A 72,089-nucleotide genomic window follows, 5' to 3' on the forward strand; every position below is an offset into this window, starting at 1 on the left:
TCTCTTCTTTTCCCTTTGAATTTCTCCAATGATGAACAGAAAGGAAGTTAATAAAGCAGACATCATTTTTAAAAATGAACACGGTAATATAGTTGATCAACAAACTTCAAATCCGGTTATTCAAAAAGATCGGAAACATTGTTAAAGTAGATAACATTTTTGCAAATATGGAAAAAGAATAAAAATGAGAATTACCAAATAGGCCATATACAAATCTGAGAATTGAGTTTAATTAGAGAAAAAGATGAAACTAAAACTTATAATATATATATTTAAAAGAATACCTTTGAAAACAAGATAAAATGGACCAATTTATAGAAAAATAGGATGAGCAAATACATCCCAAGAGTTAGAAAACCTGAAATTACCAGTAACATACATTTTTAAATTGCTATTTAATTTCATAATTGGACACCAGTCACAAGTGATTCCGTTGACAAATTTGATTGAACTTTCAAGGAATAGATATTTCTCAAATTATAAAGTTATTACAGACTATTGAAAAGCTAAAAGATGATAATTCATTTTAAGAGATTAGCGGTAGTCTAAATCTCTTAGTAAAGAGATTACTAAGCCTAAAATGGGGAAAATCTTGTAAATACGAAAGCAAAAATGTTTTGTGTAAATATTACCAAATTTATCTGGCATTGAATAAAAAGAAATCATGACCAACTAGGAATTAAAAGATTGTGCAACATTTAAAAAATCTGTTAATATCCTTTACAATAACACTCAAAATTATAAAAACAATTGCAGGGAAAACATTTGATAAAATTCTACACAGATTTTTGATAAAATATCTGAGTAAATAGGAACTTCTTTTATCTGATAAAAACTTTCAACTATAAACTTACAGAAATTATCATACTTAACAGTTAAGGAATATAAAATTCCCATTAAAATCAAGAATAGGACAAAATTCCATCATTTTTGTAGTTTCTAGTCAATCCAACAATATTTCAAAAAGAGGAAAGAAAGAGAAAGCTGTCATTATTTATTGAAAATAAAAATGTCTCTCTAGAGAATTGAAAAAATATTAATGGATGAATTATCAGAACTAACTATGATATATATTTATATATTATATATACAATTATTATATAACACAGGTGTTTCTGATAAGTATAGGGAAGTATAAACCTAAACCAAGCCACATTAAAAATAAAAGCCCATAGGGGCCAGCCCCATGGCCAAGTGGTTGAGTTCACAGAATCTGCTTTGGTGGCCCAGAGTTTCGCTGGTTCGAGTCCTGGTCGAGGACATGGCGTTGCTCGTCGGGCCATACTGGGGCAGCGGCATCTCACGTGCCACAGCTGGAAGGACCCAGAACTAAAAATACACAACTATGTAGCAGGAGGCTTTGGGGAGAAAAAGAAAAAATAAAATCTTAAAAAGTAATACAAAAACATAAAAGCCCCTAAAGGAGACTTATCAGACCTCAAAATATAATTATAGTATACATTGTAATATAAATCTATAAGTTATAAATCATATTCACATATAAGTTACAAATTATAATTAAAACTGTGTGCTATTAAGTCAACAATAGGAAAAAATACATCAACGGCATTATAAAAGAATCCCAGAAATAGGCTCGTGAATATATGGGTATTTGGCATACAATAGTGTTGGCATAGCAATACAATGGGTAAAATTTAGGTTTGGGGGGCTGGCCCGGTGGCTCAGTGGTTAAGTGCGCACATTCCACTTCAGCGGCCCGGGGTTCACCAGTTCGGATCCCGGGTGTGGACATGGCACCACTTGGCAAACCATGCTGTGGTAGGCATCCCACATATAAAGTAGAGGAAGGTGGGCATGGATGTTAGCTCAGGGCCGGTCTTCCTCAGCAAAAAGAGGAGGATTGGCAGCAGATGTTAGCTCAGGGCTAATCTTTCTCAAAAGAAAAAAAATATATATATTAAAAAAAAATTTAGATTTGGGTTTAACAGTATTGTCCATCAATTTCGGGGGAGAGAAAATGAATCCTACCTCCTGTCTTTCTCAAATTTCAAATGGGGTAAAAATCTAAGAGTTAAAAGGAATTCCTAAAAATATTTAACTCATTCAAGTCTTCACTGGAATGTTGTCTTTTCAGTGAGACCCACCTTGAGCACTCTGTTTAGAACTGCAAACACCCCTCCCTTCACTTCGACAATATGGCCCTGCCATTTGCATTCAAATGTAAACTTTTCAGCATCACTGATTACTTCAGTAGCAGACATTCGGGTAGTAAAATACATTCAGGTGTGATTTTATTTACCTCCTGATACATATCAAGGTGTTACCACACCCTCTCTTTCCTTCACTATCTTACCCTACTGATCCCTTGGTGCATTTTACCAATTTATTTTCCACCAGCTATATATAGAAGTACACAACTCACTTTATCCTCACCAGAATTGGTGGGTACTTTTCATGTTTATTAAGCATATAGGCATAAAATGCGATCTTCTTATTTCCACTTTAAATCAGATAGTTTGACCGTTATATTTAAATTCTTAATCAAGATCGGTTTAGCAGAAGTGTTCTACCTACTTGCTGTAACCACCTTTGTGAAAAGATGCCCAACAATTTTCCCTTAACATACATAATTGTATTTGGACAGATCAAAGGAAATTCCAATACAACTCCTTTATAACGTCTTGAATATTATATGAACTTGGTTTCCCTGAGGGTCATAATACATTACCTAATTACATGACTGCATATAGCAAAGGAATGAAAGAACATGTCTAGCTGGTGAAAAACTTGGTAGTTATGTCACAAGATATTATTAAAATGTGTTACTTTGTCCTCCATTGTTACTCCCATTCTAACTTTTATATTATAAAATATATTATTTGGCAATGAGTATCCACAAAGGGTTCACACAGTATTCATTTTGATACAAAATCAACGATCAGGGCTATATTTCCATAAATCAAATCAGCAAATTTTATGTTACCTGAAACTGAAGTCAAAATCAAAGAATCACTGAAGAGTTTTGAAAAATGGCAGAAAACTGGAAGTGATTTTAAAAGAAAAAACATCTCTCCCTTGATAGAACGAACTAATTTACAGTCCTATTTCAGATACATGGCAATTTTCCTGTGTCTTATTAACCTAACTTTCTTGTTTCTTTTCATTTACACCTGGTTGGAACTCAATCTCCCATTGGGAAACACCTGTCTACAGTTAACGAGGTGTTAATTGTAAAAACAATAAAAAGTGGAGTCAGGGAATTAGTTCACAAATTCCTAAAACAAATTATAAAAAATTCAAGAGAGTAGACAATAAGAAGAATAAAAGTACACTATTTTTATAAGAATCAAAACTTTATCGTGATTCTAGCTTTGTAACTTTGGGCAAGTTGTTGAACTTGTCAGTGCCTTGCTTCACTCACCTTGAAAATGGGGATAATAATCATATTTCTTTCACAGACTTCTTGTAAAGATCAATGAAGTCAATACAGGTAAATGTCTGGCATGTGGTAAGCACTGAAAAAGTATTAGCCAGTATCAATAACACTATTATAATTATTTTTAATATTCTTGGTTGGATTTTCCATCCATGTATTTTTTATGCATGTGTATACCATTATATCATACTACAGATATATGATTTTTGTTATGCTGAGTGCTGTTATGTTCACTCAGTCAATACTCCCATGAAAGCTAGTGAAGTGGTCTGTACTATTTTCTCATGGCAAATGATTTTTTGTGTACAAAGAGCAAATGTTGTGAGCCAATGTGCTTCGTCAATATTATGATCTGAACTTATTCTACAAGTCACATTTGTTACTGCATGTGGCCTATTTTTCTGCCATTTATATTGAGTTCTGGTGAATGATTTGACCTATAAAGGCTTTTAAAAAGCAAATTTGCTAACACATAAAAACAAAAAAAATAGTGAAAGGGAATCTTGCTAAATATTGATATAGAAGTTCTAACTTCTCCTAGTATGGTACATGCTGACCTTCTGAAAACAACTTTAAGACTGTTTAAAATATATATGAGGCAAGCGTTTTTAGACATTGGAAAACAGACAGCACAGCACAGTGGTCCCTGAGAGAAGGAAATGCATTAGGTGAATCTTACTATTATCACTGTTCTTTGCATGGTGGCATAGCCTGCTGTGACTCGGAGAAGTGGAAACTAAGAAAATTATGGTCGTCTCATTAGTCTGAGGAGAAAGTGATTCAGTCCCCCACTAATGGAGCATCTGAGCTTTTTAGGGAACAGTGGTAAAAAAGAGGAAGATCCTCAGAAGGGGTCTCCAAAATTCTATGAGAATATTCACCATTAATTTTGGGATGAAATCTGGGCTATACATGTACAGGACAAGATCACAAGAGGCCTAGCAGAGTTCACGTGTTGTTGAATGGAAGCTGAAATATGAAACCAGGGTCGTGCAATACCAGAGTGAAGAGACATTGATTGGCATCATAACATTCAGCTGAGTCCCAAGAAAGGCCAGGTTTAAGGAGGGAGCATCATGCCCTAAAATAAATGCTACTTTTGAGGATTAAGTTCAGTACCAGACTGGACTTGATCTAACCATAAAACCAAACACACTAGGACCAAAAGTATCAGCCAGGAACTTAACTACCTGATGGAACAAAAATCAATAATCTTTAAAGGAAAATGTCATCATCTAAATCCTTAAAATTATTATTTACAATGTTTGGCATACGATCAGAATTTCTAGACATGCAAAGAAATAGTAAAATATCATCTATAATCAAGAACAAAGCACTCAGTCTTTGAGACAACTAAGGTGTTAGTGTTCTCAGATGAGGACTATGAAACACATAAAACACATGTCGAATATTTGAGAACATAATTATAGAAAGTGAATAGATGGGGAATCTCCGCAGAGAAATTGTGACTATTAAAGAGAAAAATTAACAATTGAATACAGTTTTTAGACCTGAAATGAAAAATTCACTAACTAGGTGTATCAGCATTGAGATTGCAGAAGATAAGACTAGTAAATACAAAGACAGAGAAATAGAAATTATTCAAACTAAAGAATAGTGAGAAAAATGGTTGGAAGAAAAAAGAACAGAGTCTTGGTGACTTTTTAGACAATATCAAGCAGGCTAATATAAAAGTGTTTGGAATCCTAGGGGGAGAGATTAGAAAGAATGGAGGAGAAAAATATTTGAAAAAATAAAGTTTGAAAATTTCCAAATATTAATGAAAAATATAAGAAACTTGGTAAACCCCTAAGCAGAATAAATACAAAGACATACCTAGGTACATTTCAGTCAAACTGTTAAAGTATAAAGGTTAAGAGAAATCTTAAAAAAAGCCAGACAAACTAGACATTTTACATACTTGAGACCAAGCATACAATGATGACTAACTTTTCATCAGCATCAATGGAAAGGGGAAGACAGTGGAATACCATTAAAGTGTAAAAATCCAAAAATATTTTTTAAAAAGGAGGGTCTACTTGAGACATTTTCAGATTAAAAAATGGAGAGAAATTGTAGCCAGCACATTTACTGTATAAGTAATCTAAACAAAGTTCTCCAGGAAAATGACACCAGATGGAAGCTTATATTTTCAAGAAGAAATGAAGATCAACAGAAGTGTTAAATATGTGGGTAAATATGAAAGATACCCTTTCATAGATATAAATTATTTTAAGAAAAGTGAATATTTAAAGTAAAAATAATTACATTTCATTGTGAGACTTAAAACTTGAATATATATATAATAAATGCAATAGTAGTACCAAATGTGGTGGAGATCAAATAACTTTACTGGGGTAAGTTTCTTACATGTTTCATGAAATGGTATAGTATTATCTTTAAGTTGATAGTGATAATTTGTCATTGCATTTTGTAACTCCTAGAGCACTGATTCTAAACAAGTTGTGATATTTTCTGTCTCATAGAACATTTGTGAATACCTGGAAATACTCTTGGTTCTCAGAAGGAGTGGTTCTACTCTCATCAAGAGAGTGGAGGCCAAAGATGTGGCTAAATATTCTACAATACTCTGGACAGCCCCTCACAACAAAGAATTATCCAGCCTTAAATGTCAATAGTGGTGATGTTGAGAAACTGTACCCTAAAGCAATTATTTAAATAGTTAAACAAAAAAGTACAGCTAAAACGCCAATAGAGGAATTCAATTAGCATATGAAAAAACATTAACTAACCCAAAAGAAGGCATGAAAGGGGGAGAAAGGAAGGGAAAAGAAAAGAGATAGGGCACCTAGAAAGCAAATAGCGGGATGGTAGACTTAGACCTTACTGTATGAATAATTACATTAAATGTAAATGAATTAAACACTCCAGTTAATAGGCAGAGATTGTCCATTGGGATTTAAATGACCATATGCCATTTATAAGAGAAATAGTTTAAAAACAAAGAAGCAGAAAGATTAAATGTAAAATGAATGTAAAATGACAAAACGTGCAAACCCTAAACATAAGGAAGCTTGAGCATCTTTACAAATACCAGACAAAAAAGGCATTAGACAAAGAGTATTACTAGAGAAAAATGGAGATATATTGTTATGATAAAAGACATTTTAATAGGAAGATATAAAATATGTGTATTCATCTAACAGAGCTTCAAAAATACATGGAGCAAAAATTGACATAACTACAGGGAGACGTCAGTAGCTCTGTAATCATATATCAAGCTTTTTATCAGCTTTCACATTTATAGAACTAGATGAAAATGTCACAAAATACATAAAATATTTAAGCACTGTCAAACAACTTGACTTAATTGACATTATAAAAACACTACATTCCACAGCAAGAAAATAAACTTTCTTTTCCAGTGCACATATAAGGGTATAAATTTCATAGATTGTGGTCTCTGATCACAATAGAAATAAATTAGGAATTTATAATTATAAAATTATTTTAAAATTCCTAAATATGTGGGTATTAAAATAACACATTTCCAGAGCCCATGGATCAAAAATTAAATTTTAAAATATATAAAACAATGCATTTTTGAGATATAGCTAAAGCACTGTTTAGAAAGAAATTTATAGCTTTAAAAGATTATATTTAAAAATAAATATTTAAAATCAATGACCTACATTATTCCTTAAAATCTGGGAAAAGCAGAGGAGGTTATGCCTAAAGTAAGTGGAAAGAAAATCATTAAGATCAGAAAAGATTCAATGAGATAAAAGAGAGAGAAATAGAGGAAATTAACAAAGCAAAAATCAGAAACATGATCTTAAAAATTGATTTATTATAGAATCAAAAAAAATAAAATAAATTTTGAGGAATGACTAAATAAATGTTCAAAACTTCTATTCTGAAAAGGACAAAATGTTAAGGTGACCTAAATAAATGGAGAAATAAATCATCCTCGTGAATTAGAAAATCCAATATTGTCAAGATGCCAGTTCTTCCAAACGGATCTGTACATTCCATAGAGTCTCAATAAAAATACCATTCAGTTTCATTTGAAGAATTTGACAAATTTATTCAGATATTATATGGAAATGCAGAGTGACAACAGTCTGAAATAGATCACAGTTGTGGGACATACACTAGCTGATACAAAAACTTACTATAAAATCAGGGCTGGCCCCGTGGCCGAGTGGTTAAGTTTGCACGCTCCGCTGCAGGCAGCCCAGTGTTTCATTGGTTCAAATCCTGGGCGCGGACATGGCACTGCTCATCAAGCCATGCTGAGGCAGCGTCCCACATGCCACAACTAGAAGGACCCACAACAAAGAATACACAACTATGTACTGGGGGGCTTTGGGGAGAAAAAGGAAAAAAATAAAATCTTTAAAAAAAAAAACTTACTATAAAATCAATAGAATGCAGTATTGGGCAAGAATTAAAAAAAAATCAAAAGTACAATAGAATAGAGAATCCAGAAATAAATTCACATTATAAATGCAATGATGTTTGAAAAAAGTGCTAGGAAAAATCAACGAAGGAAGGAAATAATTTTAAGAAATGAAGTTGGAAAGACTGGATAAACATAAGAAAAACAGAATATTTTCCCCTTTTTTTAACCTTTTGCAGAAATTAACTAGAGATGGATTATATACCTAAAGAAAAGCTAACTATAAAGTTTCTAGAAGAAAATTTAGTGGAAAATCTTCATTACTTTGCAGTAGGCAAAGATTTTTGAAAGATGCTTAAAAGGTGTTATAGGGCATTGTTAAGAAAATTAATGTCATAAACTGGGAAAAATCTTTACAATACATATGATAAAAGATTTGTGTACAGAATCTATAAATAATTCTTAGAAATTGATAGTAAAAGTCAAACAACACAATTTAAAAATTGATCAAAAAAATTTAATAAGCATTTCACAAAAGAAGGCACATGCATGGCCAGTAAGCAAGAAAGCCATCAGCATCATTCCTTATCAGAGAAACGTAAACTAAAACCATCACATGGTATATCCACCTGAGTAGCTACAATTAAAATGACAAGAAGAACAGATATTGGCAAGGTTGTGAAGTAATTGCAACTCTCCTACATTGCTAAGGAAGAATAAGATTATATAACTACTTCAAAGACGTTCAAAAATGAGAAGATAAAAGCTATAGGCAAGCAGGGATTGGTTCAAGTCTTCAGGCATTATAAAAATCACTTTAGCTTGAGGGGGTTGACCAACAATTATGTGAGTGAAGATTGGAATAAAGTAAACCTGAGGGTATTTATTGAATCAGAGATTGGAAGATTGAAGCTAGTTGCAAATATATAATACCAAGAAACACGATTTACCAAAACCATATAGTGCTATTAGAAAAATATTTCTTGAAAAATTCACTAGCGGCAAATAGGTGGTGAGAAGGGCACTGTTATGTGGAGACGCACATGAACTCTGCTTGGTGTTTGTAGCTCGCTATTTTGATGGAGTCAGAAGCGTAGGTAGGCCAGGTACTCTGTCCGACACCGTGAACCTTAGGGTTCCTCTTGTAAATGCAGATCTCCCTACTCTATTCTCTCCAGGGCTTGAATTCTAGAGGATGGAGAGGAACGGAAAGGGGGAGCGGAAGGTCATGTTTCACTTAAATCAAGACTTGCCATGCAGTTAGAAATGCTGACAATACTATCACACAAACGCAAGAAGAAAATTCGAAACCAGCCTGAACACTACGCAGTGATATTCTAATTTTTCCATTTTATACCTCCTAAAAGAACTCTGAAAACACTCTGTATGCCCTTGCGCATTTTAAATAACATTGATAATTTATTATTGCACTCTTATACACTGGAATGGATTCTGGCGTTTTGTTGATTGAATCCTGTTTTAAATAGACAATAAAACCCATTGATAACACAAATTCAGATGTAATGCTGTTGGTTTCCATCCTTCCAGCAGCTTCACTTGGGTCATTTAATTAAGCTTGTGATAATTCAATCTTATGTTTAGTGCAATTTAAATGTTCCAGCTTCACTTATACTGGTAAAGTAGAGTTTGACTGTGTTTGTCATCAACACCATGAAGCTTCAGATTTAGTCTTTTCAACTTTGGGAAATACCCATCTTATAACCTAAATGGCAAAGGTTCTCATCAGCCCAAATCAGACTGTATTTCCATGAAAGTATCTGCCTTCATCTTCATTTCAATTTAAAAATAATTGGTTTTTTTTTATGCCCATGACAGAAATCTCACTACTGAATTCTAAGATAAATAGGGTAGATCAAATATATAGAAAGCCCCACCCATAGTTTGTTACATGGATGAAATAGGTGCTTTCCCTTCACCATCTTTCTCTTTATTTTGCCCTCATGGTACTCTCCACAAAAGCAATGTGTCTAGAATACTTTTTTGGGTGCCTAAAGGCATTTTCACCCTGTGGCAAAGTACCACATGAGGTGGGGTGGGTGAGATGTACCTCTTTCTTTTGTATAGTGGTAAAAGGACAATTTTGAGAGAGGAGATGAAAGAAAAAGAGTTGGCAAATCACATATGTTCTCTAGCAGATTGATTTTCAGAAAGAGCACACATTGCAGTTGAGGGTCTGGAAACTGATTTTTTTTGGAGCTATCTATGTCTTGCCCACATAGAAAATCTTTATGTATCCTTGGGTGTTTAGGTGCTCAATTTTGAAGACTACTGCTTTCTAAGATAATAGTTCAAAAGATGTCTCAGTGATATTTTTCATATTTGCTTTCCACTGATAAACTCAGTATGTCGTTCTGAAGAAAATTATATGAAAGACTGATTCAAAATAAGAAAAAACCAACATTACAAGTATGGATTTACTCTTTTCTACCACTCTGGTCAGTCTTTTTGTCTGTCTGTCTTAAGTATGAGCCTGTGCACATGCACATACACACAATTTTGCATGCAATGGAAATTCTCATTCATGTTTTATACTGAATTATTAAATAGATTGATAAAGTTGTTTGTCTAATAGATACTTTGCTCGTCTCTGTGGATACAAGCATTTATAGTACGCAGTACCCTAATCCAAAAAGCATCCAGTCTAGAGAGGAAGAAACCCTGACAGTCATTACTCTGCCACTTCCCGAGCGTCTCATCACGCGGAGTGATTGGCGCATGCGCAGCTGTAGAGCACCATCGCTGATGGGAGCTGATGGGAGCTGATGGGCGCTGCTGGGCGCTGCTGGGCCAGAATGGCCTGACCCCGAGCAGCAGCAGGAGCTGGCCAATTCATAGCCGCTGTTTCTGTGAGGTCCCAGGTGATGTTTTCTGGCAGTAATTCAGTGTGTAGGAAATGCTGCTGTGCCTGGAAAGGGATGGTTCTAATGTCTTTTTCTTTGTTATATTTTGTTTGATTCTAACAGTAGCCCCAAAGTCAAAAAAGAGCCAGTATCCCAGCCTAGACTGACCCCATGTGAGAAGCTGTGTATTTGGGCTCTCGTGTCTCCTTCAGATGAGTTACTCCTGATGGCTGCTTTACGCTATGAAAATAAAAAATAACTAGTCTTAACTATGGACGTTAACGACAGTGTTTGAATGCACAGAGGGCTATAATTCCAGTTATATCTATAAAGAAATGAAAAATTAAGCCTCTGTAGCTTCTTAGAGCTTTGCTTATTTCTTATAACAATACATTTTTTAAAAGTATATTTGGCATTAAAAGTTAGGCTTATTCGATTTCTTAAAATAAGTTACTATCATCAAAATTTATTGTCTTTAACTTTATTTTGAATATGCTTCATGGTCATTAAATGAAGCTGTATTGAGCAGAAAAAAATATACAGCTGGAACATAAAAACTGCCACTTAGAAACAAAAAAAGAACCGAAGTACAATTTATATTTTATAGATTTTCCGATGATGCCTTAGTACAAATTAAAGGTTCCTTCCTGCCAGTCACTAAAAGTATGGCAAGGAGGTTTCATTTTGTTGCCACAGGATAATTTTTAGTTATCAGAAGTAAATCTCGGATAACTTCATTGATTCCCTTGCACTCGAGGTCATTTAATCGGAAAGAAAAGCCTTGTACAAAGACATTTTAAAATAACAATAGCAGCAAAGGGCAGCCGCTGGAGCTTTAATGAGATTCTCCGTTCAGATAAAGTTTAGCATTCCTGCAGGACAAGATCAATATCGGCTTATTTTCCTTAGATATTTTGGAAGACTTCCTAACAGTGATTGTTTTTCATCATGGACTCTACTAAGGGACTCCCACGGTAGGTGGCAAAGGATCCACCCCGATTGCTCAGTCTGTAGTAAAACTGACCACATTCAGAATATTGGCTTCTCTTCTCCCTAAACTTGATGTAAAAGGGAAGAATTTTCAGGACCAAACACATGGAAGGCTAGATCTGGTGAAAACCAAAGGAAAGACACATGAGATAGCAACAAGAAGTATAACCAAACAAAATTCCAAACCCTGCATTTGTCTCAACATGCAAATTTCACAACACCATGCTGACTTTTTAAATAAGTAATTTCGCTTTCTAGCTATAGAGTTCTCTTTCCAGCCGACCAACTTGGAAGTGATTAGAATGAACTTAAACTCTATTATAGGGAGCTGGTGGCTTCTGAGGACAGTATCATTGTTATTATTATTATTAATAATAATAGTGATATTATTTTTAAATTTATTAATGTACTCTGCAACTACTGTGTGATGGATAATATCTTCCATACATATAAACATCACCTCAAACACAAGACCTAAAATATACCTGTGAGGAAGTATATACCTTTTATCTTCACAATTTTACAGATAAGGTCACTGAGTCTCAAATGAAGAAATAAGTTATCTGATGTTGTGTTATGAATAAGGATGTGATCCAGGATGTAATTCTGCGTAAGGCTGGTGCCAGATCCCATGGTCTTACCACTAACCAGACACCTCCAAAACCTCCTAAGGAGAGTTCAGTACTAGAAGGGTTACTGACATCTAGAGGTTTGTGAAACAAAAAGTCATGAGGCAACGTCTTTGCTGTCCATTTCAGAAATGGTATGTAAGCCCGGAGGACGCACAAATGAAATTGTCAAAATCCCTTAATAAATTTGAAATTTTGATTCTGATCTCTTAGAACAAAAGTATGGTATTTCATTAGTTCACATCCAACTATGTGTTTTATGAATGCTCTGGTTTAATATTTAAGCCCTGAAGTTTAGATATCTGGAGAAAGATGTTTGTAAGTATACTTTAGAATAGGAAATGTACTGGTCATCGATCCAAACAGCATATATAATCATTCATTACTCTTCAGCTGACAAACATTAATCTTTGACCACGGCATTCAGTTTGTTCTATTACTTATGATTAAATCTACATCCTTGTTCATCAATAAATCTCTTGGGCTGAGCCTACATTAGGTCATTTTGCTACACAATTTCCAAACACCAAGTGATACAACAGAAGCAGCTAGAATATGGTCCCCATACGCCTCCTGAAATTTTAAGTTGCTTCAGTGCGCAGTATTCAGATTAAAACTCTACAGTAAAATATTGCATTGGTAGGTACTCTCTGAAGCATACCAACAATTTTTCTTATTTTTTTTTAATAAAGAAAAGTCTAACAGAAAAATAACATTATTAGTGGGATCTATTAAATATAGGCTGATCTACTAGTTTTTTTTAAGGAGTTGGTGAAGCACAGACTTTAACATCTTGCTTAACTATATGCTTCATGGACAGGTCCCTGGATATGCTCATATAACCTTGATGTGATTTCGGAGAGATGGGAGATAAAAATCAGTCCATCCTCATTGTAGCATGCTGGAGAGTATGACTTTAGAGAACTAACTGCATACCTATATGCAAAATAGAACATGTTTAGTCTATGAAAGAATTATTAGTTCTGTCATATGATATTTGCTTTACTTAGAAATTCTACTAAGCTTAACTAGTATGTATTTTTTTCATCTCTTAGAAGAAAAGCTTACATTTTTTTTGCAAAATATATTGTTAGTAATGGAAAGTTATTAGTGTTTAATAAAACATTACTTTTGGTAGAACAAAGCAACGTTCAAAGGTATATTTAAAAAATCTGATCAACAGCTTTAATGTTGGCGCCTACTCACGGCTCCCAACACTGTTCAGCAAAATCACACGTGGATGCCTGAGCCCCGCCACAGAAATGCCTTTCATTTGGTCTAGGTTTGGGCCTGAGCAGAAACACTTTTTTAAAACTCCCCAGGTAATCTGAATGTGCAGGCAGAGTTGAGAACTACTGGTTCAGATTAAAATCAAAGAGATGAATTAAGAACAGTTCCTGAGTCCTGGCAGAAAATGGAAAGCAATTTTTAAGAGAAACGCTCCCTTGACAAAACAAGGTTATTTATTGCCCAATTTCAAATACATCGCAATTTTCCTGTTTCATAGTCTCCTAACTTTCTTATTTCTTTTTATTAACAATTAGTTTCCATTGGGAAACATCTGTCTACTGTTTAACAAGGTGTTTACTATAGAAACATTTGACAGGGGCTTCACAGAGCCAGTCCATAGATTTTGAAGAAGGAAAAACATTTTTGAGGAATGGCAATGTCCTTAACTCTACCTACATCCCTCAGAAGCCATGCTGATAAGTTAACAAAGCCCTGGTAATTCTTATTGATTTTTACAAATATGTGAAGCAAACTGAGTAAATATCCCCATCTCTTGTGATGAAGTTGGGGTGAAAGGAGTTATGGGGGAAGAATAGAAAAAGTAGACAGTATTTTGCTCTCTTCTGGAAGACATGTTTCTGAGTTGTAATATCTGAAGTCCAAGTGTCTTTCTGTAGTAATGGTGCTCCAGTAATGGTCCTCCATAACACAGGGCTTTTAACAAAACCTGTGATGTGAAAGATGAGACAAGGCTCGATAGAGGTCCTGCTTGGCTGGACCCTCTCCCTCCTTCCATGTCCTTAGGAAATGGAGGGGAAACAGAGGAAAGAGGAAACGACTGGTCCTCAGACTTTGTCTTGGTGAGGCGGACCTAGTCTTTAATTCTGGGAGGAGGGAAAGAAAAATTCATTCACTATGTCAGAGCAAAGAGAAGTACCATGAACCAGATTTTTTTAAATGGAAATATTTTTTTAATGATGAAAGAGAAATCAACATTTTTCAAAAGACAGTAAAAAATTACCCCAGCCTGGAAAAATAAAAACACAAGAAACAGAAGTAAATTCTCCAGAAATGCTTTGTGCTGTGAAACAGCAAGGTGAGTATGAATTAAATAGCCCAATAATCCAAAGATATATTGGTAAACTAGAAAGAGAAGGAAAGGCAAATTACAGACATAAGAAAAAAAACTTAAGACTGAAACACAAATTACAGACATAAGAAAAAAAACTTAAGACTGAAACACATCATAAAAATGCGGAAAAAATTAAAATAAGAAATTTCTAGATCTTCGAAATTAAGTTGCTAACATTGAGTAAAAGCTTGAGGTAACCGCAGTGATCATATAGGAAAAAGACACAGATTAAAGCTGTCAATGAGAAGCAAAATCATACGGAAGAAACAAAAATTCATGCAGTCGAAGCATTATTGATCTCCCCAGAGTAGAGAGCATAACAAATTTATCAAAAAATTTTCAAAAATATGAGCAAAATTCCCCGAAATAAAGGACAAATCTGCAATATGAATAAGCATATCTCATTCTGGAAAATTCCATGGAGAGCACCTGACACAAAGATTAACCCTAATTATTAAAATCCTTCATGAAGAAAGAATATCTTGGGCATCTATGTAGAGAAAGGAAATCTTCCAAGAGAAAAGAAATTTACTGCCCCTGAGATGTCTTTGCAGCGACATTCGATGCCTGATGCTTCAGAGTAACGTCTACCACATCCCGAAGGAAACAGAGTGATCCAATGACCATAGCCCGCAAGTCACAGTTCAATTATAAAGCAAACATTCCCCAAAGTGAAAGAACTCAGAGTAGAAAGGCCTTCTTGCAACAAGAATAAATTTCCTGGTTAGAAAAGATCCGAAAAACTAGGAAACGTTTTAAAATTGCAACAGTAACAACAACAACATACAAGAAGGAAAAGAAATGCTATGTTCAAAAGGTTTATGCAGACCATTGAATATTCTGGAATGTTGAAGAAATTCTAATTAATCCCATGAATCTCATTGCACAACAGGATACAAATGGTATGAACTTGTATTCTAAAAAACAGTAGTATAACTAACAAAAAGTAAGAAGCTACTCTTCAGTCCTTCACAGAAGGAAGGTGACACTACTGTCTATAAATGAAATTTATGGATAAAAACTAATGACCTCAACCCCTTAATACAAAATCTATTTTCTCAACCTCATAAGGATCTTTTAAGAAATGCACCTTTGGGTGAAGAAATATCTATTAAATATTGGCAATTTCTTCAGTTTCTTTTCATCCATATTAAGTAAAAATGTATCTAATACTTTTTATTTAAAAGACTATAAAACTATATCTTTTCTTCTCTCTGTAGGCATGCAGAAAAAGATGGTTGGAATGATGTTATTTTAGGCTAGTAGGATTCTGAATTGCTTTCACTCCTTGTAATGCGTATGAGAATGTATTAATTTTATTTCTTTATACAGAAATATTAAAAAATATTGTTCTTATACTGTAGTTTTTAATTATAGATTTCTGCACCATTTGACTAATTACATATCAATGCATTACTCTGATAAACAAGAAGGAGTATGTCTAAAATGGGTATGGGGGTTGGCTGGGTGGCGCAGCAGTTAAGTTCACACATTCTGCTTCTCGGCGGCCTGGGGTTCGTCAGTTCAGATCCCGGGTTCGGACATGGCACCGCTTGGCAAAAGCCATGCTGTGGTAGGCGTCCCACATATAAAGTAGAGGAAGATGGGCATGGATGTTAGCTCAGGGCCAGTCTTCCTCAGCAAAATAAATAAATAAACAAACAAACAAATAAATAAATAAATAAAATGAATATGTAGTAATTCTATGATAAAATTAATAATAATGATAACAGTAATAGAGAATATATGATTATTATTCCCTGGGCTTAGGCCAATTAGTTTGCACGTAATATCTCATATTAGGCAGCATGACACCTGATAGGCATTTTTGGATGAGTGTTTTTCTGGTGACCCATCAAATCTTGGAAAATAAACAGATTCATGTTTATTGATGTTCTCTTCAATTTGGAGATAATGTGACCACCACTATGTACCTTCATAAACCCAGTGGTAGAGCCGTCTCACTGAGTTCAGAACTGTTCCCTCAAAGGGTCCATTTCTCTTCTTTCTCAATCTCTGGGGTCAACTTCTATTTCTTTTGTGGGTAAATGGTTCATGGCAAGACCTACGATGGAGTTTCCCTCAGCTCAGCCCTTCCTCCACTAACTCCTCTCTCCCACAGCATCAAGAACAAGACAGCAACTCATTTCTCAACAGGTTATCCACCAGAGGTATTTTTATAATGTTCTGCAATTTTGGGTCAATGATATTGCAATACCTACAAATTGGTTATATTAAGAAAGATGGCGAAACGTAGGATGAAGATCAGGTGCTCAGCTCTGAAGAAGAGCTAGGATTCAAGAACAGGTTTTTGTACAGAACGATAGGTAGAATCCACGTCCTGCAGTCAAACCCCCGTAAGTGCTGTTTCCATCAATTACTGTTATAATGAGAACTAAGAGTACTGTTGTCTCTTTGACCAAAATGGAGGCATTGGATAAGATACTCGCTTAGATAAAAAGTAAGCCAACTTCTCTGCAGAAATATACTGAGTCGCATAAACAGCCTCAAGATTTATTTTTATGAATAAATTTGAGGCCTAATATAACAGAACTGGGAAATTAAGTTCTCAAATTACATGATGTAGAGTGCTGATTTCAGCCATTGACCAAAATCTCAGTGTAGCATTTCTGATCCAGAGCCTCTCACACTCTTTCCTTTGCCCCCGTATTCTGTGCACACTGGCTTTCATCTAGTTTTTAAAACATGCATATCCATTCTCCAATTTGCCTTGTCTGTTCCTTTGATCTTGAATACTCTTCTTCATCTTCTCATGGTGGCCTTCCTTTCATTATTCAACTTTCACGTTAAAGGTAATCTCCTTAGAGAAATCTTAGCTTGACCTCTTAATCTAGAGAGCTACTCAATCACTGTCACATGAATCTCTTTCTCTGCAAAGCGTCACTACAGGAAATTTTCTTGTTTATTTATGGATGTATGTATTTACTTATCATCTGACTTGCCCTGCTTCAACGTAAGATCTTAGTGTGGGCTTTTGATTATGAGGTTCCTGGAACTTAGAAAGATTCAATAAATATTTGTCACATGAGTGAATGAAATTAACTTTTGGCTAAGTAGCACAAGTCCACTCTTCAAGACAGATTGCTTAGAAAATAAACATCCAGAAAGAAGAATATATTGACTTGTTGCATAAGGTCTTTAGAGATAAGCCAGTTAACTATTGGAAGACATTTGACCAAAATACAATTACAGAAAGTTTAGACTAGTTGATCTCTGGACTTTCTTCTGCATAGTATTTAATAGACTAATCATATTTGGAATATTTTTGAAATAAGGCCACCTGGTCCTAATTTGTAATAAAACCATGTCGGCATATAAAGGAAGTTGTTGTTTATCCTCATATGTCCTAGTGACGAATGTGAGAGTGAATCGATGGTATCAAATATTTTTTTCCTATGAAATATTGTCATTATCCTGTCAGATATTGTCAAGATGCTGATTTCACAGGAATGGTTTTATGAAACAAATTCAGGATGAGCATCCACAGCAGGGACAATAGTGAGTTTCTTTAACACGGAACATATTGGATTTCTGGCCATACAGTCCACATCCAAGGAAAACCCAATAAAAGCCACAAGTCCTCCTTGTTTCTTTTAGTATAATCGAAAAGTTACTGATAAGCAGAACAATGTCAGTGATGGAATAGCCATGCCTAAGGCCCACCTGCCTTTAGAACATTGGCTTGAGAAGCCCAGGATTGCAGTTTACCTGGTGGAAAACTTGCAAAGTGAGCTATTGGTTATAATGGAAGAACAAAGAGTTGTCTTTTTAAAAAGTATGATAGACCACCTTGTTGGACAAAACACACATACTGAAACAAGTTTTAAAAATAATAAAGAGAGTCTACCATTTCATGCTGTCCATAAATATTTTTGATACAAGAAATCTTTCTCAAGTGGTATATTTAGTTTGAAATTTGAAAATGTGTTATACAATATGATAGGGTATTACAGCATTTATGTATGCATATTTTAAATCGTTCAATTACATGGTACATAAACTTAGTGGAAGGGATGGTACATACTAAAATATTGATGATATAGCTACCTACATAAGAAAAATTATCTAAAAGTTGGAAATAGGGCAAAAAGGTGCATGGCATGTATTTTCAATCATAAAGGAACACGAACTTGCCCAAAGGTTGGGGAAATATACTTTCCAAATCACTGTATGCCTGTTGAATAAAGGTCTCAAATTTAGTGAAGTTAAATGTTAGCTCATTGATTTTTGTCCCAGAGAAATGTTAATTATTTCCCTTTGATGGAACAAATAACTCAGAGGTTATAGTTTATCGCCTTTTTGGATGTTAACCAGTTTTAAAACTAATCCAGCAATCTTAACCTAACATTCTTTTTTGAAATTGCCTAACCTGTTCCTCAAATGTTAATGTTTTCCTCATTAACTAGTTTGTTGAACAAAATATTTGCTTTTATTCATTTTTGTTTGGAAGAGTTTTGCAATTTTGCCTTTGAAAAGTATACTTTAACATACATCATAAATCCATCCATCAAATCAGTAATACTTCCTTAATGTTTCACCTCCTTCAACAGCTTTCTCTACAACCAGATTGGTGCTTTATCCATGTTACCATTTCCTTAAAATCCCTTTGTCTACAGGAGAAAACTCATACTGCTTAAGAAAGAATTCTAGTTCAGAAAGTGTAACCTCTGCTGCCTCTCCAGCATTTCTCTCGCTGTGCCTACCCACATATCCTATGCCCATCCCTTTTGAATTGTTGATAGTTCCTCTGACCATGCCCAGCTGTTTCATGGAGACTTTCTGCTTTGGCTATTGTATTATTTATGTCTGGGAATGTCTTTCTTCTAAACACCTGACCCACCCCTTGTCATCTTTCCAAAAATATCAAATATCACTTTTTTATATAAAATCTTTCTGGACTAATCGCCTCAAAGGCCCCAGGTAAAACTGGCTTTCTTCCATAGTTCCCTAATTCTAACTTAACAGCTCTTGCAGTGCACCTGCAATTCTTTATGAGACTTATCTACTTACATATCTTTCTCTGTTTACCAGACTCGGTACTTCTTAGGGGGTGGGCGTATGTCTTATACGGCTTTGTATTTCTAGCAATTCTGCTGCACACTTCTCTGGATACATAGAAGGTACCTGACACACGATTATTGAAAATTAAAATAATCATAGAAGATATGGACTGGGGAGACATTCGTGTGGCCTAACATCATAAGGTGAAAACTAGAAAGGATTTTAGAGATCAGCTAGTTAGTTTAAGGTTTCTAAACAAGTTACACTCTGGGTGAAGATGGAAATGCCTCTGTTTGCTGGTTGAGAAATACTCAATGATCCCAAACCCTCATTTTGTATGAATAAATTGAGGCCCAGAAGTAAAGCAAATTGTCCATGGTCATGCAACAATTCTGCAACAGACTTGGGATTAGCCCTTTCGTCTTGAATCCCAAACAAGTATTCTTATAAATAGTACCCAGGACATTATTATTTTTTTTAAGGTTCTTTTTTGATTCTGCTGTTGAATGAGCCTTTCCTTTAGGGAACTGCACTTATAGACAGGCCTGAGCCTGAGTAGAAGAAGATGACCCTTATACCACGTTGCTTTTCACCATCCACAAGGACAGTCTGACCTTTTAACTTCAGTTACTTAACTCTCTGGGATGACCGTATCCCCCTGAGAGTAACAGCAGGAGTCATTTCAGTTTTCTTCTGGGACAAAGTAATATGACAGTGCCAAGTTTTTGCTAATAACTTGACCTTTCAATTCAGTGATGCTTATACTGGTATCACATGAGATTTTAAGAAAGAAAAAAGGAAAAAGAAAATATCAGGAGGTTTATGTTTTTCCATTAGTTAGGAAGCTACCATGGTATACAGTCAGAAAGACTAATGAGCTCTATTTTCCTTTTTGTATACGGAATTAAAAAACACTTTCTATTGATTTTAGGCAAATAATGACCAAATTAGAAAAAAAAAACTTTAATAAAAGTACTTACTAAAAGTGAACAGACTTAAAATAATGGTGTAAAGGAGAGATGGTTGGGATAGTCTTAATAAATGGGATAGAAAAAAAGAGCATTGCTATTTACACAAACATAATTCTGATGTTTACAGACTTTAAAGCAATTCATGATAAAATAACTTTAAAATGATGAAATATTACTTGGAGACATACCACCTTAACGTTGGAACTATTTGTCTGAGCCCTGGAAAGAGAGTTCTTTGGGAAGAGAACATAACATTGGCTGATAATATGTGGTCTAGTTACTGTTTGAGAGAGAATAGAAGGCACAATGTTTCAAAGAAATTGAGACTTACATTTACCAACAGGCTGTACAAACCGCCATTCTTAAATCAAAGTGCAAAACATTTGTGATTCGCTTTCCTTCTTTAACTCAACATCTCTGTTGAGTTACTTGCTCAAGAATGATGTTTGTTGCTGCCTATATATTTCCAGAATAAATGAAAGGAGAAGGGGATGCAGAAACAGTCATTATTTTAGTTAAGAAAATAATGAAATATTTTATGGTTGCAAATATATTCATCTGCAAACTATTTATTTTGTTGGTAACATAATAACTGAAATCTAGTTACATTCCACTGAGAATACAGGATTCATATACTGTAATGTAAGTGGATTTGCAAACAAGATTATTTTTAAAGTTGTATTGACTTCATTGATTTTCATAAAGGTGTACTCTCTTTTGTGTAATGGAGTTTTTATTGCAATTTACAGATAAACAGTTGAAATACCTTAGGGCATGTTTTTCTTATTGTAGTGACAGAAGCTAAAGATGGAACATGTCACCATTAACCTTGAAACTATTAGGTTTTATTAGTTTGTGTTTCAACCACCTACTATTTAAATATGTGTGGTTATAATATTTATTTATTAACCTACATAGGACAGTTTCTATATTTCAAGGCTAATGGTAACAATCCTAAATTTCAGGATTTATTTAAAGAGGCTGTTTTTAGTGAAATGTAAGAAAATGCTTTTTCTATGTTTTAACCATAAATATGCTACTTATTTTTTTCCCTGAAATATGACCAGAGCATAATTCTCTACTGGATTAACATGCACTCACACATCTACAAATGCACACACATGCACTCGGACTGCAAAAGTCGCAGCAAATGTCGAGTTGTTCCACCATTCTTGCTTTCAGTGGTCACAGCCCCTTGAAAAGGGCTGATCACTCTACCAGGAAGCTTCTACAGCTTCAGGAGGGTATCTAGTTGTTGAAAAGATATTTGAGTCTCCTCACTCACTCGGGCTCCTACATGATTAAATAGCTCAATTTTGAAAGAACTTCAGAATGAGACAGTGTGGTGGTTTTTAGGAAATAATAGAGATGGTGAATCCGCTCAAAAACTTGGTGTGGAAAAAATCTCAATCCTTTTGTTATTGTTGTTGTTAAATGGTGACAGAATACGTTTACACATTCTGAGCAACTAACTGCCATGTTGATTTCAGGCAGGATCCTAGGATGAATTATTATGGAAGTAACTTCAACCTTTCTACCTTAATTGTTTCTGCTCAAAGCTATGACTTGACTCCCTGTAAGGCAGAGCAGAAACACACCCCCAAAAATCCCAACAACTGATCTGACTACCTGTGGACTCAGACAGACTCATTTGGGTTCCAGCTTTACCACTGTATCATGAGAGGAAGGAGTGCAAGTTACATTATCTCTTTACCACATTTTCCATTATCCTGGAATCTCCTGGTGGGCCCAATCTAATTACAAGAGCTCTTAAAATCAAAAAAGAGAGGCAGAAGAGTGGGTCAGAGAGATGAGATGGAAAAAGGAGGAGAGATTTTCAACACAACAGGAATTTGACCGAAAGTTACTGGCTTTGAAGATGGAAGAAGGGAGACACAAGCCAAGGAAGGCAGGTGACGTCTAAAAGCTGGGATTGGACCTGAGCTGACAGCTGGCAAAAAACAAGCATCTCAGTACTATAACTTTAAGGAACTGGATTTGCCAACAATCTGAATGAACAAGGAAAAAGATCCTCCCCCAAAATCTCCAGGCAGGAAGACAGCCCTGACAGCACCTGGATTTGAGCCTGGTGAGACCTGTGTCAGAATTCTATGTATGGAACTGTAAGATAATAAATCTGTTGTCTTAAAACACTTACCTTGTGTAATTTGTTATGGTAGTAATAAAAAAAATATATTTACTATCATCATTATCTTTATTAATTTAAGTTTCATTGTTAGGAATTTGAATACACTATTGCTGCTGGAAAAGCTCATTGAGAGCCACGTATTTCCAGAGACAACTGGTATCTACATATTTGCTGTCAGAACCTATGTTTTCTAACAAGGCACCAATCCATGCAAGAATGGGAAGATATTTATGAATGGTCATGATGATTTTACGTTGGTCTCTCACACAGGATGAAGAGCAATGATGGGGCAATATTTTCTCGTCTTTTAACATTATTTTTGCCAACTTTGTAGTCTCATAATCTTCTTTTCACATATGAATAACTTAGAAACAGCATAATATTTTTTTATATCAGGCAGGTAAAGAACACACAATGAGGACATCTCTAGAAAATAAAGTTGGTCTGTTGTTTATATGCAGAAGCACAGTATAGCTCAGAGTGTGCTATAACATGTATTGTTGGATCACTTTAGAAAGAACGGAAGTTGGTTTCCATGGAGTTCACACAACCTCAATTACATTCATATCAAAATTTTTCCAGGAAGTCTTTCTGAACTGACTGGTTCGATCATCCATCAAAATGCCTTTTACAATTTTTATCTGAAAATCAAAAGGTTGAAAGAATTAAAAAACTCCCTTAAATTTCAAAACACAATGTGTTAAGCTATAAAGGTGGGTAATAACCGCCTATTAGCTATCAAAACATTTTATCATTGTCAGAGAATATTGAAACTAGAGTAATTCCCAGATTAATACGCAAAATCTACACTTATTGCTAGGAGTAGATTTCAATATACATCATGTATATTTAATGGGTATAGTTTATGAGTGAAGGACAGGTGCACCAAAATTACCAAGGTGGAGAGGCTGGTATATACAAACTAATTTCTTATGTGAGGAATGACAATGGAATCTGAAAATATATGAAACATCTTATGTAACATTGTAATTATTTTTCTGAATATTGTTTTAGTTTTCCTTTTCCAGAAAACCTAAATAATGTTATTTTATAATCTTTGAACCAATCAATCGTCCATTTCCTCATTCTACATTTCCAATCATAAAAAGATCAAAAGGATTGTTGAATAAAATTTAAAAACTTTGAAATTATCTACATTTAATATTTTTTTGGCCAAGTTTTATTTCTAGGTCTAAAGCTATCCATGCGAGCATCATAATAATGCTTTAAATTATTTTAAAGGATTGACAAAAACAATGATGTTATAGAAGGTTGCCACAGAGAGCAATTAAAGACAGATTAAAAACAAAAAACAAATATGTACCTTTTGTTTGCTGTGATTAATAAATCCCCACTGTCTGTAGCTACCTGGAAAATCTACAAATTCATTCTCAGCTTGTAACACATAAATGCTTCAATTCCCACACCAGCCCTTCACAGATTAGCCACAATATCTAGTCACAACCCCCACTCCAACCCTTTGATGGACAATCAGAATTGGTGCTTGTATGTTATTTGTCTCCAAGTCTTTTCTGTTTTTGGTTTTGTTTTGTGTTTGTTTTTTTGGCTGCAAACACTGTTTCTTTTATTTTGTAGAAATAGCTGTCAATATTGCTCCTTTTCAAATACGTCAGAAGTCACACTTAAGTGCTCTTTTCTGAAGATCTATAATCTTTTGTGATGATAGCATTGAACACAAGCAGGCAAGTCCTTCACTACTTAAATATATGAAATCTTGTTTATCTAGCGAGCACCTGATTTTTAATTATCTCATCTAAGGAGTTAATACCATACTGTTACTAGATTGGAGTGCAGAAAGGAGAGTGCATCTGAAAGAAACGCTATTCATTTACAAACTTTAACCATATTTCTGAGAATAAATGAATTATTAAAAATATGGTTTGCCTACAAGCTGAAATGAGTCTTAGTTTCTTTTGCATTGTAACAAAATAACGAAATCTAGGAATGATATTAGACCAAAAGTGCTATAAAAATGAACTTTGTGTCACCCAAGGTCAGTAGTTTCAGTCCAGTACACCGCTTCTTCACGTCCATCTCACTAAAATTTTGTATACAGATAACCCATTTTCCAGGACATATAAAATTCTATAAATTTCAAAAAAAACTCAATGTTGTGTGCTTTATTTCAATCTAAGTGATTCTAATTGAAAGTTAAGTATGTGTTTGGGCAATTTGACTGGGCAGCTATGCAGATAAGATACTCATTTTTACCATCAACTTTCTTCTTATGGTTCTCTATAATGACTAAATATATAATTAATGTTTTCAATGTTAGCAATACTAGCAGTAGTGATATCAATTATTGCTCATGCACGTGGGCTCTTCATAAATTGTCTCTGGTCAGGGACTGCCTGTCTGCCATTTGTCAGTCTTCCCACTCTGACTTTAAGAGTTTATCACGTATTTCTTTTCCCTTCTCAGGACATACCAGAGAAAATTTTCTTTTCCCCAGAAATAGGGGGTTCTTATTTAGTAAAGGTAGCCTCTCTTCTTTCAATCTAAAAACATTGGAAAGAAAATCGTAGTTGTCCTATTTCCCGCCATGCCTCAGTAATTGAGTTCCCAGGAATCCTGCCAGTTGCACGTGGAGTCAGTGTATTGGATTATTTTCAGTAGAATTATTAAATAACCAAAATCCACAAAACTCTGAAGGCAAAGTGTGGAGACTGGCAGTCTTCATTACCACTCATATGCTCTGTAATCCTAGAAAAAATCATTTAAGTTCTTTGGGCCTCAACATCGGCGCTTATAAAATGAATTGGATTGAATATTCTTTCAGGTTGTTCTCAGTTCTTAAATTCTGTGATCTGCTTTCATCAATCTGAGGGTATCTCTGGGAACCACCCCCTTTTCCAAAGTATTTGCTTTATGAAGTTTCCCAAGCCTAAAACTAGTCCTCAAATAAAGATCATGAAGCAATTTCTTTGCCTGAGGGATTTTGAAACTTGAAATCTGAAGTCATTTTTATGTTGGGTCCCTTTTAGCTCAATAATTCCTACTCATCCAGGTGTTGATGCAGCTGCCTCCACTCATACTCTGAAATTAAAGCCTAAACCAAGATTTTTAGACTTAGACTCTAGGATCTTACGAAAATAGATCTGATAAAGGAAGCTTTTTGAGAAGAGGCAATGTATTTTTAGCCTTGTTTGTGTAGCTATACTATATTATTTCATGAATGCTTTGGGTTATTTTGCTTTTTCATTTTACACTATTTGCTCTGTTTCCACTGAAGAAGGAACTCAAATGCAGATTTTGGTAGATTTTAGCAATGTCACATAGAAAAGTCACGGTACTTGTAATTTCAAAATTCCTGTACCTTGATGTTTTAGTTAGTCACCTAATGGAGGCAGATTAGGAAGGTGGAAAGGATTTGGTCTTTCAAATTAGGCAAGCAATATTTGAACATCTGATTCTACCACTTAGCCTATATGACATTGGTATGCCATTTAATCTTTCAGAGCCTGAATTTCTCAAATGTACAAATGGGGTAATAATAATTCCTAAGAAGCCATTGAGTGAATAGTGTGAAAAAAATGCATGTAAATCAACTAACAATCTTTGGCATGTCATTAGCAATTTTTAAATATTTATCGTCTTCCCTTGACTTTGGTTGCTGTTCATTTCTGAGACTTCTAAAAGGATTTTCATGCTTCTAATATTTTGAATAATTAATATGAAAGGCTCTAAATACACTTGAACAGGCACACTTTTTTGTATATAGAAGACACAATTTGGGTTCAGGTACATTTAATCAACTTGAAATTTTACAAATCTCCATGATTTCTATACTTTTCTCTGAAAATGAAAGTGGATTTTTTTTTTTTTTAAAGATTGGCACCTGAGCTAACAACTGTTGTCAATCTTTATTTTTTTTTCTTTTCTGCTTTTTCTCCCCAAATCCCCCTGGTACATAGTTGTATATTTTAGCTGTGGGTCCTTCTAGTTGTGGCATGTGGGATGCCACCTCAACATGGCCTGACCAGAGGTGCCATGTCTGTGCCCAGGATCCGAACTAGCAAAACCCTGGGCCGCTGAAGCAGAGCGTGCGAACTTAACCACTTGGCAACAGGGCCGACCCCAAAAGTGGATTTTTTTAACCAAACTTCTGAAAGGGGAAAAAATTGACATCTCTAGAATTCCACCAGCTAGGCTTTTGAAGAAGTTCTTCTGGAGTTAGCCAGACTTCAGAGGTGTAGGGCACAGTTGCCAAGACTGCCTTCACTTTTGACACTAACTGCAAGTGTGGGCATTCCACAAACCACCCTCAGGTTCAGTAATTTGCTAGGAGAACTCACAGAACTCATGGAAAACTGTATATACATGCTATGGTTTATTACAGGAAAGGATACAGGTCAAAATTAGCCCAAGGAAGAGATGCATAGGGCAGAGTCTGGGAGGGTTCTAAATGCAAAGCTTCTTTTGTCTTCTTCCGTGGAGTAAGGATGCATTATCCTCCTAGTATTGATGTGTGAGAATACACATGGACTATTGCCAATCAGCAAAGCTCATCCAAACTTTAATGTTTAAACTTTTTATTGAGCTCCATTACATAAGCATGAATGATTGATTGACTGATTTCCCATGTGGTTGATCTCAACTTCCAGGTGACTGATAAGGCATGCTCCAAAGCCTCCACTCTGAATCACATGGTTGATATTTCTGGCATGGTCCACCTCAATCTAAGACTATCAGATGTGGCCAGCTCCACTCTAAGAGCCTGTGTGGCCAGCCTCTGACCTACAAAAAGACACTCCTATCAGGTGTAACATAGATTAATTCACAGAAGCCAAAGGCAAAGGCCAAACCTCTCTTTAGGCAAGGCCAAATTCTTTACTACATAGCTAGAAATGAAGAAATTTTTCCTCCTTCTCTAGAAAATAGTCTATTAGTAGCTGCACCCATTTCATGTGGTGAGATTCAATTATAATCACAAATTTGTCCTACAATGCTTACAATTCCATTGTAGTACATTAATGCATTCTTACCATTGGAAGAAATTTTTAATATTTTTGCCTTTTTTCTCCATCTCCATTATCTCCCGTAGCGTCTTAACCATACTGAGTTTCTTACATTGGATTGTGATGGCAGAAATCAATGCAACCAGAGTGATTGGACACAAGTGTCAGTGGAGTGGTAGAAACTCAGGATGATTTCCGAGTTTCAGGATAGTGACTTGGCAGAATGGTGACCATTAGAAGAAATCAGATATATTGGGAAATTACCTAGATTGGTGCTATTTAAACAGTAGATCATGACCGTTGGTGATTCATTAAATGATTCCTTACTGTAGGTTAGGGTAGAAAATATTGCTTGCCTTGCTCTGATCCCAGGCCAACTTATTGTACCAAGAGAGTGAACTTCCAGCTTTTCCTGATCTATTACTTTCTATGAACAGCACTTTTGACAACTTAGTAGAACAAAGGAGGCAGATAGGGATGAAATGATATGATTTAATTATTATCTTGACCTACCTAAATTCAACAAGTATAGTAACTGTTCTGCAATACCCAGAAATTCTATGCATCCATTTGCATTTAAACCCCTCTCTTTTTGGTTTCCTAATCCTACCCTACTCAAGTTTCCATCCAGGATCTCCCTCCAGGTAGCGAGTAATATCATCACCAATGCCCTCTGCCCCAGTTTCACAAAACTGCTTAATTGCGTGCCCAGTCTAACCTTGTGCATCCTTTGGGGTGGAAGGCTTTTCTTGCTAATAACCCTAATGTCAGCAGATCTTCCTCTAAAGATTTATGAGTAGTATTATGCTTCTCTGGTCAAATTAAGGAAAGAACCAAATGCTTGCTTTCCAAGATATCTTATTAACACCAAGTGGTATTATTCTTAGCCATGTTTTTTCACCTGTGTTATTCGCATTCTGTTTGTTTGAGATTATTACTGAGATAGAAGAAAAGGTATTTTCTTTTGAAAGGGGGTGATATCTTATTTTTCTTCAGTTTACACATAATTATTTCAAAAATAGTATTTGAAATTTAGCATACTAATACGTTTCATTTTCAACTTTAATCCTAATCATTTTGCTTCTCAATATTCTCGTTGAAGAAGAAAAAACATCTACTTTTCGCATTACTGAGTAAGCTGATAGGAAAGAAGAGTACATCTTTGCCTGTTTATGTAAAATACTATACAGATCTCTATTATAATATACTTATATAATTTAATTACAAAGCAAACTAAAATGAAAAATAAACGTTGTTCATTTAGAATCATAGCAGATTTCTACAAGGCATTTTTCAAGTCTTTGGGACCATGTGTGTTTCTGATAGCAAAGCTTTTAGATTTTGGAAATTCAAGATGGCCCATAAATCATATATTATCTATCATTGCAAACAGGGTCTGAAGTCATATTACTTTAATTGAACTTAAACTGTCTCAAGAGCAAAAAAAGTGTGAATGTTTTCACAAAGTGAGGTAACGAAAGACCATACACAGTCTCACAGTGGTTCTCAGGTTTTGACTCCAAATAAGTGTGCCACCGCTTATAAACATGTTTCTTTTAAAAGACATAATTTTGGAATTGTGGCTAACAGATTTTAGGCCTGTCATGGGTATTAATTTAATTTAATTTAATTTTTGACAATATGATTTTCACACTTCTGATTATACTAGGGGATTTTACAGTTATGTTTTGTTAGTTATCACAGAAAATCACCCCAATAAATTTGGACATTTTGACAAAAATTGAAGAAATTAATTTATTGTAATTTGTATTGAGTGGTGATAGGAATCACAGCCACCATAAGAAATATGTTTCAGAAAGGAAATATTTATGAAGGCTCTTTTTAAAATTTTATTGTAAGTCAAATATTTTTAGTCATCATTTTAGAAAGTTCTTTAATACGAAAAACTGTAAATTCATGATAAAGTTAGATTTCATATTTTGTCATTGTTTCCCAATTTTCTTGTTACATGGCACTAAAGGACGAAAGAGTAACATCAATTAGGGATTATCTTTGGCTATTTCATTAAAAACAATACCGCATGTCTTTAAAGCCTATTCTTATATTCATTTTACATAAAATTTATACACTTGACTATCACTTTGATCTTTGAAAGACTTTTCATAGACATCTAGTGCAAAACATTGCAGGTTCCTACAGAGCCTGCTCCAGCTGTTACACACTTGTTACGGAATGGCAAGGATAATCTTGACTTTCAGTTTTTCTGCTCTGAATAAGAGAAAATGATGCCCATTTGGTAGCGGGTTCTTATTATTGTGCAGGCTATAGGTGCAACTGTCTTATTACTGAGACAGAAGAAAGGGTATCTGGTTAAACTGCATGTAGCAAGAAAACTTTCTATAAACTGCTCTTGACTAAAAATGAAATAGTCTGTTAAGAATTACAAGAAAGAAGGAACTTGAAAAGTAACAAACATTTCAGTACAAGGTCATAAATGAGAAGGATGACAAGAAAATGAAGAAAGAGATGACAAGGAATAAATAGAAACACCCTCAGCAATATATCATTTGACCAAGAAAGAAATACAAATTTTCCCTGGTTGGCTATTCTTAGCAGAATGACAAACATATGCAGAGTTGGCACCATATGGGATAAACCTTTATATGATAGTGTTTTACACAGATGCTTGGACATATAAAGACATATTTTATTTTTCAATGACTATTCTCAGTGAAAATCTGTAATCTTGATGCTATTCATTAAATTACTTATTTTTGCCAACAGAATTTCACTTCATTAATTTGATATCAGTAATGCTTCCTTCCAAGAAGTCAATGGAACAAAGTCATCTTGCTATTTAATATTAAATATGACAACTACAATGTCCTAAGCATTTCTGACTAAATGAGATATATGTAAAGCACCTGGCACACAATACAGATTGAAAGAAATGTCAGTACTTTTTCCTACTACTCCTTCCCCTAAGGATTCCAACGCATAATGTAAATATACATGTAACTATCGGACAACTCAGAAACTATCAACTGCTTTACCAGAAGAAATATTTCTTTACTTAAATAAGTACAGCCAGAAGGAAATATGTATGTTGACAGACATAAAAGACACTATCTTTAGAATTTTTCATAGACGATGTTCAAAATTTTCAGGACTGAGGGATAATATTTCATGAAAGGAAACTTTGGCAGATAATATGACAATTTTCGCTTCCCAGAGGAACAAAGTGAAGAATTTTATTTTACATATGTGAGGACCTAGCAGATGCTGTGAAGTCTTTGATCCGGTGAGAATTAAAACAGTTAACATAAATTGTGGTCATGTTTATCCGTGTATCTAATACGGAAGATGAAGATACCTAAAGAGAGTTGACATTTGTAAAACAATAGACAATGACTTTATTTATAGAAACTTTTTTTTTCTCAAAAGGTACTTGGGAAATATATATTTATTCTGCATCAAGAATAATTCATTTTCATTAAATATATCAAATACGTTAAAGGTTTTTTATGGTCCTATGAGATGAAGTTTAAAAGAGAATTAAGTAGCTATGGATAGTTCTTTTACCTATATTACATTTTGAATCATCAGAATATTTGTGTCTAGCCTGCGAGATGTATCTTAGTTTTCTTCAGGGTAGAAAGCTATTCAATTTCATTCACTCAACAAATGAATGTACGAGGCATCATGCTAGGTTATTCAGATACAAAGAGGTACGTATACTCTACCTGTCTTCAAGGAGTTTAGGGGTAGGTATATAACTAAGAAAAACTATGGTTAGAGCTTTGCTACCAATACAGTTAAGTTGGGATTTTTGGAGGAAGTAAGTTACAGCAAGTGATCCAGAGGGAATGATTCAGCTGAGTCCTTCAGGAAAGGTGAGTCGACCAAATTTTCAGAGATGAGGAGGCTAATCTAGGAAGAGAAACAACTGTGTTTCAGTTCAAAGGCTGAAGAGCTGAATTTGGGAGCTTGAGAGAGATGATAAAACTAGCAATCTAAGAAAAGGCACATACGGAAACCAGGGTGTTATGGGACAGAGCTTGGTTTTATTCTGGAAGCCATGGAGGTTAGTGAATGGTTGTAAGCAGGAAAGAGGTTTGTAATTTGCATTTTAAAAAGATATCTTCAGGTACTGTGAAAGAATCAGTCAGAAATGACCAGGACTGAAATTAGGGACACAGGTGTGGACACTGTTAGAGAAATTCAGAGAACGATGACGAATATTGAAACATAGATGTTGTCTGAAGACTGGAGAGAAAGGGGTACACGTGAGAGACAGAAGAGAGAGGAAGAACTGGTCACTTTGACAGATTTAGTGTGGAGGTTGAGAGAGAGGAATGATAGAGTATCTCTCATTTTCCTGGCTTGGGAGACTGGGTGATTGGTGTTGACATTCCTTGAGATATAGACCATACTAGTAACAATAGAGTAAGTGGGGAGAGAGAGAAAGTAAAAACGAGTTTAGCACTGGATGCATCGAATTTGGAGTGCCTGTGGACTTCGGAGTGCTGATGTCAATTATGCTGGGATCATAGACTCAAATTTATCCCTCAGAAGCAGTCTATCTCTTTCATAATAATCTGATCATAAACATACGCTTGTTCAAATCCTTTAATATGAAGACTTCAAGCTGTTAAGCCCTAATGCCTCCTTTGTATCAATGAATGATTATATCTACAGACACCTTCCATAAAAGAAAAATGCATTTTCTTATCCTGAGCTTAGATTCAATCATTGAATAAGTTGTGTATTTGCATAATAATTTTCAAAACAATCAAATTAATTTCTGACTATAATGAGTGAAATAGAAAATTGGCACAAGGAATTTTTTCATACATGATTTCCCCAATTGGTTATCTGATTTGGGTGAATTTTAGGGGAAAAATATTCGAAACAGTTTTTCCTCTGTTTCTCTTTTGGGCTAAGATGAACATATTCAACTCAAAGTAATATTTCAAGTGTGGGGTTCTTTGTAATATCTATCCTTAGAAAAGTGTGTCTATTTCCATCATTATGCAGTGTTCCCCACATAGACCATGGACGCTGATAAAAAAAATAAGCCCCACGCTTGGGGTGAAGTCTTCAAATTATTTTGATGGCTTGCACCTCCCTCTCGGTTGTAAGTCCGCAAACAATATAGAATTAGCTACAGGACATGTGCGTTCATACACATGCTGGCTGCTTTGGGATGTCCTCTTTCACACAAAGAAAAAGAACTGGGGGTCCCTTAAGACAATGTGATGTAGAGCTCCTGATTAAACCTTTTCATCAACAGGAGGGACACACCCCTCCTGAAGTCATTTTCCTTCACCGCCTCTCTCTGTCTCCCTTTTCTCAAACCTGAAAGCAACAGCGTTCTGCAGAAAGCAGATATGAACTGAATGGGATTTTCAGTACTCATATATAAAGAAGAAGGCAGCTGTCATCAATGTATAAAGTTCATTCATTTGAAAATATATATTAAGCCCCTACCACATGTTAAATAGTGTGTTAGACTCCAATGTATACAATAATGACAAAAGTAGACATAATTCTTGCTTTCTAGAAGACTGGGGAATACAAATATTGATTAAAAAAAAGACAGGCCCATAAACCATCATATCTTATAGCTTTTCCTTTGTTAATCTCTACCTGAGACCTGTCAGGGTTAGCTTCTGATGTCAAGCAGTGGCCTTCTATTTTAGGGAAATCTCACATATGGGAAAAGCCACAATTCCACAGACTTCTTATTGCTGTAGCTGTCTTGGAAATGCATCATTTCTTTTAAAGCAATTTGTTTGGATCAAAGTGGTTAAAAGAGACTATAACTCAAAAGAATCAGTGTATAGAAAAATATTATTTGCAATTATTTTGTGTCATTAGTGTTTTGTTTAATTTTTATCATCTGAGGGAACTTTGTTAACCTTATGCACTAAGATACGGTCACACATTTTTTATGTTTTAATATTTTTACCTACTTTTTAGACCTTAAAATTACCATTCATTTCTATTTAATTATGCCTATTATATTTGTTTGCTGGTATTTAATGAATTTTAAAACTTTTATTCCTGATAAAAATTATTTTGTCTGAATGCAAGTTTTCATAACAGATATAATTGGTAGAAATTTTAAAAAGCTAAATGAAGTCAAAATATTTTTTGAGAAGCAGATATCTCCAAGAATAATAAATATGAGTTTCCCAAACCAAAAATCTAAAAGAAGGATAAGTTCTTGAAAACATTAAAAATGTTATAAAATTCTAATGAAAATATTAAAAAGTTTATTTAAAACTTCAAAAAATTGATCAATAGGACTTCTGGTTTCCAGGTCCACATGTAGGGACCTTAGAAGTCACTGCTCCATCCTAACAACAAATAAAGAGCTGAACAGACTGAAAGATTGGCATCTCTTCTTAGATCCATGAGAGGAGGACAAAAGGCCTTAAAGGGTAACAGAGGAATACTATGAAAAACCTTATACCCACAGTTTTATAACCTAGATGGAGTGGACCAATTCTTTGAAAAATACAATTAGCCAAAACTCACACAAGAAGAAATAGAATCTGAACAAGCCTATATCTATTAAAGAAATTGAATCAATAACTAATAAACTTCCGAAATGGAAAGTATTAGTCCCAGATGGGTTCACTGGTGAATTCTATCAAACGTTTAAGGAAGAAATTAACATTCATTATCTACAATCTCTTTCAGAGGATAGAAGAAGTGGCAATACTTCCTGAGTCATTTTATGAAACCAGCATTAACTTATTACCAAAACCAAAGGCATTACAAGAAAATACTATAGACCAATGTCTCCCATGAAGATAGATGGAAAAGTCCTCAACAAAATGTTAGCAAATCAAATCCAACAATGGATAAAAACATTTATATACCATGATCAAGTGGGATTTATCCCAGATATGTGATGCTGATTCAACATTCAAAAATCAAGTAATGTAATCCATCACATCAATAGGCTAAGAAAGAAAAATTTCATGATCATATCAAAAGGTGCAGAAAATTCATTGATAAAAGCCATACCCATTCAAGATAAAAATTGTCAGTAAACTAGGAATAAAGGGGAATTTCTTTAACTTGATAAAAAATAACTACAAAAAACCACCAGGCTTAATGATGAGAAACCTGAAGCTTTCCCCTAAGGTCAGGTACAAGGCAAGGATGTCCTCTCTCAGCACTCCTCTTAAACATCATACTGGAGGTACTAGCTAATGCCCTAAGACAAGGAAAGGAAATAAAATGTATATGAATTGAGAAAGAAGATATAAAACTGTCTTTATTCATAGATGACATGATCATCTACATAGAAAATCCAAAAGAATCAGCAAAATAACTCCTGTAACTCCTGTAACAGATAAGCAATTATAGCACTGTTGCAGGATACAAGGTTAACATGCAAAAGTCAATCACTTTCCTGTGTACCAGCAATCAACAAATGGAATTTCAAATTAAAATCACAATACCATTCACATTAGTTCCTCCAAAATAAAATACTTAGATAAAAATTTAATAAAATATGTACAAGACCTATATGGAGAAAACTACAAAGCTCTGCTAAATTAAATCAAACAAGAACTAAATAAATGGAGAGGTATTCTATATCCATGGATAGGAAGACTCAATATTGTTAAGAGGTCAGTTCTTCCTAACTTGATCTACAAATTCAATGCAATCTCAATTAAAAACCCAGCAAGTTGTTTTATGAACATTGACAAAAATCATTCGAAAGTTTGCATGGAGAGGCAAAGACTCAGAACAGCCAACAGAATATTGAAGAAGAACAGAGGTGCAAGACTGACACTACCTAACTTCAATACTTAGTGTAAAGCAATACTGATCAACACGGTGTGGTACTGGCAGAAGAAAGACAAATAGATCAGTGGAACATAATACTCCAGAAATACACTTCCATAAATATAGTCAACTGATCTTTGACAAAGGAGTAAAGGCAATACAAAGGAGCAAGGATAGTCTTTTCAACAAATGGTGCTGGGACAACTGGACATCCCCCCCATATGCAAAAAAATGAATCTAGACACAGATCTTACATCTGTCACAAAATTAACTCAAAATGAATCACAGTAATAAATGTCTAATCTGAAAGTATAAAACTCCTAGAAGATACAATTCACGAAAAAAAAATTGATCATCTGGACTTCATTAAAATTAAAAACTTCTGCTCTGTAAAAGAAAGTGTCAAATGAATGAGAAGACAAGACACAGACTTGGAAAATATATTTGCAAAAAACACACCTAATAAAGGGCTACAATCCAAAAATACACAAAGAAGTTACAAAACTCAAGGGTCAGAAAACAAACAACTTGATTAAAAAATGGGCCAAAGTCCTTAATAGAAACCTCCTCAAAGAAGATATACAGATGGCAAAGAGCATATAAAAGGATAATCCGCATCATATGTCATTAAGGAAATGCAGATTAAAACAACAGTGAGATACCACTATACGTCTATGAGAACAGACAAAATTTAGAACACTGACAACACCAAATGCTGGCGAAGATGTGGAGCCATAGGAACTCTCAGTCATTTGGTGGGAATGCAAAATGCTATAGGCACTTTAGAAGACACTTGGGCTGTTTCTTATAAAATGAAAAATACTCTTACAATATGATCCAGCAATTGTGCTCCTTCATATTTACCCAAAGGAATTGAAAGCTTATTTATACGTAAAAATGCGACATGGATATTTATATCAGTTTTATTTATAAATGCCAAAACTTGGAAGCACCAAACATGTCCTTCAGTAGATAAATGGACAAATAAACTGGTGTATCTAGACAATGGAATATAATTCAGTGCTAAAAAAGATGGCTTATTAAGCCATGAAAAGACATGAAGGAACTAAATGTATATAACTAAATGAAAGAAGCCAATTTGAAAAGGCTACATACTGTATGATTCCAACTATCTAACATTCTAGAAAAGGCAAAACTATGGAGACAGTAAGAATGTCAGTAGTTGTCAGGAGTTTGGGGTGTGGGTGGGGTGAGGCATGAATAGGCAAAGCACAGAGGATTTTTAGGATAGTGAAAACACTCTGGTATTACCATAATGATGGATACATGTCCAACAAAATGTTAACAAAATGTTACACATTTGTCCAAACCTATGGAATGTACAATACCAAAAATGAGCCTTGATGTGAATTATGGACTTTGGATTATTATGATGTGTCAATACAAATTGTAACAAATGTACAATTCTGGTGGGGGATGCTGATAATGGTGGAGACTATGCATGTATAGGGGCAGGGAGTCTCTGAACCTTTCTTTCAACGTTGCTGTGAACCTAAAACTGCTCTAAATAAATAGTCTTAACAAAATGTGAAAAAACATAGTTTGTAGTGCACAGAATTTATCGGTTCATGAAAAATGTATTTTTTTCAGTAAATCCACTTGGAATGGACCACAGTTGTCCATGGATTTGCCAATGCACAAATCTTTTCTTGATTGCCAAAAAAACCCCAAACGAAATTCCGAGTGTAGTGGATACCTTTCTTCCATAGCCTCCCTCGTCTTTGGCTTGCTCTCAGAACATGTTGAGAGTTATTGATGCGTTTGCCAGTACCCTTACTTCGTCATCTCATGCAGCAACAACCTCCAGGTAAGTAAACTGCTTTTCTCAGAGTCTTAATATTATTTAGTCCCATATGCATTTCACCTAGAACAAATTCTTCAATTTTGTAGCATACATATGACATCTTGTTTGGTTTATACCCCGAATTCAGATGTTTCTTCTTGAAAGAGTTTTGTTTTTTGTTAGTGCTTTCCTTAGCTTTCAGTTGATGGTGACTGGGGATGGGACTGGCAAGGGATGGCAGGAATGCCCGTTCTCACATTGCTCGTCTTTCCTTACAGACTTGTTTATGTCCTCGGTGGACAGTATTATATCAAATTGAAGAGCCAACAGAAGGCAGAAGTCGAATCAGTGAGATGTTGAGAAGGTCGGTCTGAATTTGGTTCTTTACATTTAGATTCTTTGATTCTGTAGGAAGCCTTCCCTAAAGTTTGCAGATGGGTGAGTATCCTTTATCAGTTTGCACACAATACTGTGTGTGTATGTAATTGAATTTACTATATTGCGTTATAATGATCCCTCAGTAGATTGTCAGCATTCTGGAGGTAGGGAATTAGTAATGTTAAAATCCTCAAGTGCTCGCTTTGGCAGCACATATACTAAAATTGGCACGACACAGAGAAGATTAGCATGGCCCCTGCGCAAGGATGACACGCAAATTCGTGAAGCGTTCCATATTTTTAAATGAGAACACGACATACCAAATCATTTGGGATGCAGCAAAAGCAGTCCTAAGAGGGAAATTCATCGCAATACAGGCTCACCTCACTAAACAAGAAAAAGCTCACATAAGCAACCTCAAACGACACCTAACAGAACTAGAAAAAGAAGAACAAACAAAGCCCAGAGTCAGTAGAAGGAGGGAAATAATAAAAGTAAGAGCAGAAATAAACGATATTGAAACAAAAAAGACAATAGAAAGGATCAATGAAACAAAGAGTTGGTTCTTCGAAAAAATTAACAAAATTGACAAACCTTTAGCCAGAGTCACCAAGAAAAGAAGAGAGAAATAGGAAATAAATAAAATTAGGAATGAGAGAGGAGAAATCACAACAGATACCAATGAAATACAAGGGATCATAACAGAATACTATGAAAAACTATATGCCAACAAATTGAACAACCTGGAAGAAATGGACAAATTCCTAGACTCCTACAATCTCCCCAAACTGAATCAGGAAGAAATGGAGAATCTGATTAGGCCAACCACAAGTAAGGAAATAGAAACGGTAATCAAAAACCTCCCCAAAAATAAGAGTCCAGGACCAGACGGCTTCTCTGGAGAATTCTACCAAACATTCAAAGAAGACTTAATACCTATTCTTCTCAAACTGTTCCAGAAAATTGAGAAAGATGGAGTACTCCCTAACACATTCTATGAAGCCAACATCACTCTGATCCCCAAACCTGACAAGGACAACACAAAGAAGGAGAACTACAGGCCAATATCACTGATGAACATAGTTGCAAAAATCGTCAACAAAATTTTGGCAAACCGAATACAGCAATACATCAAAAAGATTATACACCATGATCAAGTGGGATTTATACCAGGGACACAGGGATGGTTCAACATCCACAAGTCAATCAACGTGATACACTACATCAACAAAATGAAAAACAAAAACAACATGATCATCTCAATAGATGCTGAGAAAGCATTCGACAAGATCCAACACCCATTTATGATAAAAAACCTCAATAAAATGCATATAGAAGGAAAGTACCTCAACATAATAAAGGCCATATATGACAGACCCACAGCCAACATCATACTCAATGGACAAAATTTGAAAGCCATCCCTCTGAGGACAGGAACAAGACAAGGGTGCCCACTTTCACCACTCCTATTCAACATAGTACTGGAGGTGCTGGCCAGAGAAATTCGGCAGGAAAAAGAAATAAAAGGAATCCAAATAGGTAATGAAGAAGTAAAACTCTCGCTGTTTGCAGACGACATGATCTTATAAATAGAAAACCCCAAAGAATCCATAGAAAAACTATTAGAAATAATCAACAACTACAGCAAAGTAGCAGGGTATAAAATCAACATACATAAATCAGTAGCATTTCTATACACTAACAATGAACTAACAGAAAAAAGTACTCAAGAACTCAATCCCATTCACAATCGCAACGAAAAGAATAAAATACCTTGGGATAAACTTAACCAAGGAAGTGAAGGATCTATACAATGAAAACTACAAGACTTTCTTGAAAGAAATTGGCGACGACATAAAGAGATGGAAAGACATTCCATGCACATGGATTGGAAGAATAAACATAGTTAAAATGTCCATACTACCTAAAGCAATCTACAGATTCAATGCTATCCCAATCAGAATCCCAAGAACATTCTTCACAGAAATTGAACAAAGAATCCTAAAATTCATATGGGGCAAAACCAATCCTGAGCAAGAAAAACAAAGCCGGCGGAATCACAATCCCCGATTTCAAAACATACTACAAAGCTACAGTGATCAAAACAGCATGGTACTGGTACAAAAACAGGTCCACAGATCAATGGAACAGAATTGAAAGCCCAGAGATAAAACCACACATCTATGGACAGCTAATCTTCGACAAAGGAGCTGAGGGCCTACAATGGAGAAAAGAAAGTCTCTTTAACAAATGGTGCTGGGAAAACTGGGCAGCCACATGTGAAAGATTTAAAATTGACCATTCTTTTTCACCACACACCAAAATAAACTCAAAATGGATCAAAGACCTAAAGATTAGGCCTGAAACAATAAGTCTTCTGGAAGAGAATATAGGCAGTACACTCTTTGACATCAGTTTCAAAAGAATCTTTTCAGACACTATAACTCCTCAGTTGAGGGAAACAATAGAAAGAATAAACAAATGGGACTTCATCAGACTAAAGAGCTTCTTCAAGGCAAGGGAAAACAGGATTGAAACAAGAAAACAGCCCACTAATTGGGAAAAAATATTTACAAGTCACTTATCCGACAAAGGGTTAATCTCCATAATATACAAAGAAATCACATGGCTCAACAACAAAAAAAACAAACAACCCGATCAAAAAATGGGCAGAGGACATGAACAGACATTTCTCAAAAGAAGATATGAATATGGCCAATAGACACATGAAAAGATGTTCATCATCGCTAATCATCAGGGAAATGCAAATCAAAACTACACTAAGATATCACCTTACACCCGTTAGATTGGCAAAAACATCCAAAACCAAGAGCGACAAATGTTGGAGAGGTTGTGGTGAAAAAGGAACCCTCATACACTGTTGGTGGGAATGCAAACTGGTACAGCCACTATGGAAAACAGTATGGAGATTTCTCAAAAAGTTAAAAATAGAAATACCCTATGACCCAGCCATCCCATTACTGGGTATCTATCCTAAGAACCTGATATCAGAAATCTCAAGAGTCCGTTGCACCCCTATGTTCATCACAGCATTATTTACAATAGCCAAGACGTGGAACCAACCTACATGCCCAGAAACTGATGATTGGATAAAGAAGATATGGTATATATACACGATGGAATACTACTCAGCCATAAAAAAAGACGAAATTGGCCCATTCACAGCAACGTGGATGGACCTCGAGAGTATTATGTTAAGCGAAATAAGCCAGTCAGAGAAAGATGAACTCTATATGACTCCACTCATAGGTGGAAGTTAGTATATTGACAAGGAGATCTGATCGGTGGTTACCAGGGAAAAGGGGGGGTGAGGGGAGTGCACAAAGGGGGAAGTGGTGTACCCACAACATGACTAACAAAAATGTACAACTGAAATCTCACAAGGTTGTAATCTATCATAACATTAATAAAAAAAAAAAATTCAACAGTAAAAAAAAAAAAATCCTCAACACATGGTTTAATATCTGAACATAGAATAATTTCAATGCATATTAGTTGATTAAGTAAAGTGAATTTTATACATATGGGTATGAATAAGTATTCCTTATAGAAATGAAGCATTATCACTTATTCATAAAATATATGTTTATTTGCTATTTACGTAATTGTGCATGTTTTTGCCTAATTGTTTATTATGATCATAGTCAGTTGAGAGGACACATTAAATGTGAGGTGTGACACGAATTTGCCACTTGACCAGTTTACTTTGGAACTATAGCTTGATACGGGGCACCAGGCCGTTATCATTTAGCATTAGTATTTAGTTTTGCAATTACTTGATTATGTTTGTCTACCATTGCCTACATATTATAATTTTCTATATTTAACCCTTGTTTTATAATCAGAATTTAATGGTACCATCATTAATAACCTTTCTAGAATAATCTCTGACTTCAAAGACAGATTGATTTGAATATTACTTTAAAAATACCTATTGTTGATGATTAATGGGTACTAATGGATATATAAAATTGATTACATAATTATATTTCCAAACGCTGAAGTCATGCTAAAATCATAATGGCACTAGCTAGAAATGGCTTCCTGGGCTATTTCACATACTGTTGAATAAGAAGTTCAGGGAAACTTTTTCGTTGGTTTAGTAGCTATCACTTCAGCTAGAACTTAATCTGACACCCACAACCAATATAAAATTAGATCTGTCCATTTTCTAGTATGATACCGAAAACCGTCTTAAAAATATTCACAAAAGAAGCTATGACACCAGTGAGAAAAGTATTCAGTGTCTGCTGCTGTATGCATAGAAGCAGCTTCCACATCTGCTGGGTTGTCCTAAAAATTAATGCAGAGGGTGTATATAAATTGGATTAGCATGGGAATAGTGCAGAAAGTATAACTATAATAATTAAGGCCTATTCAAATGATGTAAGTTGTCAAAATGGCCTTTTTAGTAAGCTAGAAATGCTGCTATTTCAGGGCTTAGAAAACATAAAGTTTCAGCGGTAAAGAAGTAACTGAATTCCTGTTGCTACAGTCAATCTCCCCCTTGTTTTCCGCTATTTGTGAGAACAGATACAGTTACAGTAGCAGCCTCAAATATTTCTTGAGGAGCCACTCTTTAGAAGGGCCGCTGGTAGTGATTTGGGATATAAAGAACTTAGAATCTGTAGGGAAAAGCAAACACATAAAAAATATGAATGGCAATAAGTGCTCAGGATTGGTGGAAATAATAGTTCAGTCAGATTAATAATAATGTGGATAGGATTTGTTATAGGAATTAAACAATAGAAATAATATATGCTATTATTGAGTATCCTGATACTTTATAGCATTACGTTAAACAACTACCCCATGAGGTGCTCTTATTATTCCCATTTTACCCTGAGAAAACCAAGTAACTTGTACAAGAAGCACACGGCCAATAAGCATTAGGTTGGAATTTGAATTCAAGACTCAAGAATTCTAAATCGCAGGCCCTTTCCATTATACCACGCTGACTGCCAATATCATCCCAAACTCAATTTTCCCTATTCAAACAATGTACTTTCATTTGGGAAATAATAACATCCTTCAAGTAATAAGGAATTGTGACAAAAGAGACAAAAGATAAGAGCTTAAGGATTAGGAAGTCAACTTCCCAGACATATCATCATAGCCGCTGCTCAGATGACCTTTTTCTCATTGAGCATCAGTTGGTCCTAGACAGAATGGATGGTGTATCAGCTTACAATTGCATTTGACTCCAGGTAACAAAGACCAGAAATCACAGTGGCTGCAACATGATGGAAGTTTATTTCTCTCTCTGGCGTATAGGAAGACTAGAAATATGTAGTCCAGAGCTATTTTGGCTGCTATGCAGTGACTCAATCAAGGACCTAAATTTTTTTCTCTCTTTCCATTTTAGCATTCTTTGCTCAAGTATTCCATCTTTAGGATTACTTCCAGATCCAGAATGGCTGATGGAGCTCTAGTCATCATATCTGCATTTCAGAGAAGCAGTAAGAATAAAGGAGGGGATATATGGCAGCTCTGTCTGCTTCTAAAGGAACTTTTCCTCTATCCTGCCCACCAACTTCCACTTATTTCTCATTGTTCATCTCCAGCTGCTTGAGAGATTGGAAAATGTAGTTATTTAGCTGTGGAAATTGTTACCTAGAATGATACCTGGGTTTTGTTACTAAGGAAAAGGGGAGAACAGGTATTGAGCAGCACTCTGGGTCCCAAACTGAAGTACAAAAACAGTGAACATATTCCAGACATGCATTACCCAAGCAATTCAAGTAGCTTGGCTCTCTTGTTAGGGTTAATTGGGAGTTTGTGGAATCCCCATTGGGAGGATTTCAAAGGGAAAACTGAGTGATCTAGTAATTTATGCAGCTCAAATCAGGTGAAAAATTCAGTTAAACTCTTATGATGTGCTCTGTGTCACAAAGCTGTCTGTCTGCTTACATTCTCTCACCCCATCAGAAGGAATTAACTTAATCAGCAGTACAAGACCAAACTGTATTATGTATGCGACTTTATATTCTAAGCAACTTTCCATCAATCTAAAAGCCAATCATTTTCAGGATAAATCATCAAAATCATTTCTATGTTTTCATTGTCAACTTTTTATTTTCATAATCCATATTCATAAATATATAATATATGACATTCACATGCCCAGATGATATTCAGATATTATGTCCCTCAGGAAACATTTCAAATGATGCAATTCACAATATGGAGAAAAATTCTGACAAGTCAAATTTAAGGTTGCTTCAATATTTTTCTTTGATCTAAAGTAAATTAACTTCTTAGTAGGAAAAAAATTATGTTACAGGGAAGTGGCGTAGCACTGTAGAAAGAGGATGGCTTTGGGCTTGAATAGATCTCAGTTTCAATCTGATCTCAGACAATAATTTACCTGCTATTTGACTTTGCGTACATTGGATAAACTGCCTGAGCCTCATCATTAATTGTAAAATTGTGATTCTGGTGCATAGCTAGGCCTGAGGACCTCTGTATTATGGTGTATTTAAGAAATGTCTGCCCATTTGCTCTCTAATCAGTAGTCCATCAACAAGACAGCCCTTCTTTGTTAATTCGACTTAAATCTAATTCCAAGAATTGGGCACCTGCTTTCTCAAGCCACCAGTTCAGAGGAGGAGCATGGTGGCAAGCAAACATGTGGGACTGCACATTCTATGGGATGGAGTCAGCACATTGAGTTTTTGTGACTAATTCTTGCTGTCCTGAGGGGCCTGGATAGTCTGGACACAGTATAGTATCTACAAACTGAATCTGTCTTCAGGCCAGCCCTTTAAGTCTTAGGAAAAGAAGAGATTGTGAGGAAAAATGAAAAAATAAAAACAGAACCAAGCAAAAAACCACAGAAACTCCCGCTTGGTATCTGTTAAAAATATCGTAACCCAGGGGCTGGCCCCGTGGCCGAGTGGTTACGTTCGCGCGCTCTGCTGCAGGCGGCCCAGTGTTTCGTTGGTTCGAATCCTGGGCGCAGACATGGCACTGCTCATCAAACCACGCTGAGGCAGCGTCCCACATGCCACAACTAAAAAAAAAGGACCCACAACAAAGAATATACAACTATGTACCAGGGGGCTTTGGGGAGAAAAAGGAAAAAAATAAAATCTTTAAAAAAAAAAAAATACATCGTAACTCAATGAGGAGAAAGGCATTCTTTCAGTTCTGCCATAAACTAGAGTTGTATCCTTTGCCTCCCAAACGCTGACTTGAATACCTGGAAGCTGATGTGGAATAGCTGTGATGCTCACGGTAAAAACTAGGGCAAGTGAGCAAAGCAGGTGCTCATCGCGCTAGCAGAGCGGCACGGTAAGCGCCTATGCCCACCATGCCTGGCCCAGCTGTGACGGCTCCCGGCAGAGAACTGCTCAGCGGACTGTTTGGAAGGAGCTTTGGTTCCTGCTGCCTGAGTGTGGAAATCTTGGGAATGAGTACCTACAAGTCACCCTTCCAGAGCCTCCCAGAAATACCTACAGAGTACAGAACATACAAGGGATTCAGAATCCTCAAGTTAAGCAGATGGAGATCGTCAATCTGTAAAATTCAGTCATATATGCTATAGTAACTAACTCATTTATGTTTAAGTTTGTATTCCAAGTCTAGCAGCCTGATCTCTCTCTTACTCACTATATATGATCTTGTCTGTAAATGGGCAGAAGCTGAGTGGAGGTGAATCCTGATTATTTGTGCTCTCGGACAGGAAGTGGAGTAAGGTTCCTCTAGGGAGCAGCAGTGATGTGTGGGGGACCAGGAGGAGATACCACGAGGCAAAACTGATGGATTCAGAGTGTGAGTCAGGAAACACATAAAGAACTGGCTGTAAATCCAGTATGGTCAACTGAGAAGCTAAAATAATCAGGAAAGCAGCATTGAGTTCACAAATCCCAGAACTCTTGTGGACATGAGAAACTACATGTTAGGTAAAAAAGCAGGAGATTAAGAGACAGTTAAAGTGGTAAACAAACAAGAAAAATTAAGCACTATAGTCAGTTATGGGGCAGCAGATATGTTGACAGATATGGCCATTTTTTGTTTGGTTACTCTGACCATAGCAAGGAACAAAAGGGGCCAGCCCGGTAGTGCAGTGTTTAAGTTCACACATTCTGATTCGGTGGTCCAGAGTTTGCTTGTTGGCATCCCAGGTGTGGACGTACAGACTGCTAGGCAAGCCATGCTGTGGCAGGCATCCCACATATAAAGTAGAGGAAGATGGGCACAGATGTTAGCTCAGGGCCAGTCTTCCTCAGCAAAAAGAGGATTGGTGGCAGTGTTAGCTCTGGGCTAATCTTCCTCCAAAACCAAAAAAAAAAAAAAGAGAGAAGGAACAAAAGTCACAAGACATGGCTAGATTTTGTAAACAATGTGTGAGCATGAGCCTTGAATCTGTCTAGAATCTTGCTTCTTTTAATTTGGGGATCCTGCATGGCTAGTGCCAATCCTGTATGATGCTGGAGTTCTGCAACACGGCCCCAGTCCCATTTACCCTAATAATTAACTGCAGTAGATTTCTCTATTTAAGGGCAACCATTCCCCACTTGCCTGATATTTTCTTTGGCCAGATTCTACTTTGATGTATTTCACCAATGTAATGGCATCCCCGTATAACCCTTGCTGAAAGGCTCTGAAGACAACCAAGCCTTGCCTGTATTGTATGTGTTATTAACATGCTGGATCTGCCTGTAAGTACCTGTTCCCCTATAGCAATACATCAAAGTTCTATGCCCAGCTACTTAATTTCATCAGTTAAGACCCACTGCCAAAAGAACCTTCTCTTCCAGTCAGATCCTTACTGACTGTTAGGATGATGTAAACACTCACAGATTAACCTGCTAGTCCCAGACACAAAGCCTTAGCCATAATAGAAACTTTGTTCTGAAGAGCAAATGCAACTTAAAATTTACTTGATGACTTAGCTTAAAGGACTGAAAAACAAAACAAAACTAAGATGTTCGTTTGCATGCCGTCCAAAGGCTCAGGATTTAGGGTCCCGCCTCAAGGCAACCATTTGGTTTGGTGAAGCGTTGGGGAACCTGACATCTCACCAGGTTTCTGTGCACACGGTAGTGATGGACAGCCCTGTTGCTCAACCACATGGCAGGATCTTTGCTCCAACCTTTGTCTGGAGTTGAGTAATGATTCTAGAACTTTGCAGCTCTTCCTAGCAGTTTTCCCAGGATATGGCCTGTCTCTGTATCAGACACTTCCGGGGTTCTTAAACTTGCATCCAAACATACCGCTTTCTTTTTCACTTAATTTTGTCAATCATCTGACCTTCTAAAACAGGAGCTGGTGTGGAATTAGATTTGAGAGGTTATGAATCTCCTTTAGACACAATTGTTTTGATTTTACTGTCATTCCTACTCTCATAGAGGGATATCTTTTCACCTAGGGTTTTCTTCATGACCCCCACTTCCTCTTGTGAGTTTCAAATGAAGTACCAACTGTGTTTTATACAAAACCTCTGCTGGTAGCTCATTATGCCAGTGAAAGGGAAGAGGTGAGCTGGTTCCGTCAGAGTCTCCCATCAGTAACTGTACGGGATCTCTGTGGCCCAGGATCTCGTCCTCAATGGTTCAGGCTGAGAAAAATAATTTTATAGTTTTTTGGTGTCTGGAAGATAAGCTCATAGCAATGTAAGAGACCGAAATGACACGTTATTAGGTCACTTGGCTCAAGAACAAGGTCTGTTCTACTGCTAAGAGCTCTTTTCCTCTCTGCCACCCAGGAGACTAAGTTGCAAATCTGAAGGAAGCATTATAAGCATGGAACAGGACGAGGGATGCTGGATGTGTCAAAATATTTTTATCAAGTTATGGGACATAGGTGACTTATCCTGTTTCATATTAAAAATGTTCATGATGAAATAAAGTTGGTCTTCTGGAATCAGCTGTTAAAACTCTCTGCTAAACAACAGGAAACAATTTAATTCTCCATCTTTTAAGTTTCTCATTCTAGATTTCATTTAAACGGTATCAGAAATGTTATGACAGCAAAACTCAACTCATGCATTTGAGTATGATAGCGTTTGGGGGTGACATCCACATCTTCTCAGTCAGATTCAGTGAATACTGGGGTCCCAAGACATCTATAAACCTTCCCTTTGGATATGTAATTACTGCTCATTTTACGTTCAGGATGTTATATTTGTCTGAAGTTGTCCCCAGTTTCTGAAAATGAACATTATAGTCCTTATCATACAGACAACATATGACATTCTTTAAAGAAGGAAAAATGGTACGTGATGGCCACTTTCAAGGTAATTTATTCATTCCTCATATATTTAGTTTTTATTTTAAAAAGTGATTTGCCTTGAAACTCAAAGTGTATTGGCCTCGCTTCTCAAAAATGAAATGCAATGCTTTGGCAGATTTAGAAATGTCCTTGCCTCTGTACCTTATCAACACTTGGTCAACTCTGAAGCTGAACATTCTATCCTAGCCCTGGGCCATTCTTCCAAAAGTACATAATCTATGTACATAATCTCAGATTTTCTTGTTGTATAAATTAGAAGAATTTACTTTAAAATTCTCAGACAATAAACATTAGCCTAACAAACACCCTGTAAATAATAACTTGCCTTACAGAAGGACCAGTAATAGTATGTAATAGAACTCCGAAAAATGCTGGCCAGTCGCATGTGCTCCAACTGTATTGCAGAGACTTAAAAGCTATCTTACTTGATTAAGCACATTCTGAAAAAATACCACTTATTTTTCCAATCCATGGGTGATTATTTAGATGTATTTTAAGCATATAAATTTTTTCTCGTTAGATCTGTTTTCAATGAGATGAAAATGTTGGCAGCTTATAAGTAAACGATTTAGATATGCCAGGGGCACTGATAGTTTATCATGAAGTAGAGATGCTTGGTACCTTTGCTGCAATTATCTTTTTATGAGATTTGGAGAAAGATGGAGTACTAAGTATTAAACATAAATTAAATCTGAGCATTTCTGTAATGTTTTTCCTTCTTACACAGTTTTGATGATTGGCTTTATTCAAATGTGAACCCCCTGGGGCACAGGAGCGCACATATATCTTCACAAACATGATCAGAAGCTTTATTTCATTAGCCCCACCTGTCCTTAAGCACTAAATTGCTTTCCATTTACCAAAGACAATCTGAATTAATTTATATAAGGTTTTTCCAAGGTGCCTTTTATATTTTTGTGCTTCACTCTTGTAATCCTGGTTATATTCCTAAATCAAAGGGAGGAGCAGACAGCGTTCACTGACAGACTTGAGTATTTGGGTATTAATACCTAATTCTTGTCAAGAGCAGAAGAGTTGGAGACTTTACCAGGCTTTTAAGTTAACAAGTTATCCTGCCACAGGTTTTGGACGTTGATAGAAGACATGGCATGCTTGGGGCAGAGACAAAGGACGTTATCTCTTACAGCACAGCAAGCGCTTGAGCTTCCCGTTTGGTTCAGTTCCCCTGGCCTCCGAGTCCCAGGAGGACATCTGCAATGTCCCAGGAGTATGTTGTACACACAGTGGTTTTGCATTGCAGCTGAGGAACCTTAAACTTTGGCTACTCAAATGTCTGATAAAGCAAACCTGCCCAGAATTGTCTCTGAAAGGACACGTTATCTTTGCTATACTGGGCTGTAAACACACCTGGGCTCTGTTCTGGAGGGAGCTACTATCTCTGTCTTCCAAGGCTGGAACATCCTATACAAACATCCTTGAAAAATAATCTGCAATAAAAGATGTCCAGGCCTCTGCTTGCCAGGTGTGCAGAAAGAGGCTCATGGAGAATTGCCTCCTAAGCATACTTTATAGAGATGTATTTTTATGGTACCTGATAAGCAAAAGTGTTCTTGATGAACTAAGACTGTTTCATTTTAGATTTAACACTGAGAGACTGAATATTCAAACAGATGATGGCCAGATCAGACATGAAAATAGAACGCTCTCTGGCCCTCAACCCCTGCAGCAACCAGCCCTGGAAGCCAAACCACACCCTCTTTATGAATCAGCCCCGAATGTATAGGACTCGGTCAACAACTGCCAGTTATCCTATTTTGCCTTCCTACTTCCAACTCAGGGCGAACTAGAGAAAGCCAATTACGTTCCCCAAACCCACCACCCAAGAGCCCCACTCCTAGCGAGCCGGCCTACGGCTTCCCCCTGCCAACAACCACAGTCAGGGATACTAGAGCCTTTCCTTTTGCACTATAAAGCTTCCCCACTCTCTGCCTGCCTTCGGTCTCTACCAGATACAAGTGATGGGCCCGACTCTTGTGATAGCAAGCTCTGAATTGATGCTGTTTGTTTTCATTTCAGTGGTCTTCATTTATTTCCAAAATATACATATTTAAACAAACATAAAAATTAGGACTGGATCCGACAACAGTTTAATTACTATAAAAGAGACCAAATTAAGACATTATGGCTACGTGTGTATGTGTGTGTGTGAAAAGATCTGATTTAGAATTCAGAGGGAGGAAATCTCATGTAAATGGTATAATCGTTGTGGACTTGTATATATTTTTGATGTAATATGGGTACTCAACATTAAAGAAAAAAGTGAAAATCTCAGTTTTCTTAAATTATAGATTCAATCTCTAGATACTTATAAAATGCCACGTAGCTAGAGATACTCACTATGAATAGCTTTTTAAAAAAACTCTCTACCATATAAATATTTAAAATCTATTAAAAGTTGTATTGCTTTTATAACCTTACTACTTTACTACTTACTTTAGATGAGATAACCTTCTACGATGTTGTTCTTTAGTGCAAAGGAAGAAGGAAATTTGCAAGCAGTAGCTGGCCTTATCAACATTGGTGACATTTTACAGCAAATGAAAACCCTTAGAAAATGTGCAAACTGAAAGGTAAGAGACAGCAAGATTTAAAAATATGCCCTTAATATAAAGACTAAAGGAATGTGGTACAGATCTTGCTGCTCTTTATCGTTTCGGCTGTGCCTGGCAGATATTGGGTGTCCAAGCATGTTTATCTAACGGATAAGTAAGAATATTTTTAGAGGCAGAGTCGCAAAACCCTCAACTTCTCCTTGTGACCTTGAATACTGAAGGGACAAGGAAGAGGCACATGGCTGGGGACTAGCACCTTATCCCTAGCCCCCTGACTCCGGTATATAGATCAGTGGAGATTTCATAGACATGAAGACGATCACCTTTGTTAAGCACAAACACAGTCAACTCCATTCTGCCATCTGTAAGTGTTCCCATCCCCAAGGAAGCATCTCCATGAGAGAGTAAATCTACCAAAATGATCGGGCTGATTATAGATTCAGAATAATGGTCATTCTAGCTAAGCATTGACTAAAAGTGGGATGATGGGGAAGATTAGAAGGGCTCTTGCTCATGCTTCAGAAAATCTTCAGAAGTGATAGGGAGCTTAGAAATAAGACCATTTCTAAAACCAAATCTATAGCATTCCTGATTTGATTATCAGCCGCAGACTTCCTGTTGAGAATGCTCATTCATTGTAAAGCAGCTCATTTCATTTTCAAACAAGTTTAAATATTAAAAACATCTTCCTGATAGTGAGGCAAAATGGGCCATCCTATAATAACCAACTCTGTTCTAGTCCTCTAGTTAACACAGACATTCTTAAAAAACAGAACCGGAGTGAGGTACACAGGAAAGGGCTGAATGACGCCTCCTCTGGCTCACCTGGAACATCACACAGGTTCCCTGTTAGAGGCTGTGGCCTATGTTGTCAGGCAAAGACAGCTCTGTTTCTGTATTAAGGAAATCCTTGAAATTCACCTAAAATGTGCTTAACGTGAATTTAGGGTAGATTTTATTTTCCTATAGCTTTATTTTCCCTTGCTTCTGTGTTATAAAAAGAAAGCTTTCTCTTCAACAAATGACAGTGTAGGATATAGGGTATACACTTACAAGATAAAAATAAAAGCTAAAAAAATAATTAACTGATATAATATGCAGAAAGAATAAAAGTATTTATGTTTGAACTTCTAGAAGAATTCATTGCTGTTTCAAAATCTTGTTCTAGAGTAATAAAAGTCCAAGTGGCTAGATAAAAATGCTAATTCAAGGGGCTGGCCCTGTGGCCGAGTGGTTAAGTTCACGCGCTCCGCTGCAGTGTTACGTTGGTTCGAATCCTGGGCACGGACATGGCACTGCTCATCAAACCACGCTGAGGCAGGGTCCCACATGCCACAGCTAGAAGGACCCACAACAAAGAATATACAACTATGTACCAGGGGGCTTTGGGGAGAAAAAGGAGAAAAGTAAAATCTTTTTTAAAAAAATGCTAGTTCAATTGGATTTTAGCTCCAGCACTGCAAAGTTTGGGATAATTACCAGTCATCCTCTGTCACATCAATGAATGAGGCTTAACCTTAAGACTGTCAGAGGAATATCAAATTCTTAGGACTCTTCTGCAGGTTCTCTTCTGCTCTTTATTTTGCTTAGTCATTTTCAAAGGACTTCTGTTTGACCTCTTGCAGAATACTCAAGTTTTGTTCAATAAAGTGCCATCTGTCATTTAGTTGCCTTTTTCTTTCTTTTTTTTTTTAGTAATTCCATTGGGCTTGGGAGGTGGGGAAGGACAAAGACTTGTCATGACAAAGACTTTTGTTGGTGTTGCATTTGTAATTTTCTCAGCACAAGTAGGGGTAGATGGTTTGATTTAACTAACTGGTCAATTTGACTTAGTGAAGAGTTTAAAAGTTTTCCAGAAAAGCTAGTTGTTTTGCTGAATTGATAAAATAAAGCAGTAATTTTTGTGTCTTGGGGAAGCAGGTAAAGTGGGACTCAAGTAATCCAAGAGGTTACCAAGCTGGAAGCATTTGCTTGCACCAAGATGCACTTAATGTCTTACTCTATGAAAATGGATCTTGTTGTAATCACACTTATAAAAAGAGTCTCGGTCTAAATCACGTCTAAGCTGTTTCTAATGCTTTGTGGTTGCGTACCAATTTAAAGTTAACTTGAATTTGTTATTAGGTAATTTCCTGAGAAATCCTTGGTTTGAATTACTTTCTGGTAAATATTACTATCTGGGGTCAGACTTGAGTACAAATGGAACAAATCTTGTCTTTAACATTTATCTACTCCCTGTAACTTTATTTCAATATTCCTACTACCCCAAATTTTGACTGTCTCCGATGCCAGTGTCCTCAAGCTGTTGACTAGGCAGCCTCATGACCTTTTGAAATGGCAACATCCTGAGAAAACTTTACATAATCACAATCTCTCTTACACAGGACTGCCTGTCTCCAGTGTCACTCCTCAATCCTTGTATAAATGTAAGTTATGATCAACCTCTACTGTAGATACTGAACCGTAACTATTATTCTTAACATCAGAATAAGACCTCAACCATCAGTCACAATACTGTGGTAAGGCTGGGGAATTGTGCTTTTGACTCACTGCAAACCATATTTCAAATCAAGGGCATAAATATTGCCTCCAATAAAGCTGCACCCAAATTAGGCCCAGAACTTCCAACCTCTAAAATCACTTTTGATACCTCTAGGCCGGCTTTTTGCTAGCAATCTCATCTCACCCCAGCAAACACTTGAGAAATCTCCATGGTTAGTCTACTCTCTCTTTCTCTCTCCTCTCTCTCTCCTCCTCCTCCATCCCTCCTTCCCTCTCTCCCTCTCTTTTTATCTCTCTATCTCACACACACACACACCCACACACACACACTCCACACACACATTCTCCAGTAGTCACATATATGAGGCACTCTCTGTGCTGTTTTTAGATCCACCCCTCACTCTCTCACTTAAGAAAGCACATCACCATTAATGTAAATAAAATTCATGACGTCAATGGGAAAACCTCAATGACTGTCTAATTTGTAAAAAGCAAATCATTTGAAAATTGTAGCTTGTCTCTGTTGTAACATGCCTCTTGAATCATGTAAACTTCTTCACTAGGTGACAACGTGGCTCCCAAAAGTGAGACATCCACTCGCTTTAGCCCAAACCCCTGAAAGCATCCTTAATTCCTCCCGCTTCATCTGCCTCCAGTCCATCAGCCAGGCCCTTAGGCACTCCCTTCAGCATTTAGCTTTCCACCTCAAAGGCCACCATTTCTCCTGTCCAGGTCACTGTAGGACCCTCCTTGCTGGCTTCTCGCTTCCATTCTTGCTCTGCAGCAGCCCCTTCTCCACACAGCATTAGGAGTCATGTTCTAAAGACTAATAATTCAGGCCTTGCTAAACAACACCACAGGATCAGACTAGATGTCTCCCCAAGTCTGATAAGTCTTTGCATGGCCAGTTTCTGCCTATCTCTTGGGAGCTTCTCTCCTTTGCTCACTGGGCTCCAGCTGCCTTGCTTTGCTTGGAGGCTCTCCTTGTCTCAGCACCTTTGTCCTTCCGGAGTGATTCATCCATCTGGGCCTGGCACATGGCCGGGTTCCTTTGCATGCTTAGCCTCCTTACCCAGCCCCCACTCCACTGCTTCTCTTCATTCCTTCCCATCACATAACCGTGTTTACTTTCAGCATTCAGCACGCACTGAACTTTATTTACTTATTTATTTTGTATTTATTTTCTTCCCATGCCCAGCAAAATGAAAGTTTCCCAGGGCAATGCCCTGCCTCTTTTTGGTTCACCTTTGTATCCACTGCATTCAGCCTAATGCCTGACCAGAAGATGTTCAATAATATTTATGGAATTACTGATCCATGTAATCATTTGCTAACAATATGAGAAATCCAATTTCAGGTACCAAATACCCATTTTGCAATGTCAGGCATGTTTTATGTGTTCTGTAGTGACACGACTTTATAATTACAGAGCCCTCAACACACATAAAGTAGGATGACATAAGGGAAAGACCACGGATTTCACCATCAGACAAAACTAGATTTAAATTTCAGCTCTGTGACCATCTGAGTGAATGCTTTTTAGTTTGGAAGTCAGGATGGTATTTACATTTGGGAAGAGAGAGAGGGCTGATTGGAAAGGACACAAGAAGGGATTCTGGGATGTTTATGATATTTTGTGTCTTCATCTGGGCTGTGGTTACACAAGTACATTCACTGATAACTCACTGACCTGTGACTTATGATAGATGTGATTTTATAAATCATGTTATATACATTATGCTATCTGTAGGTAATTAATACCTACATATATAAACACATACATGTATAAATAATACAACATAATAAATGTGTTATATATTATGTGTATAATTATATATACATGTTACATATATAATTATATATATATAATCCTTAAATCGAAATGTATATAAAATAGTGAGTAGCTGGGTCCAAGGGTCTGAAACATGCTTAAGTTCTTAAAATATACTGCCAAATTTTCCTTTAGAAATTATTGCCTGTTTACATTCTCATCATTTGCTAATTCTTTTACTCAACAACTATTTACTGTTTACTTACTAATCACCATTATTAATAGGCCCTTGACAACTCAGAATCATCTCCTTAAAATAAATCTTTATTACTTAATAGCCAAATATACAACGTTTTGCTTTTATATAATTAGTGGACTGGCATGATTTGTAACATTTTTTCCACTGTAATTTGTTTTCTTGTTAATTATTCATTCACATTGTACTAATTTTTATCTGGAGGCTGCAAGTTCTTTAAGTACTACTTAATAATTAATTCTTGTATTTAGTGTCATGTCTGCTTTCCCTTTTTATGGATGAGGATTCTGAAGACAGCTTGTGGCTCCAGGAAATTGCCACCAGACTTCTCCTCTCTCTCAATTACGCTCTCACTCTTCTACGTGGCAAAAGATTGGAAGGGGGTGACTAAACTATGACTAGAAACTTGATGGTACAAATATACAAATACAGACAATTTGGATTTTCTTTTTTAAATATTTAGTATTTCTGACTTTTCCAAGTTTAACACCTAGAGGATTTATACTTTTCAAAGTAAATTAAACCTAAGGCTGTTAGAACAGAATTTCGTCCATCGAAAGATTTTTTTTATGTATCACTCTTATTTTATTCTTTTATTACTTCTTCTTTCCTTGCTAAATCTTCTGTATGCTATAAGAATTGTAGGATGCTTCTAATTTGTACTTTCTTTGAAATTCCTCAGTGGGGGATGTGTGTTCATTTTAGAAGACAAGTGTAGAGACCTAGTGGGAGAACGATGACCATAAGGCTTAGTGGCTTTGCAGAGACAGTAGTCTTAGCAGTAGTCATAGTAGGTAGTAGTAGTATTGCATGCCCTCTTAGAAGCTACTGATGGGAATTTTTAAACTGTAGATTGATGATGTTGACAATTGTTGTGATGGTTGAAAATATTGACTAGTATGTGTCAGTCATTCGGCTAAGCACTTTATGTACTTCATCTCATTTAATACTCACAACATGCCTACGCTAGGTTTTAAGGTTATCTCCATTTTACATAAAAGAAAACAAGGCCTTGTGTAGATTGTGTAATTTGCCCAAAGACACCCAGCTAATAAATGGTGGACCTGAGATTCAAACCTGACTGAAATCCGACCCCAGGGACGTGCATTTATCAGGGACGAGTACAATGATTGTGCCAGTTACAGGGAACACGGCAGGCCCAGGGAGAAGGAAAAATTCCTGTCCGCAGGGACCTCACAATTTCCTGGTGGTGCAGATGAACACAGTGTTCACTTTCACTCAGTTTGACAAGTGCTATTCCAGAAGGAAGCGTAACACTGTGAGAACGTATAGGGGCCACGTCTACTCCAGGTTAATGTTGAGTATTTTTTTCTTATCCTGTAAAAAATGCTTTTTCTCATTGCAAAAACGATCTAGGTTCAATGGAACACAATCCAAATAGCTGTATATGTAAACTGAAGATAAATTTAAGACAAACAAAAATTTATAAAGCTATTGCTTAGGATGGTATTATCCTTTCAGATCTTTATCTACAAGGTATTTTACAAAGATAATTTTACACGTTGGGATGGCAGAGCATACACTCTGTGGTGACCAAGGCTCCCATGACTCAGGCCTTAACACACGGTGTTTCCTTAACCTAGAATATTCTTCCTTCTACACTCTACCTGTCAAATTTCTATGGCTTCTTAAGGTTTCAGTTTCACTGTTACTTAGCCTCAAAATAAATTAGGTTACTCCGTTAAGTTTGTTCATACTATAGCCAATATTTTTCACCTTTGGACTTAATTATAATTAGATTAGAGATACATATTTAAGCAGAGATTTTTGTATTTACTACTAACTCCCCTTAATAAGTATGTCCTTCCTAGTAGGTCATGATGAGACGTTGGAAAAATGATCACACGTTAACAGCCCTGTTTCCATTTACAGGTTGTTATATTTAAATATTGCACGCTGAATGTTTTAAGTTCAATGATGGGAGATTTTCCTGAAGATAACCCATAAAAAAACCACTTGATAAATATTTGCTGAGCTAATGATACATTATGAATGTAATTTAATTGATTGTTTTTCTAACTCATGTTTTAAAAAGTCTGAATAGTGTTTATTATATGCTATACTATAAAGTACTTCTTAATTCCATGTAGCTGACCAGCTGCCTTGTTAACATTTCTACATTATCATGCGTGCTGCAGCAAGGAAAATACCGTATGTTTAACCCTAAAAATAAATGCCTAGAAATAGAATTGCTATAGACAAAAAGATTTACATTTTTGAGACTATTGACAACTAAAACAGTAATAGGACATGATATAATAATGCTCGAAAATCAATACAATATTCAGAACAGGCCATTTATTCAATAATTTGAATTTGTTCTCCTGGAAAAGCAGTCATATCTAATTGTATTTTTATCAGCTACTTTTCCTTTTTTTCCCCCTATTTTTGTTGTCGATGTTCTACTTTGGTCCAATGTGCATAGATTATCCAGAGTTGATGAGTTCAAAAGTACGAAATAGACTCAGTTATTAATGAAGATTTATTTAGAACATGACACATTAGGGCCAGGCTTATATTTTGAAAGTATAATCTAACTTTTTCATACCACATTATTTGGAGCCCATCTATAAATCTTGGGTGGTTGGTATTGATTTTATTTGGCATTAGGATAGTGTTTTTGCATATCTGACAACTTAAAAGCAGAGGGTTAAGTGCAGTTATGAATTATTATAATACAATTACCATAAATTAAGTAGTGTCACTGCTTATCTTGTTTCATCATTAACTCATGCTGTGGTTGTATAACTATAAATATGATTCAGGAAAGCTTTTATCTATGCCACCTAATTTTATACCTACAGCATTCTTCAAGATTTAATAATTTTAGACATTTAATTATGTGGTAGAGACTACTGATTGACTCCCAGAATTCCAACCTGCTTTTCATCCTTAGTAATAAAACTGTAGTATTATTTGGGATGACAATGAGCCCTGTTAAGAGAGTAGATTTCTGTAGTTTCCTGGAAGACAGATGTAGCTATTTAACTAAGGTTTGTTGTGTTGGATGTGGGGAAAAATATTGTCTATGACTTTCAATCCCTTGTCTTCTCCCCTTATTTCTACCACTTGCTGCCTTGAGCTTAAGCAGTCATCTTTGACCATAAGGGGATGTTTTAAGTGGTGTGAACACACCAAAAACGGAGCCCAGTAACCAGCCCTGAATTGTCTCTATCTGGATTTGCTTTTACAAGAAAGTATAACCCTTTGTATTTGAGCCAAGTTATTTGGTATGTTTTTCTATATACAGCTAAACCTAATGCTAAACACAATCTATTAATATTGACCATAAATATCCCAGCTATACTCAGAAACCAGATCGACAATTTGTCCATTGTCTGTGGATCATCTTTGAGTTCCTCAATTGTAACTTCTAAAGTAGAGAAGAGAAGATCCACCTATTGCCTAGGATGGCAGGTCTGAGAGGAGATCCCAAGGAAGCCAACGTTTTTCTTCTACTAAATATTCTCTGCTTGTTTTACTTATCTCTTAGTGTATAACAAATTACCACAAACTAGTGGATTAAAACAACACATGTTTATTATCTCAGTTCTCTAGGTCAGAAGTCCGGTCATGGTAGGTTCTCTGCTTCAGGGTCTCATCTGAAAGCTGCAGTCAGGGTGCTGGCCATGGCTACGGGCTCATCTCAAGGTTCAACTGGGGAGGGAAAGCTTTCAAGCTCACATGGTAGTTGCAGAATTCAGTTCTTTGTGGACTTTTAGAGTGAGGCCTCAGCTCTTTGTTGGCCATCAGCCAGAGGCCGCCCTCATTTTCCGGCTGGTTGTTGGCTAGAACCCACCCTCACTACCTTGCCATGTGGATCTCCCCAGCATGGCCACTTACTTCATCATAGCCAGCAAGAGAGAGATTCTTTAGCAAGACAGATGTTGAAATCCTACGTAGCATGAACACTAAATGACGTCCTGTCACCTTTGCTATATTCCATTGGTCAGAAGTGAGTCACAGGTCCCACCCAACAAAATAAGAGGGGATTGCACAAAGGTGTGAGTACTAGGAGGCAGAGGTAGATGGGGGTCATCTCAGAGTCTGTAGGCCATAATCTTCTGAAACATGGAAAAATTCATTTTTCTTATTCATGACACATTTCCACTTACCTTTAATGCTTATTGACCTAAGGTATTTTACAGAATCTTACTTTTCAACAATTTCTTTGAATTGTGTTATTTCCCATGGAGTCATAGAAACACACCTGGCTTTGTAGCCATCTGCAAAATGTATATATATAAAATGTATATGTATAAAAAGTATAAAATGTATATGTATAAAAAGTATAAAATATACTTTTCAATTCCTTCAACAAAACCAGCATAGATATTAAGTAATTCCAATCTGAGTATTTGTCTCTGTTGTTTACCATTGAATCAGCTCAAGACAAAGAGAAAATTCCCCTTAAACTGATTATATCTACTTTAAGATAAGTAATAAATGTATATAGAGTACTACATGAAAAATATTCATATGCACATTTTCCTGCTTTATTGTTCTACAATGGCATTGAATACAAAATATGGGAGATGAAAATACTTTGCAACTAAGGTGACAATTACACACTGAAGTTAATAATGGGAGTGAAATACAAGTATACTTTTGTGCCTGGATAAATACTAAACTTTTAAATCAGGGCCTGGGATATTGCATATATGAAGATTTATAATATATTTTCTAGCACAGTTTCCAGATTTTGAATCTTAGTTGCTGAATATCCCTTGGCATGTTTTAAATTTATGAAACTTCATTACCCTATTTAGAAAATTGGCGATAATTAGAAAAAAAAAGATTAGGGATGTATAAAAAATTGGCGGGATAGAAATAGAGAGCTTTACAATGCAACTTTGAGAGCAATAAGGAAAGCTGAGCTAAATATACTCCAGCTTTAAGACTGGATTCCTCACTATGAGGGAGGAGGGAACTGGATTCTATGTGAGGGAACCAATCAGGCCACAGAGTCACCGCGAGAATCTGCTAAGATCGGACATGAGGCAACATATAGCAATGTTTACAAAGGCAAGTTTTGTGGAATACTGAGTTTTCACTGTACGTTTTCACTATAAATTTACTTGACGGATGACCATGGCAGGATCATTTATTATCCTCAACTTCCTCATCTGTACATTGGGATTAAAATACCTCTCAGGGATGTTGTTGAATATTCAATAAAATAGTGTCGATAAAGTGCCATATCGGTTCCATAAACGATGTATAATTGTAAAGTTAAAATAGAAAACTGATTGTGTGTGTGTGTGTGAGTGTGTTTATTTGGACACGTAAGGAAAGGAAATGGAAAATCATCCCTGAGTATCCCCCTTTAGTTATCCATAGTAACATACCTAGCAAGTTCATTTTCTAGTTAATGTTGAAGTTCATTACCATGTATCCATAAGCTGATAAAAGACTAGAATTAGAGTTTACCGATTAGATATTGTATAGGACGTGCTCAGCACATTTATTGGCTCATGGTAGATCCTCAATAAATACTAATTCCCTTTGTAACTATCCCCAGTCCATTGCTGAAATTTAATAAAATATCTCTGGATACAAACGGTTTTAATTTTATAAAGTAAACTTCTTTTGTCCCAAAAATACACTTAAAATTTCCTTGGGAGAATCACGGTCTAATTTACTCTTATGATAGTGAAGCTTGCTTATGGATAAAAATATGAGATGATGTCCTGTGTGGGAAGAATGTTTGAGATTAAATTTTATAGAAAAACCCATAACTCTGTGAATGATGAAGCTTGTAACTCGGTTATTAGGTGATATTCTGCTTTCAGAATTCTTCTAAGAACATTTTTCAGCATATTTATTACAAGCGTTTGTATTGTTATTCTAAATGACACATTTTATGGCCTTATTCCAATAGCTAAAAATGAACCTCAGAAATTTTATAGAAACCAGAATCTGATTAAATCTGCTCTTAAAAGCTGTTTCTCCACATTGCAAGATCACATTAACATTTTAGACTTCAAAAACTCACTCAATGGTGCGCATTTATCCTTATCTTTCTACTCTTTGCATGTTATAAAGTACATTATTTTAAAATCATTTTTTACTGCAATTAAATTATTCCTATCCTAATTCATTTGTAATAAGGATGGTATACTCTTTTAATTTTATGGTCATATATTAACTGTTAATTGCAAATACCAGTAATCACCAAGAACGTATCTATTTGGAATTAAAAATGAAATTGGAAATTCTTCCTAGTGTTTTCACTTTCTATCAATATGTATGCAGAATATACACGAGAACAAATTTCCCACCTGGATGCTGAGTTATGGAAGGGACGTGCCAAATACATGACACTGGTAAAATTAGCAGTTTGTGTTGCATAAAGTGGATGTGGTAACATATGAGAAAAAAATCTATGGATTGCCTGTCATATTTGGGAACTACAGAAGAAACATGAGAAATCTACTCTCATTTAACTACATCTTGAAAAATGTTGGACAAAAATAAAGGAATACCTGATGAAATAATTAAGTAAGAATTCTCTTAGGCAGCTGTTGCATGTGGAAATTGCACTACATTTGTAGACAGGAGTCATGAGTTACATCTCTATTTTCTACTTGCTAGCTAGGTTAGAGTAGCAAGTCATTTACCATCTCCAAGTCACAATTTTTTCATCAGCAAAATAAAGGTAGTAAGACTCACTTCATCTAGTTGTTATGATTCTTAAATTAGACAATGTGAAAACCCATTGCAAACTGCTGGACAAATGTTACTCATTACTGAAATGTGTATGAAAGTAATTTGTCAAATATGAATCACTATTCATCTCTGAGATGTTATTATTGAAATGCAGATGCTGATTTTTTTTCTGTGATAGTATAACAGTGGTCCCCATAAGACATATTTGTTCTGGAGTTGTACAAAGTTACAAGCATTTCTTAAATATTTCCATCTATTATAGATTATCTATACTAATTGTGATACTGAGAATATAATTGACCGAGGCTATGTCTGTACAAATGCTCTTTACAGCAGAGAAACTGACTGAAATTTGGCCAACTACAAAACATGGAAAAATGATGAGTAAACTGAGGTCTTCTAAGTGGAGGTCAGATTCTTTTGAAGTTTGTTTTTCAGATGATTATTTTTCTTCCTCAAAAATTGTTGGCTTGTTTCCCTCTTGTTGCTGTTACTACTAATTCTTCTTGTATGCAAGTTTCTCAGTTGCTCTCTTCAAGTTTCACTTGGTTCCCCAGTGGAAGAGTTTATGTCCTGTGGTCTAATTACCAGTAGAGGAATGGTAGAAATTAGCTGGAACTAACCAGATGGAGAGACAGTATATAAAATATATACGGGAAAAGGGGCAAGAGAGAAATTAATGAATGCAGTTTATTCTTCTCTGAATGATCCATGGTTAATATAGGAATGTGGATAATTTCCCCATTTTGACTATCTTTTTCCCCTAATTTTAAAAATCAATCTCTATTACTTGTATAGGAGGTTTGTATGTGGAATATATTGAGTGAAAGACATTGGATTCAAATACTGACTGAGACGCTAGCTATGGAAACCTAAGCAAGATGTAACGACTTTGTATCTTTATTCTACAATAATTAAATGGGAGGAAATAATATTTACCATAAAGTTCGTTTTGAGTATTTATATCAAGATACTGTTTAGTCAATTTTTTTCGTAAACACTCCCCATCATTCTACCAAAACATTTCTCGCCAAGGACACTAATAATCTCTATATCTCTATATCTAAAGAGTTTTTTCAGTCTTCTGAAATTTGACCTCTCATGAGCATTTGAACCGATCATTCCTTTCTTCACAAAACACTCTCTTCCATCAGCATCCGTGACACCATGCTTTTCCTGTTTTTCCCCTGCTTCTTAAGTCACCCCACCTCGTTCTCAAAAGAGTCATGCAAATCAACCCAGAGAATAAACGGAGTTTCCAGGGGCTCTCTTTCTTCTCTCTCTGTTGCCTCTCCTAAGGCAATTTCATCCTTTTCCTTGTTATCATTTATCATCCCTGAAATCAAGACTCATCAATGCCTATAACCAGACCAGACCTCCCCTCTGAGCACCAGACTTGTGTATCCATCTCCCTACTCAACATTCCCACTCCTCTAGGATGTTTCGATCTCATCTCAAATTGGATATGTCCTAAGACTAAACTCCTGATCTTATAAATACTCCCTTCTGAAATAAAGTAAATAACAAAGCAATAATCAAGCATTATTCCTTATTTCTAATCTAACGTTTCCTACCCTGGTGACTTTCACCACTTTGTATGTGGACACACAAGTCCAAAGCCTAGGAATTACCATCGACACTGGCTTCTCTCTCCTCACACAGTGATTCCGCTATCAAGTTCTAACAGTTTTCCATCTTCAGTACATTTCCTGTTTATCTCCTTCTCTCCCACCATCCCTGTAGTTCAAGCTGCTATTTTCATCCATCCAGGCTAATGCAGCAGCCCCTGGTCAGGTCTCCTGGTGTCCACTTTGGCCGCTTTCTAATCTGTTCTTCAGACTATCACTGCTCTTCTGTTCTCAGGACACAGATCTGGTACTGTCATCCCCTCACCACATGGTTTAAAATCACTTTATTGCTTCCCCCTTGTTCTTAGAAAAAAGTCTAAAGTGCTTAGTGTTGCAGAGCCCTTGCCTAGCTGGGAGACTCCTTTTGTGTCACTTTCTCTTGCTATCTCACTGCTCTCCAGTCTTACAGGTTTCCTTGCGTTTTCTCCTGTCACAGGGCCTTTACACATACTGTACTTAGCCTTGAGCATTCTTAGCATCCTCCCCATCTCCTGCTTGTATCTCACGCATCCCTCCAGCATTGTCTCAAGTACCTGTGCTACAGGGAAGCTTGCTGTGATATTCCTGTTTATTCTGATTCTTTGGTTAAAAACCGTCATACACAGTGCTCCCTTCCATCTTAATACTCTGCTTAGCCTCAGTTCGTAGTTGTGCCCTTTTGTGGTGTGATTATTTGAGTAATGCCTGTCTCTGTGCATAGACTCTAAGCTCCTAGAGAAGAGTGACCATTGCTCTTCTCACTCACGCGGCGGTACCCAGAGGGAGCTAACTTGAGTAACTATTTTAGTCACATTGTCGTTAAAGGTAAGAGCTCCACATTATCTAGGCTTGTTATAATATTGTTATTTTATGCCTGTGCATCTATATTTTTTGGTCCACATGCGCTTTCTTAATTTATATCAAGTTGATTGAGAAGTTATTTTGTGAGGTATTTTAATAATAATGATAGTCAATTTATATGGCACTTCTCTGGAGAAGCATTCATGCACCTCAAATAAGTATGATTTATATGGGATTCTCTTCTATGTCTTCAGTTCACCTTACTTTAAAAAAAGCATTTAAAAGCAAAAGTGCCTTGACTTGTATTACACCCGTAATGTTAAATGGAAGTGAAATACCATTATGCTGCCTTGTCCTTTAGGGTCTATTGGAGCATGAAATCAATATCACCATTAGCTCAAGTGCAATCAAATATTCTTTCCAATTTCTGTCACTTGCTGTCACCCGAATTTGAAATTTCATGACACTTTTCTTTCACACAGTTTCTTTCTGCACATTTCTGCAAAATTCATGCAACCATCCAGAATTATCAAAGGGTCACTGTCGAGCTGAATAGGATTAAAATGAGAATAAAAGATATGACTTACGGAACGGGAGCATGATTATCTCCCTTTCCTTTTTTGCTCTGCCTATATGTCCTGTTCTCGCAGGAAAGCGGGGTGACGGAATCACGTCAGTCCCTCCTGGGCAGCAGGCCTCAGTGTTGTGAGAAGTGAGGCCGTTAATGATGCAGTGTGGCTACCTGGAGAGGCTGGTCCCTGAAATACACCAGCCTCCTGGAATGGGGGTACATTAAGAGCCATGAGACGTAGTGCAGCCTGGTAAAGGCCCAAGAGAATGATAAGGGAAGAGCTTAGGAACAAGTTAGAAAAGTGAAATAGTGAGCTCAGACGAGAAAATGAAAGAAAATTAAACAGACACAGGATAATTCAGATGAACCAGGATTCATCAAAACGAAGGTTCTTAAAATAACCGAAAGAATAGAAAGGGAGAAACGTTTAAAAAATAGAGATGCTTCCTGACTTACGATGGTTCAACTTAGGATTTTTTGACTTTATGATGGTACAAAAGTGATATGCATTCGGTAGTAACTGAACTTTGAACTTGGAATTTCGAACTTTTCCCAGGCTAGTGACATTAGGGTGTGACACTCCATCATGATGCTGGGCAGCAGAGCCCCCACGGCTCCCAGTCAGCCTGCGATCCCGAGGGTGAACAACCAAGACGTGTACAACCCTTCTGTCTGTCACTTTCAGTACAGTGTTCAGTAAATTACATGAGATACTCAACACTGTACTATAAAACGGGCTCTGTGTGAGCTGACTTTGCCCATCTGTGGACTCAAGTGAGTGTTCTGAGCATGTTTAGGATAGGCTGGGCTGAGCTATGGTGTTCAGTAGGTTACATGTATTAAACGCATTTTTGACTTGATATTTTCAACTTACGACGGGTTTGTTGGGATGCGACCCCACTGTAAATCAAGGAAGATATGCAATAAAAAAAAAAAAAACCTCTCACAGCCTGAGATACAGCCAACATTCTTAGGCTGAAAGGATAAACCAAGGACTGAATAGAATGAATTTAAAACAGATTCATCTCTAGACATATGTTGGAGCAAATGTCAGAATTTTGAGCATTGAAGATGAACTCATAACCTCCTTCCAGTGGGAATTAACCAGATTTATTTTAAAAACTTAAAATTGGATTATCGTCTGACTTTTTATTGGTAATGCCAGATGGAAGAGGACAGTGGAGAGACGTGGTCAAAGTTCTGAGGGAGAAGACTTGCCACCCGGTTTCGAGAGGACGTACTTGAAAATGAAACAAAAAGCTCGCAAAATGCGGTACAAGATGTCATGGTGTCCAAATACATCATAAATACTTTTGTTTCACATTTCCTTTGAAAAGTAACTATTCTAAAACATGCTTTAATTTATCCTTTTAACAAATTTAAACTTAATAGCGACCTGGAAATAAAATACCAGAAGATCTCAACGACAAGGAGGTTGCTGGTGTGTGTTTTCTGAGACTTTTTTTGAGGAGGCAATTTGTGAGCTAAGTCTTAAGGAATGAGTAGGGTGAGGAAAAAGACGTCAGGAGCAGAGATTAGCAAGCACAGAGGCTCCTCTCTTTTTTATGCAGTGTTAGGATTTCCCACTCTTTTCTACTTCGGAGCTTTGATCATATTGTTTTCTGTTTTTCAAAAGGCCTTTCCTTCACTGCTATCTCAACTCCTGCTTGACAGTCCCATACAGTCACTCAGAGCCAGTTCACATGGGAGCTCTTCATGATGACACCGCAGAATCTTGATTCTCCCTTACCCTATCTCTCTGCTCCTTTAAATGCTTTGTCCTTGATGTATTATCCGTGCATATGTCACTTGCTCTTTGGTTGACCATCTCTCTGAAGCAGGGACCACGCTTAATTATCCTCATATCACAAACAAATCCTTGCCCAGTTCTTTGCACAAATTAGGGACTAAAAATATTTACAAGGTTAAAGTTTCCTCATTTAATGACCTAAACTTAGAACATGATCAGGCCCAGTATAAGATAGCCATGTGTGGTGGTAGAGGTATGAGTCAAGGCGGGGGGGTGGTGCCAAGTAAGAGGGAGTCACTGTGGATATATTTGGACATAGATGTTAACAGTCATATAAAGAAGCAATGCCATATCAATTACAAATAAAAAGATGAGATGTTGGTGTCTCTCTTCTCTGGCATATCTACTGTTCTCTATATGCGAAGGGTTAGAAGGGACAAGATACAGGACAGTCTCAACGCTTTTTAATAGAAAGTCGCTTCTTCATTCCATAGAATCATGGGGACCGTGTCCTCTCTTATCCAAGCCCATTAACCATCCTTTCAAGTGGTATTTCAGAGTTTTCCCATTTAATCACTTCAGGATCCAAACTGAGTGGCTTATACTAGCACAATTATTTTATCTGTAAATTATGTGAAGTGTTTGGTTTAATAATCACTGAGTATGTCTCTCCCCTATTATGGAGTAAGGCATATTTTTTAGCAAATTCTTATTCTTTGGAGTTAAGTGGCTGTCTATTTTTTCAGATCTCTTAGATACGTAGCTAATGTTTATACCTGTTATTGCTAATTTTGGAAAGGTGTCCAGATACCTCTCAATAAAAAATTTGCAATTGCTGGAGTCACACTTTTCAACTGAGCAAGTCGATGTAATAATGGCTTGAATAGGAAAAATAATCAGAACATTATGTAATTCTATTAAAATTTGTATCGTGTAATAAAAGGAGGTCAGATCATTCAGTAGTTCAAAGACTATATCTCATCAGAATAAAAAATAATGTCCAAGCAAATGCTTCCAAAATTCCACAAAGCACTTAATGTACCTGGAATAAATAAAAGCTATGCTAGAAACAGAAGCATGGAATTTATCCTCACTTGTTAAAGAAAAATCTAGGTAATTAATTCTTCATAAACCTTTTAGACAACAAAGAAAAAACTCATGGCATTTTTGTCTTCAAAGGGAACTTCAGAAAGTAGGCTTTGAATCGATTTGTTTTTGAAAGTTGAGCCTAAATGAATTCTATTCTAAACTTCAGCTGTGCTGTGGGTGAGATGGAGAAGCTGCCATCTGAAATGAGGTCAAGTTCATAGCTGGCCCAAAGGCAACTGTTCTCAAGGATTTGGGAGTCTCGTTCTTGCACCTGCAATGTGATAGTGCCAGAACTGCTGACTCGCCTGCCCAGCTGTCGTGTCTGTCAAATGCCTGGACTCAGCTTGTTAGCACAGCGCATCTAAAAAGTAGCCCGAGACAATGAAGGGAACACATTACATATTTGACCTTGATTCACATTGTTGTTTGCCCACTGGTGCGATGTGTTATATTTAGACAGCTATGGTATGTAAAAAGATGGCTGGAGCATGTAATGCAGCTTAATTCATGATCACATGGCTTTGTAATGCCCTCCACATTTCACAGAGCTCAGGAATTCTTCAGAAGGGCACACACTGTCTTTGGCGATTGATTTTTTTGTGGATTCTCAGAAATGAATTCAGGAGACACTAAGCGACTCAATCATTCATGTTGCAAAAATGAAATATGATATTGCATTACTTAAATTACTGTGAAAGAATGATAGAAATATCAGAAAACCCAGCAGTATCTGAATGTGTCTACACTGTGAATATTCATAGGGTTTACGTGTCAGGGATGAATGCCCAGTAGTGACCCCTGCCGTCCTACAGTTACACGATCCTCTGATCTTGCCCTCTCTGTGTCAGAGACTTATCTTCCAGGTTCATTTCTTGCTTTATTGATTACCTTGCTTTCTCTGCTTCAGTAATTTTTATCCTTCTTTCTCCAAGAAATGGAGGCATCCTTCAAGGTTCTATATCTTTCTACCTTCATTCGGATTTCTTTCCTGATGATGTCAGTTAATAAAATTGCTTAAGAGGGCCCAAACTCTTCCATCCCCCATGTCGATTCGTGTCAAATGGCAGTTTCCTTGTATTGTTTTCTCCAGAAATTGCAGAAAATGTTCCTTTGACAAGTACTTAAACATCTGAGTTTGGTTAAGTGGAGATTCTTCAGCATTATTTTTGTCTCTGGCTTTTCTCATCCCTGATGACTCCAATCCATGACACGCTGGGATTTAAGAAGCTTCATTTGCCTGTGATACATGTTCCAAAAAACTGTCTGCTTCCTGAGACCTGGGAAACGCCTTCTCTCAGCGTTTGTTCTGTGTTCAGCTTTGACTGTTGTCTTTGGCTCCGACTGCTGTCTGTACCTCACAGCTATACTCCTGCAGTGGTGCTGATGGCAGAGGAGGGGAGAGAGAAGAGGCGAGAAGGAGGCTGTGGTGGTGGAAGTGAAGGCGGTGGGATGGTGAGATTGTGCAAATCTGCAGCTGCGATAGCAAACTATTTACAGTTTGTACACTGAATAAAAACATTTTTTCGCTGTATATAATTCTCGCTTTCAGAAGGAGGGTCTGTCCAGTTTGAACACTGCTTGGAAAACTTTTCTTTTCACTGTGCATACATTTCCGAGCCTCTGACACTTCCTGGGCAGCATCGCTAAGCATACCTTCTTCCTCCCCACCTCGCAGCCAAGGGTTTTGTTGTAAGCCAGTTTATTTCCTTCACGTCTAGGCCACACTGACACAAGATATGCCCACAATAACTCTGTGTAGAATGAATGTCTGACAATAAATTAATAAAAATGTACTCCCCTCCCTGTCTGATACTAAAGAAGCCCCAAATTTTAGTGTATTCACCGATTCACAGAACTGCAGTTGGACTGTGTACACTATCGAAATGAGCATAAGGGGAAAGAAATGCTGTGTTTTGTTCTGCTTATCTGAGAGAAATCGGAAACATACTAACGGAGCTCGTTAGATAGAAGTTACTGGAGCAACAGTTAATGACCTACTTTGCCTCTCATGAAGTGTCTTATTACTGTAGCATTTTACTTTCATTTACTAAAAACATGGCGTGTAAATTGTTCAGAGTTGTATGCTGGATGATTATTTAATAAGTCCATCTTAGACGGAAGATTCTTGGAACACTCTTTTGGTATTTGTATGCATGCACACACAGATACACACACACACACACACAGCCCTTCCCAAAATTTCTGCCAAAAATGAATAAGCAAAGTATTTTTACATAAATCACAGAGGATTTAAAATCTCTCTTCAATTTCAGTGTGCTTAATCAATCCTACTAACTCTTTCTCTCCAGAGAAGAGCTGCCAATATCTACCTTATTAACTAATATAGTGTCAATAGTCAGGCCTTTGAAACTTCTTTCCGTATTTGAGAGATGCTGAGAGTCTTTCACACCTGCCTGGAAAAGTTAGATTTCCCTGTATTCATTCACTATCTCAAAAAAACACATTTGTTTTTTAATTTAATTGTTGTTTTTTCAATTGAGGTGACATTGGTTTATATTATATACATTTCTGATGAACATCATTATAGTTTGATTCCTGTGTAGATTACATCATGTTCACCACCCAAAGACTAATTACCATCCATCAAGATACACATGTGCCCAATCACCCCTCTCACCCTCCTCCCTCTCATCTTCCTCTCTGGTAACCATCAATCTGATCTTAGCCTTATGTATATGTTCATTATGGTTTTTATCTTCTATTTATCAGTGAGGTCAAAAAAATTTATTTTCTTTAAATTTCAGATGATGAAATAAAATTTTAAATACATCCTAATTTATGTAACAACTGAAATTTTAGGGCTTTAATTCTATCCCAGCAGAGCCTTGGTTTATAATGGCCTTAATGTATTGGTTTAATTTATACTCATGAACTTCGGGAAATATGGAAACAACGTAGGTCCTTAGGCAGTTTGGCACTAAAACATGAGTTTTTATTTGAGCGGGAAAACGTACTCAAACAGTTTATTTATCTTTGAAGAACACCATGGCCCCTTGTGGGCCTGTGGGCAGTCTTTCATGGTCTGATCAGGGTGGAGTGACTCTCCCACCCTTCTCCATACTCTGTGATTTAGCACTTTTCCTTGTATTCGGAACCATCTTCTTCACACAAATAGATATTACTTTGGAACTGATGGTGGTAATCTTTTTTTTGGAAAAGATCCTAGTAGAAATTAACTTCTGAAATCTAGATATGCAAGATCAGGAAGCCTCTATAGTTCCTGGAAAATAAATGAACAGAACCAGCACATCCTTCATAAATGACAATAATTGACAACATTTATACAATGTGTCAAAACACTCATAGATTGACTGGAGTCATGGTCTAAGGCTGTTGGCAAGCAGTGGTACCATGTTGCTTACCTCTCATTTATCTATCATTGTGGTGTGGCTGTGGAAACATGCACTGTGTTAGAGTCCATAATGTTAGTTTTAAAGCCAACATCAATCCACCATAGTCTGTCAAAAAAGATCAAAGTATGTGTAAAGAAAAAAACTTGAGATCAACCACTTCTTTACTTAAAGGGGACAACTTCTCTAAATAACAAGAAGATAGCTGTGGTTCCAAAGATTCTGGTTTACTAAGTTGTTAAGCCTCTGAGTCTTAGGTTTTTCACTATTTGAACATATTCATGCAATGAAAAGATACGACTATTTTTCCAGACATTCTAAGTTGTCTATAACAGTGTCAGCAATTTGTAATTAAAGACTTTTGGAACCATTTACTTAGGTCTGTTTTCTTTGAATGTTAAAATTAAGAAAAATGGGGCCGGCCCCGTGGCACAGCAGTTAAGTGCGCACGTTCTGCTTCTGCAGCCCGGGGTTTGCCGGTTCGGATCCCGGGTGCAGACATGGCACCGCTTGGCAAGTCATGCTGTGGGAGGCGTCCCACATATAAAGTAGAGGAAGATGGGCACAGATGTTAGCTCAGGGCTAATCTTCCTTGAAAAAAAAAATAATCATAAAAAAATTAAGGAAAATTTTCTGTTCCTTCTTGTCTTAGCTGGTAGCCAGATACTTGTTTCTTCAATGAAATATTATTTGTAAAGTCCATAATATCTACTAACTAAACAGCATAGAAATACTTCAGGTTCTTTATTAGGGAAATTCATATAAATAAAAGAATAAAAAAGTCAATATATAAAAAACTAGAATAGTGGGGCTGGCCCTGTGTCCTGGTGGTTAAGTTCAGCACACTGCATTGGTGGCCTGAGTTTGTGCGTTTGGATCCTGGGCATGGACCTACACCACTCATCATCCATGCTGTGGTGGCAACCCACATATAAAATAGAGGAAGACTGGCAGAGATGTTAGCTCAGGGTGAATCTTCCTCAGCAAAAGAAGAAAACCTAGAATAGTGAATTTTAAAGGGAGAATTTTATTCTCAAAAATGTTCCTGAGAACTGGTTTTTGCATCCATATTATGTAAAAGGAAATTTTTATAAGATTTGAGAGGGAGAGTTGAAATGACATATCACTTTCACATTTATACTGGTTACAACTAAACCAGATTCAAATGACTAGTGA

General features: G+C 36.3%; 1 non-coding gene across 1 annotated transcript; it reads left to right on the plus strand.

The window, feature by feature from the left end:
• The first annotated feature begins 37,869 nt into the window (after positions 1–37,869).
• On the plus strand, positions 37,870–37,976 carry LOC139076269 (U6 spliceosomal RNA). The gene has a single exon (XR_011527681.1). It is a non-coding gene; the product is annotated as a U6 spliceosomal RNA (small nuclear RNA).
• Positions 37,977–72,089: the final 34,113 nt, after the last annotated feature.

This window comes from Equus przewalskii, chromosome 15 (genome assembly GCF_037783145.1).
Source record: "Equus przewalskii isolate Varuska chromosome 15, EquPr2, whole genome shotgun sequence".
NCBI lineage: Eukaryota > Metazoa > Chordata > Mammalia > Perissodactyla > Equidae > Equus > Equus przewalskii.